This window comes from Oryza glaberrima, chromosome 7 (genome assembly GCF_000147395.1).
Source record: "Oryza glaberrima chromosome 7, OglaRS2, whole genome shotgun sequence".
In the NCBI taxonomy this organism is placed as follows: Eukaryota; Viridiplantae; Streptophyta; class Magnoliopsida; order Poales; family Poaceae; genus Oryza; species Oryza glaberrima.
The window spans coordinates 14,016,240-14,087,814 of NC_068332.1; the positions used below are offsets into that span (position 1 = coordinate 14,016,240).

Here is a 71,575-nt window from a genome sequence, read left to right on the forward strand (position 1 = left end):
GAAGAAACATGAAAGGACAAATTAAACTTGAACGATACAAAAGCAAAAATGAAATTACCTAACATATCAGCACGACCCCATGCTTGCACACACATAAGTGCCTCCACAAGATCAAGTTTAAGCTGATTACGATTTGGAGTTATCACCCTCCCACCAATACTAAATGCTGATTCAGATGCTACTATTGTAATAGGGATTGCCAAAATGTCCTGGGCAATCTGTCTCAAAGTTGGGTACCTAATGCCCCCAAACTTCCACCAATTGATAATATCAAAATCTTGTGTCCTAGGCAACGGTTTCTCTTCCAAATATAAATCTAGCTGATCAAATATATCATCCACCAAATCAAATCCCCCTGGAGGGGCAACACTTGAAGAAGCATTAACTCCATCTGAAGTTCCAACACCCTCCTCAACATGATTTTGGTATTGTAGCACTAACTTATACAAGTCTTCTTTCACAGCATTAACTTTTCTTAGTGCCACCTCTTCTCCATAGATTTGTATAAACATAGCATTCAACATATGAAGTTTATATCTAGGATCCAAAACACTAGCAATAGCCAAAATACCATGCACATCCTTCCAATACTTCTCATATTTGGCTGACATCAATTTGGTCATTGTTATAATGTTTGGATCAGCACTAGTTGACCATTTTCTCATAGCCAAATAAATACCACAAGCCTTAGGAAAGAAAAGATTTGCAGTACAATACTTACTACCAGAAAAAACCTCTGTTGCATCATAAAAAATCTTCAATCTATCACAAAGCTCCCTAGCAAACTTCCAATCATCATTTGATGGACAATAAGGAGTATACATTTTTTCACAAGTTCCAAGTTTTGTAAAGACATCTTGATACAAAACTGCAGTGCTAAGCATGAGATAAGTAGAATTCCATCTAGTTTTGCAATCAAGGGCAATTACTTTCTCATACTTAACATTCATTTGTTGGGCCTATTTTTCAAATTTCTCATGTCTCTTTGGTGTTGCTGTCCAAAATGAAACACTCTCACGAACCTTCTCAATGATTTTATCTAGGATAGTCATTCCATCTTTCACAATCAAATTCAAAATATGTGCACAACAACGCATATGCAGCAATGAACCATTTAACATAAGAGTGTCAGCAGGCAACTTATCTAGCATTGTCCCCAATAGGTTCTCCATTAACTTGTCATTGGTGCTGCAGTTGTCAAGTGTGATAGTAGACAGCCTACTCTCCAAGTTCCAATCAGCAAGAACCTCATAAATAATTTCACTTATAAGATCAGCGGTATGAGGTGCTGGTACATAAATAAACCTACAAAACATAAAACACCACAAGAGAACATTAGTATAGAGTTAAACAAATGTAAGAAGCATGATATAGCAACATTAGTATAGAGTTAAACAAATGTAAGAAGCATGATATAGCATAATGTGCAGCACATATTCAATATACCTCAAAAGAAAACTCTTCAATTTCCATTCATCATCGATGAAGTGAGCGGTGATTGCCATGTATCCTTTCTTTTGATGAGTTGCTGTCCATAAATCAGTAGTAATGGCCACACGGCTCTGAAGCTTGTGAAAATAATTACCGATAGAAATCTTGTTAACCCCAAACAAGTCAATAATATCCTTCCTAATTGTGTTTCTGTTCATAACCTTGAACAAAGGTTGCAATGCACCACAAAACCTACGAAAACCAACATGGTCTACAATAGAAAGTGGGTACTCATGGAGGCATATCATCAGTGCAAGTTCTTTGCTAGCAACCTCTTGATCAAAGACATATTTCCCTACGGTAACCCTCTCTTCTGCATCTGTTCCCATCTTCAAATTGGATTGTGTTAGACCTTTTCTAGCCTGCCTAGACTTGCAAGTTTTAATATGGTCTAACAAATGTTTAGTCACATTTCTACTTTCAGCTCCAAGCTTGCTGTGACACCATTTGCATTCAGCTTTCCACGCACCATTTATTTTCTTCTTAACAAAATCTTGCCATGCTGCAGATTTCAGTCTCTTATTATCATGTTCTACTTCTGTACCTTGTGAATCATTTATTTCGACGCTTGGAGCATTGGTTGGAGTGGGAGTGGAAGATGGTGTCAATGCAACTTCTGACTCAACGGTGGCAGCAGGGTTCGACATTCTGTCCACAAATAACATAATTCAATAATAGATTACATTCTGCTGCTATGTGCTATGTACTACCAAATCTACCAAATATACACTGAAATATCACGGGCGTAGTTTCATAATTTCATTCACAAATCACAAGGCACATTTGGAGTATTGGAGATGGAGCAATACCTCTCACTCTTTGTGATGCGCTACAACCTCGCCGCCGGCCGCGCCCTGTGTGCCGCCGCCGCCGCCCTAGCCCTGTGTGCCGCCGGCCGCGCCCTTGCTGCCGGTGTCGCCTCCCCGCCGCGCCTGTGCGCCGCCGCCGGCCCGCCGCGGCGCCGCCCTGTGTGCCGCCGCCGCTGACTCTGGAGGGAGAGGACGAGCTGGAGCCACCGGACGCCGGAGGGGAGACTGGAGAGGAGGGGAGAGGAGATGGTGGCCTGGCGGCTGGCAGGCGCCGGTGACGCCGAGAGGGCGAGATCCAGAGGCGAGCCGCCCACGAGCGCGCGCCGCCGCCTAGGTCACGCCGCAGCCGCACGGGATGACAGGAGGGGAGGGGAATGGATGTGGGGAGGAGAGAGACTGAGGGATGTGCTGCTAGGGTTAAGGATTTTTTTAGTGGGCTGGGCTTTTTGGGCTTTCTTTGATCTATATTTTGAGGTCTATATGTACCCCCCGGGGCCCCGCGGGTCACCCGCGGGTGAAATCAGTCCCCCGTCCCCTCCCCGCCCAAATGCGGGGCCCCGTCCCCGACGCACCCGCGGGTCGAAAATCGGCCCCGCCCCCGCCCCCGTAGGGGCGGGTCCCCTGCGGGGACCCGGCCCCACGGGGGAAATTGCCATCCCTACGTTCCACGGCCGAATGATAAGACCGGTGACTGCGCATGCACATGCATATGGCCTGTCATATTGATGCATGCATGTGTATCGATCTACACTTGCAGTACGAAGGCGTGTACGTACTGATCTCCATCTTCCACAAGCACGTCAACCCGCCACGCCGGTATATGCTATGCTATCGCATATGCGAACCGGTTAACTTTACATGGACCAAACGAGATAAGTATCGGTTTCATCTATTCTAATACTTTACAGTAGCGAGAATAATATGCTAGATCACACCTCTAGTCGTTTTATTTTCTCGTATGAATAGATGTATTTGTCTGGCCTTTGCGCCGACTCTTCTCTTGTTATGTCGCCGACCACGAAGTTCGGCACCACATGCCCGAAAGCGCTTACCGTGCACACAAGAAGGTGCACATACATAATCCATTGAATTGAACGACAGAGTGTTGTCCCGAACGACGACACCTAACACTCGGTAACACACGACACCACCTAGAAGTTGCCGTCTTTCTGGCTAACATAGTCGTTATCTATGAATATATTAACACACTTGTCATCGCTGATCTTATGGATCGGCGTGCTTAGGACACTGTTGGTTGTGACTTGTATGTTAATAATCCGTCATATTGCTATCTGTATGAAGTAGATCGTAACAAATCCGAGTCATCGGCACCTGCATGCGCCGCCGCCGCCACCGCCGCATGCACGTAGCGACACCCTGACGCCACCGCATGACGTCTTCCCCTTTGTCAATGGTTGCCGAATCAATCCAGAGACTTTCCCTTGTCGATCCGCCATCTGAAACGCCGACTCGACGGCCTTTCGAGGCCATCCGCAACGCAATTGACGGCCGCCGCCCGTAGCGACGCCGTGGAGCTTACGCTCGCCTCCCCTCGCCCCCGGTACGCACGGCATGCCTCCCGCGCTACCGCACGCGGCCGGGACGAGGGTCGAAGCCACCGTGAGCGCCCGCCGCCGATAGCCGTCCGCCATGCCGGCCTGTATGCCGAGCCGAGTTTCGTCGACACATAACATGGAGCTATGATTGTCGGACGCCGGTCACGGCCTGATGCCAACGAATGCCGGTGTCGGTGCTACTAGATGTTGCACCGCCGCTCCGCCTCTGACCATGGCAACTTGCCATAGTCGTCTATCTCTACCGAGGGCTCGCTAGCACATTTGCCATTGGTTCCATCTGTCGTCTCCATTGAAGGATGGCAATTGGATCATACCTCACCCACTTCTTGTGGGAAAAGGTCGTAATAGCCCATTGGGCAACATATGAGATGGGCTGGCCAGATTTTCAAGCTAGCTAGTATAAGGAGGTGGGCCAAGTAGAAATTGGCCTATTAAAAGGAGTCGGACACGAACCGTGATTTTGGTCCGAAAACGGCATTTTATTTCAACAGTCCTTGGTTTCGAAGGCATTATGCGGAACTCGGAAATTATGCGGAAAAGTCCTATGGGACATTAGAAACTACGGGGAATATACATTCGCCATTTATACTTTGAACCTTCATGAATTGGGTTTACGCCAAATAGAGAAGTATTAAGGATTTATACCTTAGTCCCGTATTTCTAATTAGTTGCTTTAACTATTTAGTTAGTTTCTTGAATAACCATAATCAATCCTAGAAACATTGTTTTTAGGCAAAAGAGCTTCCATGAACTTGTGCAACCTTTGTTTTAGCACTCCTTTTGGAAGCATCATATTTTATGGTTTATTTCCTAGCAATTGTTTGTTTGGGATATTGATCTTTCTGTGGGTTAGTAATTCTGGAAATTACACATAGACCTTTGAATAACAGAAAATCATGCTCATTGCTAGGATTGTAATAAAAGGTGTGTATAGAAAACCATTCTTTACTATTTTGTACTCGTTTTGTGCACTTTATTTACTAGAAGTAAACCGGTAGAAAGTTGCATAAAAGGACATCATATAAGTAGTTGCATGTAGCAAATACATTTATTGGGCAAATGTGTAATAGAATTATTCATATATCTTCTCTTTGTCTAATTGTCGCCACATATGTAGAAGGCACAATTATATATTCTCCGTATAGAATAAATGTATACACTCATCACGAAGAGAGTATATTATTGACTTAGAGATATATATTTGTGCATGACTATCATAGAAGATAAGCTACAGCTAATTTATATTAATTGTGTCCAAGTAGATACAATGTCATCGAATTTACGAATATATAGACGAGAAGTCTATATGCCAATATGCCCTACACCAAAATTATCTATCAAAAAGACTATGTACCTATGCAGTGTCTATAGTTCATTTGATTGATAATGTTATGTCCATCTTCCACGTATAAATAACTTTACAAATGAAGTATTGTTTTTATGGATGTATGTAAATTATTTTGAGTAAATTGGTCATTTGCATTTGAAGCAATTTCGGCCTAGATGAAACATGTTTAGTTGTTAGAATTGATACACAAGAAGTTGTATTACTATCAACATGTGCATTTGCACGCACATATATGACTTATACTATTCATATGTTCATGAAGAACATGCATACTCAAAATTTGTGGAAGGAAAGGAATTTGGTGTATTTGAATTTGATGTTCAACTCAGGGGGAGACGAATAGTAATGACAGTAATCTTGCATTCGTTCTTTTGAGATAGTATTTTTCAATACACAAGTTACATTATAGTTTAGATTAAGTTCAATATGAAGAACATGGTTAAGCTCATGTAGATCATCTTTATCTTTTGCTTTAGGCATAGAAACTTATGCATTAGATTACTGAATATTTTTTTATATAGGTCATCTCATCTTACCTATATTTACCTATATTGCCTTTCTTTTACCTGTAGTAATTCTTTAACCTTTTGTGGAATAAAATTATGAATTTTATGTCTAACATTGAATGTAAATATTTGTCTTGCATGTTATTTGAAGTATTTTTGGTGAATGTATTCTTATTGTCCATTAAGCCTCAATCAACCATGTAGGTTGATAGTTCTAAGTGCATTGACGTCATATTGGCATACATGTAAAGTTGTTTACTTATGCACATGAACAATTAGAATATTTATGTTTAAGCATTGAAGCTTAAATATATCCACCTACAACCACATTATTTCTTTTAGAAAAGTTGTACCATGAAGTTACAACAAATATGTGGGTTTCACGACAACTGTTTTGTAAGTTTTATTATGATTGGCGTGAAAAGGGGGAGGAATATGTGTATTTTGCAAATTAATTTCAGAATATTTGCAATAAAGAAGCATAAAAAATTGTGGATATGTGGCAGGCAAATTGGTGTGTTATAGGTCAAATGCTAGAAGCAAAAATAGCTCAAACTATTAGCGAATCTTATTTGGGATAATTATGAATTATTGTCACACAACGAAGTGTGTTATTTATTGGCCATTGAAAATTGCATATTCATCAAGGAAGTATGAAATTGCATATAGCTATTTGAAAGCTATTGGTTTACTTGTAGTAAACAATATCCTAAATAATTAATGACCTTTTGGATTCGAATGATTCTGAATGATCAAATGACACCACATTTACTTTTGTGTAATAAATAAAAGTTAGACATGTCACCCAATTAATTTATTGGCATATTCAAGAAGAATAAATATTCTCGTAGAATAATGTTTGGGTGATTTGAAAAGTTCCATGATGGTTAAACTATGTTCATAGATTAATGTTTTAATGTTATAGTTATGTTCTTGAAGACATCATGAAGTTATATAATACTAACACATCCATCTTATGATCATATCTATGTTGCATAAATATAAACATGAAGTTTATTGATCCAACTTAATTCAATAATTGAATATAGTATGAGTAATTGGATCAAGTCTTGGGCAAATAAAAAAAGCTAGAAAATAGAGTAATTTTGTCGACTAGTGGATATTTGTTTGGGCGTCATTGTCGAGAATAATAACCCTCTACGAATTGGGATAACCTACAGTATTAGGGATGTGCAATTTTTCATGTCATTGCATTAATTTTTATGTTAGCTCACTGCATATAATATCTTACCCCCTTTATTTTGTATAAGTGCGTGTTCAATGAACGAACATTTCCCTCATATATCACCACCATAGCATACATATATGGTCCTCCGCATGAAGTTGGGGATACAAATGGACCGAATTCCATTAATCCAGTGCCTATGATAGGGGATATTTGTGATATGCTATTAGATAAAGATCGAATATCGGCATCAGGGGGAGAAAAGCCCATGTGTTAAAGATGCCTTATATTTTCAAGAAGAAAAAGATCTTTATAAGTAAGAATAATGCACAAACCAAACTAAACTAGAAGGTTTAGTTTATTCTCCTGTAAGCCAGAAGCGGGAGCTTGCCTGATAATTATGAATTAAAGGAGTAATAATCAGAAGTTATGTTTACTTGTAGTAAACTTTCTGCTAACAGTGGTATACCCCAGGTTTTGAATAGTATATCCACAAATGTAGAGTGACATGTTAGTCAATGTTCTAAAATCTACGGGGACGCCTGCGAATTCTAAGATCTAATGACTATTGTCAATGTACCATTAATAACTCCTTACAACTCTTGTAGAGTAATCACCATGAAGGTGAATTGCCTCATGAAGAGGTTCATCATGAAGATGAAAACCCAGAATTAAAGTGCGCACATCTATCTAATTCTGGGATGCGGAACAACCATACATCTTATATTTGGGAAATGACTAAGATATGGTTTATAATGAATTAACCTCACGGAATGAGTATGTGGAGAAAAGAATAGTTGTCGACAACATCGCCTCTATGATTGCTAATATTTCTCTAATGAGAATCCGGATCTGGAACCAAAGTCCATGGCAGAGTTGCATAGTAGCACTCATATCGGGTCTATTGAAGAAAGCAATAAGGTTGAACCATAGTCGCTAAATAAGTCTGTGAACATGGAAGTTCAGACTTAATAGGAAATGAAGTGGTGAAAAGCGACGGTTCATTTGGTCATGGAAAAGACTGATATTCTCCTACTATGAATGTATTAAATTCCGCTATATATATATATCGCTGGCAAAAGACATGAATGAATAAATGATATGCAGTTTATGGGTTATGAAAATCCATATGAAGTTTTCACTAGAAAGAAAACAATTTCGCAACATATATGTAAATCTCATACTAATTAGTGTCATGAAGCACACTATATTCTCATGAAGAGAATTGCAAGACTCGTAGAAGAGTTTATGATGACTCACAAAGAGTTTTTCTCCTAGAAGTGAGAATATTTCTCATAGCAGAGAAAATGACTTCCGGAAGAATAAGTTAATCCTGGTAGCATTATGCTAATGTATGAATTACCGGCTAATCTCCATATAACACTGATAACTCGTACTCCCATGAAGTGGACAGACCCATTCAAACGAATGAATTGGAAAATTACATCCACTAGCATGCAAGTGGATTGGTAGTTTTCTACATACTATGAAGGTGTAAGAATTTATATATCATGAAGATATACTTATTGATGGTATTTGTCAATCTTATTAATTCCCCTAATGCCAAAATATAGACCGGTTTATGTCACTCTAAGTGGTTTAAGCTAATTTTTGAAGATTAGTGAAACAATCAAATTGGTAATGATTGATAAATCCACTAAGAGAAAGTTGCATAATATTTAACCTCTAGTATTGAGCTAATTATTTTATACATACCGCATATGTGTATCGTTGCAACTTATTTCCCCATAATCCTCCGTAAGGATTAAACTTTGTCTGTATTGCACATTTGAATAAGTGGTTATACATATTATTCCTATACATTGATTTATTTCTCATGTTCATAGTAGAACTTATGAAATAAGTAAACGAAAGATTAAACATTGTGGCAATTTTATTATCAAAACATTGTGGTAATTTTATTATCATTGTTTTACACATTAATAAAAATGTGGTTATGACATTGGAACATGGAAGTTTCAACGGATGTCTTATTGAGGGGGAGCATATATGCTAAACATTGATTATCATACTTAAGACTTGGAAGTCTTATATTTGATTTACCAAGAATTAATCAAATTAATCATTGTTTTGATAATTTACCTTGAAGGTTACTACCGCTATATTTTTGTGTTAATCCAAGTTAATTAATATAATAAAGCATATAGATCATTAGCTATTTATGAAGAATAGTCGATCTTAAAGATTATGCGATCAAGAAGATCGTGTGTTGTACTCTTTTTCCCTTAGTGAGTTTTTACCTGAATATTTCTCACGCAAGGTTTTTAACGAGGCAACAAGTGCAATATAACTAGCGTGTACGATGTACTCTTTTCTCCTATCCTTTTCTCCCACTGGGTTTTTGGATGGAGTTTTTAATGAGACATGTGTATAGCGCGGTATTCGCACAAGGGGGAGTGTTATAAAACTATTATCTCCTGCCAGAGATAAATATGGGCTCATACCAAATATATGGAAACGTATCATGATAGGACTCTTCCTATTATGGGTATATATACTGAGAGATGGCTTGAGAGGTTGGTGGAGGTATCCACATATGAGAAAGCAATAAAGCTGTGATGTCTCTCTCTATATCCGTGTTCATCTGCTATATGATTGTGTGCATGAGATCGTCGTCTTCTACTCCGGATCAGCGAATAGGCCACTAGTTATTTAACACAATTCAACCTGTCTGCTGCAATTCAAATTTATTTGTTTATTTTGGAACCTTACTGTGAAGTTCGCAGAAAAAAAAATCGCAGATTTATTTATCAATTGATACCTTACTGTGATTTTCCAAATAAAAAAAACTTACTATATTGAAGAGTTTTTGGATATGCAATGAAGTTCATAGAGAACTCACAGTAAGAGTTTTTGTCCGCTGCAATGAAGAGTTTTTGGACTCTTCAGATTTATTGCATATCTGCATTTTTTTTCTTTATCTAGCCCTGCTACTCTCCTGATCAATGAAGTTCGCTACCTATTCATATTAACTGCGTAGATCTATGCAGGCTTTTCCAAATGCAGATAATTGGTTGTGTTTGGTGCTGAAGAGCAATTAAGTTGGTATACATTTGCGAGAAAAGACAATTAAGTTGGTATACATTTGCGAGAAAAGACTGATAGATATTGGTACCGGAGCGACAAAAGACAATAAGTTGATCTTGTCGTCCGAGATAATCTCGCACCAGACAAGATTAAAAAAAGGTATTCTTGGGTTGGTTTATGCTTGGATTATTCTTTGTTCCTAGCAACGGTTGAACGAATTTAATAGTTGATAGTTCCCTTAAACAAAATCAGTTGATGCTCGGCTGGAAAATTTGTCTCAAGCAGAATGCCAGAGTTTTCAATCTGGTTTTCAAACCAATCGAGTTGATCATAAACAACATCAAGAGAGTTTTTATGTAATCTGAGTGTAGAGCTTGTAGCCCTGTCTATCAGTTGTTTCTGTTACGCAGGTCCTTCGACAGCACATTGTCCAGTTTATTTGTAAAACTTTCCCCCAAATCTTAATCAAATAGGTTGGCCAATCTTTCGGCCATCCCGGCCAATAAATAAATAAAATTAGTTGATGCTTCAGGCAACAGCAAGGGACATCACTTCATGTAAACAAAGTATGTGATACAATCATCTCTATGATTGCCTCTAGGGCATATCACTAACAAGTTTCCCAACTTTTATTGCACTCGCTAGATTAGTATATTCACATATATATATATATATATATATGTATATATATATATATATATGTATATGTATATGTCATAGATACTAGAATATCGATGTTGCATAATTTGTAGTCTAAAAAAATGGGATCAACCTGGGGAATTTATATTGACTTTGCATTAACAAGAAAACCGGCACCCAAATTCGCCTTAACGAGGATTAGAATATGGGTGGTTTAGGTGTAATCCCACACCATTGACCAACTGTGCCCACTACAACGGAACCTCATTTAACAACACATCTATGTATTGCTAGAAATCCAAATAAGTGTTGCAAGGGTCTACACCAACGCTTTTAGTATGCGTTCTATGCTGGTGTTGCAAGGGTAGCAATACATGATCATGTGTTGGTGACACTAAAAATAAGCACTGCAAGGTTGCAACAGATAGCAGGATTCAATTCTGGTTGCATAGTTCTATTATGTATTGCTACTATCAATAAATCATAATATTATTTTTATATGCACAATTGGAATCAACCAGAGATATATACTTCTCTTGAAATCACATCGAAATGATTATCAACAATTGATTTCATTCATAAATAGGAATGGCAGCTTTGTTGCATATACAATACAATCTTACAAAATTGTTTTTTTTTTTTTGCATTGTCAAACTAACATATCATTTGGGAAACTATATTGAATCATACAAAAGAAGAATCAGATGGATCAGCCCAACTTCTCTCCTAGAGAGCAAATATTGACATCAGCACTAATTTCTTGTAGCCTGTCATCTTGAGATCAGCTTGAAGCTTGTCAACTGGGTCATGACTCAATGTACTTTCTCCTTAACAAAAGGTAGGCATATTTTAGTAAATTTATTTTGTTTGAACCAATATAAATTGCATCGAGTAGAAGCATGACATTTCAGTATGAAGTAAATACTCAGGGTCCTTTAGAGTAGGGGGCGGCTACTCTACCTATCATACTGCAGAAAACGCCCGCGTCGCCTCCCCCAAGGGCGACTCGGGCGGCGACGCACCTCTGTCGCCTCACTCTCCTCTCTCCTCCCCTTCCTCGCCGCCGCCCGAGCAGCTGCTGGCAAAGCCGGCCGGCCGCAACGACGGCGGTGGCGGGACTCTCTCTTTTCTCGCTCCCCACATCCCGCCGACGATCTGGGGCTGCCGGGGCTTGGCGGAGGTGCCTCCGGCCAGATCTGCGCCGTCCTCGCCTGGATCTGGCGGGGAGAGGTCGGCCCCGGCCAGATCCGCGCCTCCCTCCGGCAGATCTGGCAGCGGTGGGCCGGGGCGACGATGGGGTGGTGGCCTGCACGCGTAGGAGCTGGCCGGCCGCCGTCGGCGGTGCCGACGGCTTGTGGTTCGCTTTCCCTCAAGTGGGTGGCGAGGGCGGCCTGGGGGCACGCACGCGGAGTCGGCCGACGTCCTCAGGGGCACCGGTGGCTGGTGGCGCGTGGGGGACGGCCCAAAAGGAGTGCTCGCGGAGTCGGTTGGCCGTCCTTGCTGGCGCCGGTGGCTGGTGGTGCGTGTGCTGCTCTCTCCGAACGGCTGGGCTATCCCTTGTTCATCAAGCGAGCTCCCGTCGCCGCCGCCGGCGTTGGCGGCACCTTGCCCCTAGCAAACCCCCCTCCTCCTCTTCCCCCTTCTTTTTCTTCCCCTTCCTTTTTCCTCCCCAGATTCACCCCTAGGTGCTTTTCCCGGCATCTCTGACGGCAACGGCAGTGACGGGCGGCTGGGACCTAGGAGCTGGCGATGGTGGTGGCGACGCAGGTGCGTCCTATGGAGCCGCCGTCAAATTTGGGGCCCAGCGCCTAAATCCTGCTGCTCGGCATCGCGGACGGCGGTGATGGGTCAATTTCTTCACCGGCTGTACCTCCCTCCTCTCCGTTGTGCTCCTTCCCTTCTGGCCATCTTAGTCGTGGGGAGCCCATGTGAGCTAGTGGGGCGACAGTTGGGGAAGAAAGCTGCTGGGTTCTGGCGTGTGTCGATGTGGGATGTGGCGGGAGGTCGTGGCCGTGATTGGGGCGATGTGCAACATTGGATGGTCCTTCTACCCATGTGTCGCAGTCGAGGGTTGTGGTCTTGGTCGCGCCAGCGACCAGACATCTTGTAGTGGTCGGCCGATGGAGGGGCATCGGTTCTCTGGTTGTCTTGTGCTTGTAACACTACAAAAATCCTTGTAATCTATGACGGACAAATTCTATCATAGATCACTAAAAGAACATCATAAACCAATGTTTATGACATTTTTAGATTCCGTCATGTATTGAGCGTCACATATTAACTTGCGTGACGGATTAACAAAATTGTCATAGATTGACGGATTTACAAAATTGTCATAGATTGAACATGATCTGTGCCGTTTCTTAACCGTCATAGAAGAGTCCTAGGCCCGTGTAGCCCAACCCAAACCTAGAGAGGATATCCCAACCCAAACCCAGTGTTTATTAATGGGCCAATATATTAGTGGGCCAGTATAAAAAACAGCCCACTTAGTGTCAGGACTCGACCCCCCAGGCCAGGCCCGCTAACACATGGTAGCTCTCTAGGATATCCCAACCCAAACCCAGTGTTTATTAATGGGCCAATATATTAGTGGGCCAGTATAAAAAACAGCCCACTTAGTGTCACGACCCGACCTCCCAGGCCGGGCCCGCTAACACATGGTAGCTCTCTAGGATATCAAGACTTCCCAGTTGGTCACCCATCCCAAAATTACTCCAGGTCAAGCAGCACGCTTAACCTTAGAGTTTTTTTCAAATGAGCTCATAGAAAAGAAGTTGTAATTTGTTGGTCTTGGTATTCTATAATTGTTATTAATGGGTAAAACGGGTATTATCGAACGGGTAAGGGTAAAAATGTGTAATGTATATGTGGGTCCCACATTCAAAATTTGCTCAAAAAATGTATAAATTTGCTTTTCTATAAGATAAATCAACCGTATAAAATTTAATTGAATTTGACAAAATTTTATAGTGTGAACACGAGTTTAAAAATTTTAGGGTCTGAGTTTAACACTATACAAAGTATAAAATGAGTATATGAGCAAAGCAGTGGGTCCCACATTTAAAATTTGCCCAAAAACTGTACAAAGTTGCTTCTCTACAAGATAAATCAACCCTATAAATTTTAATTGATTTTGACAAAATTTTAAAGTGTAAACGCGAGTTTAAAAATTTAGGGTCCGAGTTAATGCTATACAAAAATAAAATAAAATGAGTATGGGTAAAACGGTACCCTCTTATACCCAAAACTGAAATGGATAATTTTTTTCCTACTCATACCCCCCCCCCCCCCCAATAACATGGGTATGGGTACGGATTACCCATATCGAGTGGTAGGTCTAGATGGTTCCATGCTAACCGGATATGAAAAGATTAGTCCATGTTGATCGTGACGAATTTTATAGAACGTCACTAGTTAGTGGGCTAGATTGTGAGGAATTTAGTGAAACGTCACCATATTATGGGCCTGATATCCATACTCTAGATCCATGACGAAAAATAGATAACTGTCATAGATTGTGCATAGTTTATGACGTTTTCTGAATATGTCACGGGAAATCCGTCATAGGTTAACATATTTTTTTGTAGTGTAAGGTTGGTGGTCATTAAGAGGTTGCGGCAGTTGGGATGCAGGCAGGTCTAGGCAAAAGCTCAGTCAGTTCTTTTGGCCGGCAGCGGCGACATCTTTGGACGCCGCAAACCTCTTGAGGGCGCTATCGAGGTACCTCCCTCCCCCCTCAATCCTCTGGGTGAAAACCTTGTCCAGTCCTTGGACGGGCGACGACGGCGTTTTTAGCGTCGCTTCCTTCTTGAAGGCGTCGCTTTAGAGGTGTTCTTGGTCTGTTCTAGTCCCAGCGAAGATCGGTTTGCTTTAGGCGGCCGTTTTGGTACTAGGTCACTTCCTTAGGGTGTGTTGATGGAGCTAGCACGTGGCGTGATGTGTTTTTTCTCTTTTCCTGATTATAATCCTTTTTGTTGGATTATAGTCTTGTAATTCTTTGTTACTCTCAATCTTAATACAATGATACGCATACCAAGCGTATTCTCGAAAAAAAGTAAATACTCAATATAAAGTAAATGAGTGATGTTTCTTCCTTACCTCTAAAAATCATCCCTCATTAGCAAGTAATGCTTGCATTTAATCGAGACAGAACATTAGTTCAATATTGCCACCATCAAAACTGACATAGCCACTGCACCAGGAAAATAAAGAAGTATATGTTCAGAAAGCCTTTATATTGTTGGCGGTAAATCTTGTATTCTGTTAGTTAGTTAAATTTCCTGTTTTTGTGCATGGTCAGTGCATGAGCTCCAACGTGTGGAAGCCGTGCATGTAGTGGCATCCAAGAGCGAGATTAGCTCCTGATGGATCCGAGCTTTGGGGCATTAGCGCACGTCGTTCGGTCGTGGGGATGGACGCAGCAAACTCGCGCGGCGTGTGCAGTGATCTGAAAGTTTTGCATGTTTGCATGTTTACAATTCGCATAATAAAAGGAGAAGAAGAAAACAGAAAACGCTGCAGCTTCATCGCAGCACAAAAACACTTGTGTCCACTCGTTCTTCCACCTCTCGCGTGTGTTTGAGTTTTGCTCGAGTTCTTGTTTCGATTGTCCAGGGAAACCTGACATATATGTGCCTAAACAGGATGGACGACTGATCAATATATTCCACTGGTAAACAAGCATGCCAAATCAGAATCCACTAGTTTATGGATGAACGATAGCACCACTGTTAAATCTATGTTAAGAAAACTGAAGGAAATCAAGTCTAGAATATAGATGAACCAATCAAAGTAGATATAGAGAAAAATATACATGTGTTCTGTATTGCACTGCTGCCATCACCCACAAATTTCCATGAGCCACCCCTGCTACACTACTTTAACTGCCTACCTTGATCCAGTTGATCTAAAGAGTGAAATTGTAGGTGCGGAGACATGTTAGAGGTTGAAAGGTGAGGTTCTAAAGTCCTCAATGAATTTCAGGTTGTATTGAGTCTATTAGTTGTTCAGAAAGAAAAATATAATTACAGAGTGAACAGATATAGAAGGTCTGACCTGTATACTGATTATTGAACAGTAAAGCAGATTAATGAAAAAAAGACATGCGACCTCTTATTGGGAATTAGCATTCATGACTAGTCAAATATTTTAGTTCACTTCAGATATTGACCTAAAAGCATAGATCATTATTTGGTCAATATTTGGTCACTGACTTGATGACAAAGATCATGAACTAGGGTTATAATTTACAAGCACATGTTAGATAGAGAGTCAACACAGAGCAGGAGGTCATTAAAAAAATCACAATATGTTAGCTTACCATTAATCTAAACTCTGCAATGGCAAAATATATAAGGAACGGTTCAGGTCAATACCATCAAACAGAAAAGAAAATTGCTACAACTTTCACTAGTCACTACAGTAAGTTGTTATTGCATTGTTTACCATATTTTTTATAGGCAGAGGTACTGGTTCTGTTTCTGATTTCTTAACTGCTTTGTGGCTCTCTGAAAACATGTTGCTGAGACCAGAAAGTACTTGAATGTAACAGTAAGCTACGGTGAGCCTTCAGACAACCCATATTTGTGTTCCTCCCAATGTTCCGCTGTCATACATCATCGAGAATCATGGTTTTTAAGACAATATGATGAGACTGAGCCAATATAATCGATCCAGTCATTTCTTATTAAATTACTCGGTTTCTGCTTGCTAATCCAGTTTACAGCTAAATGCAGGAAGTGTGCAGTCACTGATCAGACTACCATATGCTTCATGTCGATCGCATGCGAGCATCCCTTCTGCAGTTCGGAGGAGCGTCGTCAGGATATTAGTTCGGATCAAGGACGCCGACCAACTCATAGCACATCTTGATGTAGCAGTAGAGGAGAGCCTGTGAATCATTTGCTCTTCCTATTCGTTAAAGATGTAGATGTGGATGCTATCTGTATTGATAATTCATTGGTTAACTCAATAAGGTGCTGTGTCAGTGAGGGATCAAAGACTATTAGTCACAGAATTTTGATTACCATATACGGTGACCATATTATGGTTTTGATCAATTGATTTCCATTTCTTCTAGGTAGTTCATTTCATACTCTAAACCACATAAATCTAAAGCATTTAGACGAGGGGGTGTTCCCTGAAGTTTACCAAGGCAGTGATGGAAAATACTGAAATGTGTCAATGGGAAGCGTGTAGAGATGGCTGTAACTGGTTGCTCTTGTATTGTTCTTATAGTAGCAGTGCACCAATTTGAGTATTGCTTGAACCGAGAGAGCTGCCTGTATGGCTCTGATAGGCAAAACAAGCAAACGCACTAAGCCGAATAAGTATCCTGAACGAATAATGGTATTGCTCTTGTAGCAGTAGAGCCAGTAGTGAATTTATTTCAGTATTACTACCTGTATGGCTCTGATAGGCAAAACAAGCAAACGAGCTAAGCCGAATAAGTATCTTGAACGGATAATGATGTTGCTCTTGTAGCAGTAGAGCCAGTAGTGAATTAATTTCAGTATTGTTGCCCGTATGGCTCTGATAGGCAAAACAAGCAAACACGGTAAGCCGAATAAGTACCATGAACTAGTAGTGGTGTTGCTGTTGTAGCAGTAAAGCCAGTAGTGAATCAATTTGAGTATTGCTTCAACCGAGAAAGCTGCCTGTATGGCTCTGATAGGCAAAACAAGCAAACGCGCTAAGCCGAATAAGTATCCTGAACGAATAATGGTATTGCTCTTGTAGCAGTAGAGCCAGTAGTGAATTTATTTCAGTATTACTGCCTGTATGGCTCTGAGAGACAAAACAAGCAAACGCGGTAAGCCGAATAAGTACCATGAACTAGTAGTGGTGTTGCTGTTGTAGCAGTAAAGCCAGTAGTGAATCAATTTTAGTATTGCTTCAACCGAGAGAGCTGCCTGTATGGCTCTGATAGGCAAAACAAGCAAACGCGCTAAGACGAATAAGTATCCTGAACGAATAATGGTATTGCTCTTGTAGCAGTAGAGCCAGTAGTGAATTTATTTCAGTATTACTGCCTGTATGGCTCTGAGAGACAAAACAAACAAACGCGGTAAGCCGAATAAGTACCATGAACTAGTAGTGGTGTTGCTGTTGTAGCAGTAAAGCCAGTAGTGAATCAATTTTAGTATTGCTTCAACCGAGAGAGCTGCCTGTATGGCTCTGATAGGCAAAACAAGCAAACGCGCTAAGCCGAATAAGTATCCTGAACGAATAATGGTATTGCTTTTGTAGCAGTAGAGCCAGTAGTGAATTTATTTCAGTATTACTGCCTGTATGGCTCTGATAGGCAAAACAAGCAAACGCGCTAAGACGAATAAGTATCCTGAACGAATAATGGTATTGCTCTTGTAGCAGTAGAGCCAGTAGTGAATTTATTTCAGTATTACTGCCTGTATGGCTCTGAGAGACAAAACAAGCAAACGCGGTAAGCCGAATAAGTACCATGAACTAGTAGTGGTGTTGCTGTTGTAGCAGTAAAGCCAGTAGTGAATCAATTTTAGTATTGCTTCAACCGAGAGAGCTGCCTGTATGGCTCTGATAGGCAAAACAAGCAAACGCGCTAAGCCGAATAAGTATCCTGAACGAATAATGGTATTGCTTTTGTAGCAGTAGAGCCAGTAGTGAATTTATTTCAGTATTACTGCCTGTATGGCTCTGAGAGACAAAACAAGCAAACGCGGTAAGCCGAATAAGTACCATGAACTAGTAGTGGTGTTGCTGTTGTAGCAGTAAAGCCAGTAGTGAATCAATTTTAGTATTGCTTCAACCGAGAGAGCTGCCTGTATGGCTCTGATAGGCAAAACAAGCAAACGCGCTAAGCCGAATAAGTATCCTGAACGAATAATGGTATTGCTCTTGTAGCAGTAGAGCCAGTAGTGAATTTATTTCAGTATTACTGCCTGTATGGCTCTGAGAGACAAAACAAGCAAACGCGGTAAGCCGAATAAGTACCATGAACTAGTAGTGGTATTGCTATTGTAGCAGTAAAGCCAGTAGTGAATCAATTTTAGTATTGCTTCAACCGAGAGAGCTGCCGTAAACGTACTAGCTAGCAGCTTGGTGCTGGGGATATAGAGTGGCTAATTTGTAACAGAGAGTGACTAGTGCAGAGTAAACTATTATATTGGAGTACAACAGAGAGAGATTGCTCAGGCGGGCGCTATATAAACAGGGCCATCCCCGGCCGTCTTCTTCAAGCTACCAGCTGAGTGAGATCGTTCAACCATGAAGTCCCGCGTGGCGAGTGTTCTGGTGGCCTGCATACTGATGATTGCCGCCATGGATCAGTGTGTGGCGTACGACACTGATCCTCTCAATCCAGCACAGTAAGTCATGTTGCAACAATCAATGTACTAGCTAGTTATTAGTAGTGTAATTTTGAACTAATAAGGAGTACGTGCTGTGTATCTGCAGGACCTGGCACCTTCCACATGACGTGATTTCGTTCGATGTCGCGCACGGCGACTTCGGCGACCTGATGTCGAGGATGCGCGCGAAGATCATTCCGTACTGCAGTAACAGGGTTGACGGCACGTGGGTTCTTCCTCAGCAGACGTACAACCGTAAGCCGGCAGGGTGGCTGATGCTCGAGCTGACAGGCATCAACAAGGAAGCTGACAAGATCATGATTGCGATCCGCGTCGACAACCTCTACATCGCAGGATTCACGGACAGGACGGGGCGCTGGTACGTTTTCTCCAACAGGGCGCGCTTCGGCATCATACCTGGAGCAACGGTGCTGAGGCTGGACGACGACTACTTCAGCTTGGTCGGCGGGTACAAGGCGCTGGGGAACTTGCTAGTCAGCAGGGACTCCACGCTTCGTGCGCTGGAGGAGATGGCCGGATTCGTCCCGTCGCCATCCGAGGACGCCGGCTGCCTCGCCCGCGCCGTTGCGGTCATGGCGGTAACCTTCTGTGAGACCTCACGTTTCATGCCAATCATGCTCATCACCCGCGACAACTGGGTGAACGGCATCGGCCTAGGTGGCGCGGCCCCTCTGGTGGTTCAGTGGAAGACTATGTCATGCGCCGTCCTCCTCAGCGTTCAGTACAACGGCCGCTGGGACAGCCAGGAAGCAGACTTTCTGCGGCGTGCTGACTTCGGGTACAGCCGGGCGGGCATCCTGCAGGACATCCAGCTGCTGCTGTTGCCAGCATGGTGCAGCAAGCAGATAACCTGGCTCAAGCCCCGCAATTGAAAGATGGCTGGGCCTGGGCTAATCAGTAGTACTAATTAAGCAGCTATTACTAGTCCTTCTGCTTAATCTACAGTCCTTGCCTCCTATGTGTGTAGTAAGTAGTCTTTGAACGATCGATGTGTGTGGGATGTTTTAGTTCACAAAACATATGCATTTACCATTTTACCCCCACCACTCGACAGATAATAATAAAATAATGATGCTTGATTGATTGATGTTCTGTTGTGGAAAACTTGTATTTTCCAGATTTTATTTTGGAATTTGTAATTGGGCTGTTAGTGGGCTGGCTTATAGAGGCCCATTAGGGCTGATTAGAAGAGAGTATTCTAGAAAAAAGATAGAGAGGGGATAGGAAGGATCGTTCCTCTCCTATGGCTAGCGGAGGCGGCGGCGGCGGCGGCGGCGGCGCAACCAACTGCCCTGGCCGATAGTTGCTGCATCATGCGCGGATTCCCCGGCGAGGCTGAGCTCTCTCTCCCTATTTCTTCTTCTTCAGTTGAGCCACCTCTCGATCAGCACGAAAACCCGAATCAACCACTTGTCCTCTTTCTCCGCTAGTCCTTGGTTCTGCAGATCGCCGGCGACTTGTTTGCCGGAGTCGTCGGTGGAATCACCTTTTATGGTGCTGGTGCATCTTGGTGTCTGTGTCCATCCCACGGGTGCAAGCACTACAACCTGCTCTCTCTTAAAGAAGGTGTTGGTCTCTCTCTGGGAGGAAGGAGGAGACGGCGTGAGCAGCTAGCTACATTCAGGCTCGATTCTGCATCGCGGTGTGTGTGTCACGAGGTGCACAAGGGCGTTGTATCTCCGTCTTCCTTCCTTGCCGGTGAGACTGCGGCACAAGCGGCGGCAATTGGATTTCTGGGACAGCGGCAACACTAAACGGCTTTGAGTGCCTGTTCATCAGTGAGTATTCTATTGGAAATCTTACTTTCTTGTGTGCTCAATGACGATATGGGTCTATAGAGATTAAAGGACAATTCTAGTTGCATATGTGGCCTTAATCCTGTGCCAAGCGACAAATTTGCTCTTCTTGTGATACCAGTTAATTATCTGATCTGGTAACAGCTATAAATTGCTTTAGTTTTGTGGTTCAGATTTGCTTTTGATACTGTATGTAATGTAGAGTATTACTAGTATTTACACATAGTATTATTATCCTGTATCATTGATTCTTAGTCTGTTTATTCAAGTAGCTGAATACATTCTGCTCAACCGTACTGCTTGATTAAATAGACCTTTATGCACTTCGGACACCCTACAGTAGGCAATTTACGTGTGTACTGTTACCTCTGTTTTCTGTTTACTGTATCACACATTGAGGAATATAGTTAATCAGTGATAATTGACCCTGGTGTTGTGGAGGTAGGAGACCAGTTCTCTGGCAGTCCAACGCCTGAGTTGAGGAGGCTGAAAATCTGTTTTTTCAGCAGCCCAACATCTGAGAGCCAATAATGATTAGAATTAATTTGAGCAACATGTTGGTTGTCTTATATCTGTTCTTTATCAATTTTAGCACAATTCTATACAAGTTTGGCATAGAAGTTTTATTTTTCAATATGCTTATGAACATGTCATCTTTCTGTACTTTGAATTGTGTTGTCATCTTTGTAATATTAAATGGAATGCCGCACAGGCATTACAATAGTATCAACTGCTGTACCTAGGATTGTAATGCTGCAGTGCTGCGCTATGAATATCTCTACTCCTTGTTATACGAGGTGTGTTTGTGTGTATCTGAATATTTGCCTATTAATTAATTGCCACCTTCACTCATTTCGTTTGATAGTCCATACAAAGGGATTAACAATTACTCCCTCTGTCCTAAAATACAAGGCATATTATAATTGTACACGATCTTCAATAATACCATTAATTTCTTCCATAAGATACTATTAAAAACTATAACATTTACACCATTTGAACACATTCAAATATGAATCTAATGATGTCGCATGCATAACACTAAACATTCATATTGTTAGTTTAACTATTAGTCAAAACTTTTAAATATTGACTTTGTGGAAAACAAGGACGCCTTGTTTTTTTAGACGGAGGGAGTACTACTGATTAATCAGCACATGTCAATTAATTTCATTTGCGGATTTTGAAACTGGACTTATACGTAGGCTGCAAAATTCAGAGTAGCTCGACATATATTTGGGTTACTTGTATACAAAACTTATTTGATGCATATGCATCGATTTTGTTGTAAGTCAACTGTGCCATTCATTATGCCTATTATGCATGTTAGCCTCTTTGATTCTGTCAACTAATAGCCAATAGAGTTCAAGTGTACAGTACTGTAAATTAATCATCAAGCTGCATTAATCAAGCTGAAAACTTGAAACTGAAAGTTTTAACCCTTTTACATACCCCATTTTCCATTCACTTCATTTTTGTTTCTCTACACATTATAGTGCAGATCTTTTACTGTTGACTCGAGGTAAAATCCTGAAACTGAAAATCTCAACCCCTTTTCAAATTTTCCTAATCAATAAAACAATTTCTTACTTTTCTTTGGCACAACATATGCATCTACGCTGCAATATTTGCGTTGTAGTGTGCTTAACATCAAATCCTTTGCTTGTTCTTGTGTATTATCTAACTAAATTGTAATAACTACAATCGTAGCCATATTCTAGAATTGCTTAGACAACTCCCTGGGTTGAGCTCTGAAGTTGGTGGTTATTTGTGGCAAAGTACAAATGGTACATTCTTAATGTGCATAAATCACAGGCATTGATATTTTACTTCTTTTTATCTGTTTAGCAGATATAACTGACGACTCAAGGGCAGTCAGCTCCTGACCACTTAGATTATTGAGTTATGTGGCTCACTGTTGAGTGTTGATGACCGTAAGATCATTTTCCGATGTAAGTTGGTATGCTTCCATAGGTTGTGAAATAAACCGCAGTGCCATTATTATCGTAATATCACGTGACTCCCTACAGCCTTATGTGAATCAGAGTATCATATGCCAAAAAAGCATTCTCTTTGTTCGTAGGATTCTTATCTTGATCCTGTTCATAATACTAATATATTCCCCTCTGTTGTGGCTAGTCACTACTATGCATGACCTGCTGCTAGAAGAATAGACAAATTTCTTTGGTCCTTTATATAATAGGGGAATCACTAGTTATCATGCCACCTCAAAACTTGAAAATTTTCTGTCACCTTTATGGCTGCCTGTCCTTTGTTGATATTCGTGAGGGATTTGGGCTTCTTTTTCTGGTTTGCTAAGCATTTTTGTCAGCTCGTTCTGTTCATAACTTTATCCTTCCCTCGATCTGCACGTTTCACACCCACATATAGATTGTTTGTTAGATAATGAAAGCTTTTTACCCCGACATATAGATAGATAGAGATATAGAGAGATCAAGGACTGTATCGGCCACTCGATTTTGAAAAGGAGCCCGCTATGTGTGAGGGTTGAAGTGCCCATCGGCGCCTTCCCTACGGAGTGCCTGCGGCGTCGAGCCCTCCAGCCACCAGGTTAGCACATCACCGTCTGTCACCAGCTGTCCTCAAGCCATCTGTTTCCCTCGTGACATTGGCTGTTTTGCCAAGTACTGCTAGCTGCTCACCTCATGGTATGAATTCTTGATGATCTGATCTACTCCTGATGGGGATCCAATTACTCAATTTTGTATGGCAGAACATTTTAGCTGTTGCAAAATTACTTCCAATTTTTGCTTATTTATGGGCTTTATTCTTGCTAACTGAAGATATAAAGATGATGGAATGTATTTGGGAATTTTGGTAGTACTCGTCCTGCTTTACTAATAATACTGTTAACAGTCTTGCAAGAAGCTTTACAAACTCAGAGATGTCACTGACCCAATCAGACATGGCTATGTAGACGTTTTGGATGAATGGTTCAATGAAGAGCCTAGCCTTTTTGCAAAGATGGCCTGAACTGGGAGAGCATAGACGCACCATTTTCTGAACCAGCTTCTCATGATGAACGACCTGTCGCTATTGACGAGGATGAAGCTCCATCAACATTGTTGTCCCGGCCGGCAGCATCAGCAGTAGATTTATATTGCCCAACACCTGATGAAGATCCCTATATGTCATCCAAGAGAATGAAATTGCATTCCTACCTTTTTGAAACAGGAACTTCTTTTCCATATTGAACTATATTGTCATTAGGAGTAGGACACATACTAATGGTTTTGAAACTTTCCCTATGCATGATTTGTGGTGGTTTGCTAAATCTGGCCATTTAGGAATTGTAATCTACTTTCTTCCTGTTACAGTCTGTGGCATGTGCAGAGTTTCTTTTTCCTTCTTTCTCTGCTCTGTTAGTTTTGGTTGCCAGTGCTTCAGGCATATGATGTGATGCCAAAAAACCAAATATATGCGAGTTCTAAAATGAAGTTGAATGTAAAGGTTCTGAAATTTTGATTTCCATACTCCCAAACTGTACTTGGATTTAATGTGATTCACAATTAGTTTCTGTACATGTTCATACTCACTTGTGATTCACATTGAGCACACTTGTCATACTCAAAAAATGATTTGATCAGCCAATTCAAACTCTTGTACTGGTGCCTATAAAAACAGATGTCGAAATGTTGATGGGTGCCAATTCACACTACATAGTCCTTGGTTACAATCATTACAACCAATCATTACAGACGCAAATCAGTAAAACAAGCCATCCAAGCTGACTGCACATCCCCAAATGAGGGAACATGTCGATTGCTGTTGCCTCTGGACGACGTCGACGCAATGCCCTGAAACGGGAACATCAAATGAAAACTTGTCCCAACTATAGATTAAAATTAAGGAAAAATTGGTTTGAAATTTCCCGGGTTTAGTTTTATACCATCAAAATACACGTGCGATTGAGCGGCCAAGCTCCGCCGTCATCGACGACATGCTCGCCGCCGTAGCTCGACAATTCAGCCGCCGACCCCGTCGACGTGAACTACCTGACCCCGCCCCAAAAGTGCATCTTTTGGTTCCTCTGCAAGGCGCTCTTCGGTGACCGGTTGGGGTTCTTCATCTGCGAAGCATTGCATTGCATAGGCTTCAATCTATATTATGGTGTGAGGTGTTCAGTGTTCTGATGGGCATTCTGCAGAGCATTATTGTCGCTGGTAGATGTTCCAATTGAGTTCAGTTCCAGTGTTCAATTTCAGTGAAATGTGATGTCACTTTTCCCTTTTCAATGTTGAAACTGAAAACTTTCTAGTTTTCTTGACGATGGTTTCAGCAAGGAGTGGTCAGTGATAGATGTTCTCTGCTGTAATTTCAGTTGAGTTCACTTTGAGTGTTTAATTACAGTGAAATGTAATGGCAGTACTGATGCAAGTGAAGAGCAAGGCAACATAAACTCAGACCATCATATAATATCACAATATCAGAGCATCACAAGAATTTCAGACTATTTCAAAAATTTCAGATTGTCACAAATATTCAGACCATCATAAAATTTCAGACTATCACAAATATTCAGACCATCGTGAAAAAAATTCAGACAATCATAAAATTTAAGGGCATCACCAATGTATATTGCCTAAGTTGGTAATAAGGTGGGTCCCTTTAACAGTAGGTTATAGTTGTTTCAATTGTCACAATGCAGGGCCTGTTCACTTTGATGCCATTTTCAACCTTACCAAATTTTGGTAAGTTGTCAAAAAAGTGGCTATATTTTGGTAACTATATGAGAAATCCTGCCAAAATTTTGGCATAGTTACCAAAATTATTGCCAAAATTTGGTAAGGTTTTTTTAGTATCAAAGTGAACAGGCCCGTATACTAGTAGGAGGTGGTAGCAAGGTGGGCCACATTGCAACAAAAAAAATATTGTGAGACTGGGAGAGATGGCTGGTGGAATGAAGAGAAGAGAGATTGTAATATTTGTTTAATCATACAACCGGTTAGTAGTGCTACTACCGAATATTACTACCCACCTTGATACCTATCTCCACAATGTTGAACCAGGTAATAGGGTCTCCTACTACCCACTTTTTACCACGTTGTGGATGCCCAACACAAGCTTTCTTCTATTTCATATCTAAGTGCCTAGCAATGCCACCAGGTAATCTAACTTGTTCATGTCTCAAAGTTGGACTTGCAATTGCCCTACTCCTTGTCATTGGTCCAGAACTACTAGGTGATCCAACTTGCTCATGTCCCAAAACTGGACTTGCAAGTGCCCTACTCCTTGTCATTGGTCCAGAACTAGGTGGTGAACTAGTTGGTGAAGAACTTTCTTGAGTGACAGTTTTAGCGGTCTTCTTCCTGATGCAACCAAAGATCCAAAAAATTCAGTTATTGTCTACAACTGAATTGGTGCAGTTAAGAAGATAAGATTACAACTTTAGTTATTATGTACAACTAAATCACCGACGTGGTCAAGACAAGAGATTGGCGGTCCGGCAAAGAGACGGAGGCAGATGCAGAGGCGCGTCAATCGAGGGTGGGGACAGGTCACGTGGGAGGGGAGCGAAGGTGCCGTGAGAGGAGGGGAGGCCTGAGGGCTGAGGTGCGTGGGGAAGCGGAGGCATGCTGGGAAGAGGTGGACTCGCCCAGCGGCGGCGACGAGGACAGAGTGGCGGCGTGACGGGAAGGGCTAAGGAGGCCAGACTAAAAAAAATGTTGGGGGTGTTTGTGTTTGGATTTTCACATGAGGTAACGGAAGTTCTTAAAAAATATAACGGAGGAGAATTTTGGGTGGTATTAATGTGTACCAAAACACAATGGCGGGCCCAGGATTTTGAACTTGTGTATTCGAAATGGGGAGAGAAAAAAAATTTGTTCATACACCAAAAAACCTAATAATTGGCTTGTATAGTATCACACACTAATAATTATATAATATATAGCGTATATAACATAAAATTGAGCATAAGTACACACATTGATAGAATTGATCATCACGTGAAATTGTTTAACATATAGAAATACTAATTGATAAACATATCAAAGTGCCAACATATGGAATACAAAAATGATAGAAAATGATAAATTGGGAAGAAATCTTACAATTTAGAGATTAACTTTTCGACGCTTGATATTTTGAAAATAATCGATGATGTCCTTGTCCTTAGCTTGCAAAAAGAATTCCCTTTCAATGAATGTAACCAAACAATCATTCAAATATTTCTGTCCTATCTTGGTTCTCAACTTGTTTTTTATGTAGTTCATTGAAGAAAAGACCCTCTCAACACCAGCAGTTGCAACAGGGAGAACTAGAACCAATTTGAGAAGTCTATAAACAAGTTCATACCGACGAACCCTCTCTGTTTTGACAAGCATCATGGATAGTTCTGCTAGACCTTTCAAGTTAGTGAATTTCTCATCTGTGCTCACATCACTAATATAGCGGTTGAGTTGAAAAGGAAGCTGGTTCATTTCTTCGAAATCAAAATCATGAGGATAAAACTCAGCAAGCTTAACTAAGCTCTCAACATTAAAAGCTGAAAATCCTTTGGATGGATTGAATGATGCCATACATCTAAGGAGTTCTGTGTTTACCTCATCAAACCTGTTATTCAGCTCTTGAAGTTGTCTATCAATGACACCCAAAAACATATCAGCATGAAACCGATAATAATTAATGGCATCTTTAAAGAACTTCCTTGATCTATGTATAGGCTCATACTTCCCATCCATGTCAACAACTTTAACTTTGTGCTTCACACAAAAAGAAGTGACCTTCCCAAGGAATTCTCGCCATCCATCATCTTCTCTCAAAACATCTAGTTCTACCTTTGTGAACGCAAGAAGATCCATCGCATTCACAACATCTTGTTCCCTCTTTTGCAAAGCTTGGCAAAAGTCAGTGGTGTATCCAAATATGTCATTCATCAAGTGGAGCAAGAAAACAAACTCGAAAGATTAAAATACTTCTAGCATAGTTTGAGCTCCTATAGCCTCAACCCCTGTACACTCTTTGCCAATTCTGAAGAGAACTTTCTTGATCGATGGATATAGAGACATCACATGCATTACAGTTCTGTAGTGAGACCCCCAACGTGTATCACCTGCCACCATATTTTAAAGTAGTAGTGAGTACAAAATATAACATGATTGAGTACCAAATATAACATGTTAAATGAAACATGATCCTCACCTGGCCTTGCTAAGCCCATCTCTTGATTCAAACCCTGGCCAGTTTCAATTTAACCCAATTTCAATGCCTCAATCATATACTCAGCTTGAGCTATGCGAAGCATGCGAATCTTTTTACATGACATCCCAAGGACATTCAACAAATATGCAAGTTGCCCAAAAAACCATGCACAATCAGTGTTCTCCTTAGCAACCGCTACAAGGGTTAGTTGAAGCTGATGGGCAAAGCAGTGAACATAATAAGCAGAAGGAGAATCTTCCATAATTAGTTTCTTCAACCCATTAACATGACCCTTCATGTTACTAGCACCATCATATCCTTGTCCACGTACCTTGGACAATGGCAATTGGTACTGCATAAGCAAGGACTTGATTGCCTCTTTAAGAGTCAAGGAAGTGGCATCTTCAACATGGACAAGGCCAATAAACCGCTCAACCGGTTGTCTTGCTTTATTAACAAACTGCAAGCAAAGAGCCAATTGCTCTTGTTGGTAGGCATCACTAGATTCATCAGCAAGAATTGCAAAACATTCATCACCAAGTTCCTCTATGATAAATTTAGTTGTTTCATGAGCACATGAGCAAATGAGTTGTTTCTAAATCTTGTGATCTATCATCTGACAATTGATAGGAGCATTTCCTAGAACCACCTTATTAACCTCTTCAAAGTTCTCTACCAACCATTGCAAAAGTTCCCTAAAGTTCCCTTTATTCTCTGAATTCCTTGACTCATCATGACCACGAAAAGCCAACCCCTGCCGCAATAGATATCTTATGCACTTAAGCGACCATAACAAGCGAACTTCATACTCGTCCTTAACTTGTGCACTATTTGATGCAAAGGACTCACGAATTGATGATTTAGGTTTCATGAACAAAATGTATTTCTCTTCAGCTTCACAATGAGCACTATTAACGGCGCCACAATGCTTATGGAATCTACCTTTCATGTTCCAAATTCTAAACCCTCCATTGACAAAAGCATCTCCACCATGATTGCTTTCTTTGAACAAATAGCAAACAAAGCAATATGTGGCATCTCGATCCACACTATACTCAAGCCACTTGAACTCATCAAACCATTTTGGTAAGAAGCGGCTCATACCTCCACAACTATGTTGCGGGAAATCATTTTTCTTCATCTTTGGTCGGCATGGCCCCAATGCAATGTAAGCCCTTCTAACTGAATCTTGGTCATTCACATCATACCTTGAGATAGGAGTCCTCAGTCCAGGATCGTGCTCTATGTCATACAAGCCACCATCGTTGTCTTCATCACTAGATTGAGATTCATCATTTGATCCTGGCATATCACTAATCTCTGGATCAATTGGTATTGTGCTACTACTTGCTGGACTACCACTCTCATTCTCATGATGATGACCTTGATAAATGACTAATTGCATCTGACTCTCATTGCAAGAAGGATTTAAATTACTATCAATCGGATTCAAATTGCCCTCACCCGGAGTTTGGCTTCGATTTGCCTTCTTTGCAGCAGATTTCTCCAAAAAAGACTTCAAATCAACAGCATGACCCTTCATCTTCTTCATGTTTAAATTTTGAAATTGAGCAATGAATTGCAACTAAGCACCCAAGCAAGTATACTAAATCAATCAATTGCAGTACCCAATCCTAAAATCTTCATTGCAATTATTCAAAATTTGTGCTTCATACTCACTGACTCACTACGCAGACTGGCAATGTGGTGGCAGCGTGGGCGTCGCCCGTTGGCATCTTCGCAGCCTCGGTCGTCGGCGGGGGAAGGCGGGAAGGGGAACTAGCGAACAGGGGAAGGCGGCTCGGCGGTCCGCACCCAGCCACGGACTAGCCACCCACGCCGGCACGCCACGCCACACATGCCACAGCCCATAGCACGCGGTGCTGGACTCTGGAGCCGGCAACGCCTCACGCCGACACGCCGCTCAGCCGCTGCCAGCACTGTGCCGCCGCGCGGCCGCGGCTGTGCGCCTCCGTCCTCCGCCGGTGCGCCAAGCCGGCGGCCGCCCGCCGCCCCTGCCCCTCTGGCTGCCTGGCTTGCTTCCTTGTTGCTGGCGTGCTGCCCGCCTGCCCCGCACGCCGCGCTCGCCGCCCGCACCGGAACACACGCCGCCACCCGCGCCACAAGCACTCCAGGCGCAACCGGCTGTCTCAAAATTAGGGTTAGGGTGGAATTGGGGATTTTGGGAATTGGGAGGAGGGGAATTTTGTTTGGAAATGGGCTGGGCCGAGTGAAAAGGGGGAGGGGAGTGGAGAATTTAGGCCCAATACAGCAGAAATGGTAAAACAAGGCCCAAATGAGTAGTTTAACTCTTTTTCTTTATCTTTTTGCATACATATATGAACTATAGAGTATATATACCTATTTTTTGTCCAAAAATCTTGGGTATACATGTGAATACCCTTAAAATATAGCTGGGCCCGCCCCTACTCCATATGACGGTTACAGGTATGGGAAATGTCCTAAATGCCCTCCAACCGTCATTGAGGCCTTATTAGGAACGTACACGTGGAAGGCCAGGATGAGGGGCGCCTGTGGTGGTTCGGCCGAACCCCTGGCCCCACCTCCTGGCTTCTCCTTTGGCAGGGTCACTGACTGGTGGGCCCTGATGGCGGTTATGGCAGTTATGACTCGTTCCATGGCGGTTTCACCTGTCTTGTGGGCCCTCCAATCCGTGTGCTCGCGTCTGATTGGCCGGAGGTGTGTTTCTTTGCATGCCGAGTGTGTTTTCTCCTTAAAATACCTGCATACACATATTTTACCAACACTAGTGGAATTGATCAGTAATAATCCCTACCACTAAGTTGGATACCATGTTTTATTTCATTATATGCAGGTATTGACGGTCAAATATTATGATTTAAGGACCGTCAACAAACTTCCACGTGCAACATTTGCCAATAATGCTGAAAAACAAAGACATTCAAAACCTGAAGATAATTACTGTCATAAGCAAGGGAAAGACGGTTGGTTTACAGACAAAACCTCCAAAAAAAAAAGAGAGAAGCTCAGGTGATGCATTAGTAATAAAAGTATTTACTGTTTACCAATGTACTACCTCTGTTTCATAATGTAACGCGTTTTGTCTTTTTATTACAAATATTATGGAATTATCATTTACTTTGTTTGTGACTTACTTTATTATAAAAAAAACTTTAAGCATGACTTATCATTTTTTATATTTGCACTAAATTTTTGCCCGCCGTCGCTCCGCCCGCCACCGCCTCTCCGCGCCGGCGCCTGCCTGAAGAGAGAAGAGAGAAAAGAGAAGAAAAAAAGAGAGGAAAAATGTGCAGCTGACATGTGGGCCCCACGTATTTTTAAATTTTTTTTTGCTGACTAGGATGCCACGTCAGCGAAACCATCCATGTATACTGCCGAGAGACCTCCGGTGAACGATTTGCGTAAGTTTAAGGGTACACATTTATGGTTTTTCGGTTAAAGGACCTAAAAAAATCTCGCTGTTAAGTTAAGGGACCTCTGGTGAACTTATTCCTTTAAATAAAGCCCCCATAGCCAGGCCTAGCCCAGCGCGTGCGCACGCCGAGCAGAAGCAGAGACGGTCTCACATCTCTCCCTGATTTCCTTTCCTCTCCTCATCGAATGGAGGTCTGTTTGGTTGGAGGGAGTTGGTGATGGGAAATAGGAGTTTATGATATATGGAAGTTTAAGTCTGTAGTTTTGTTGGAAGATTTGGGAATTTGAGGGGGTTTGGGATGAGGAATTAAGAGGTCCAACTCCCACCAATCTCTTATCTGGGGAAGACCTGTTAATTGAAGGGAATTCAATGTGAAACGAAACAAAGGATAGAGATTAAAAATATAACTCTCATGATTAATCCCACCATCAACTTCCTCCTTCGAACAGAATTCGATGTGAAACCAAATAAGAGACGGGGACTTAAAAATGTAACTCGACCACTCCCTCCGAACTTTCATTCCTCTCCCTTCTCCTGCGAAACAGGCTAGGGTTTGGGGCTGTCGCCGTGCCCTCCTCCACCACCACCGGTAGTGAGTGCCGGCCGGGTCCTCTGCCGGTCGCCCTCCGTCTCCTCCGTCGGCCACCTCTCTACTACGCCGGTTGTCCCATTCCCCTTCTTCCTCTCTTCCGGTAAGTGCAAACCTCTCTTCCCCTTCCCCTTTCCTCCTCAATTTTTCTCCTCCTCCTCTTGATTTACTGTCATGTGAGCATCTTCCAGATCTACTAAAAGCTTATGCATTTCGTGGGTTGATTTGTGTGGATTGAAATGCACTGTTGATCTCCTAAATTTCTAGTTGTTTATTTGGTATGATTAGTTATTGTTCCCCCCAGATCTAGTAACTTTTAAGTTTGCTACACATGGATATTTGTTGTCTCATGGATTGTTTTCAGTGTCAGAGAAAAATTTTGGTGCCTATTTATTTTCTCCATGGTCGATGATGATATGCTACTGGAGGTAGCATCACTTGGATGTGGCAACTGTGGCATAGACTTAAGATAAATTTCAATATACTAGTTTTTGGGGTACGGGCAACCAAACAGGCCCATTGTCTTGTTTGTTTGACAGGCCTGCTTGTGGTTCTAAGAAAGAAGGCTAGTACTGGAGTAGTAGAAAAGAGAGCAGATCGATTGATGAGAGGAGTTTTTGCACGATTAGGTCAGAAAGAGGAGATCGATGAAGTGATGAAACAAACGCCCAGCTCCAGCGTCGGCTTCTTTCTTCCCCACAGCCCCGCCGCCTCCAATCCTTGTTTAGAAACCCCACTAATAGAAAGAAGGCGCCACTGCCTAGGAAGAAGGTGTGTGCTGGCTGGTATACCTAGCCCACCCACCCGCCGGAGATCGGTGAGTTTCACCGCCTCCTTCCTCCTATCTATCCCCTCCTCACCTACTCCTCAGTTCTAGTAGAGGTTGAAGACGATCTCTTCATTGATTGGATCTAATGGGCAGGTGCGAGGTGACTGAGATTTCGCTAGATTTCTGTTGCAAAACGCAACCCCTTTTCTAATTAACTATACTTAGTCTTTCAGGAGGCAAAGGTGAAATTTCGCTAGATTTCATTGGTTTTCCTGCGTGTGTGGCTTTCTTGTATACAAATAAAAATTCAAGATGCCGAATGTGCTCTTCAACATCTTTTCTATTTTCATGGTAGGAAAACACAGCTAGTTGGTCACTTGGTCTCTCTCTGACACCAACATCTTTGTGCACTCCGAATCTGCAGTATGTGATGGAGAGAATTTTATTTTTTTTTAAAAAACTTTTCCTAAGACCCATGATCATCTAGGTTGAATACTGGTAGTTGCAAGCGAGGATGGACATTCAAGATTATTATCAGTTAACACCAGTACATGGTTAGTCACAAGTCTAAAAAATTATGTGCAAGCAATTCATGTATCCACCAAGCAGACCACACTTAACCACTCAATCAACACCCCAGCTAACTAGGTGCCATGTTCTTTTTTACACCATAGATGATACATTATCCACAGATTATTCATTCCATGCTTCCAAAAGTATGATTTCTCCAAAAACATTCTACAATGGCTACATGACTTTTTCTAAGTGATTTATAGTATTTATTTAATCCATACAAGTTCTCATCCGTCAATGATCCATCCATTAAGAACATGGATCACCCGCTGAATCCCTATTAAAGGTGAGGCTACAATTTGTAGAAAGTGTGAAAGTGATGGAGTTCTGTTTGATTGTTCCTCCATCTTATGTCGCAGTTCTATCTGATATTGTATTTCTGTTGCTGAGCGGAAGCCTACTATTTAATTGGCCTTATATACTCTTGATAAATCAGTTCCTTGCAGACTAGGTTTGAAAAAAGCACCTAATGTTTTCTTAAAAACACTGGAGGTAAAGGTAAATAGAAACTGCTATCATGTTGAGTTGGTAACTATGATCGTTGGGCTCATGGTCTATATGGGATCATTCAGTGTGGACATGATCAGTTGTTAGCATCACAATTGCACAAGATCTCTACATATAATATAATTTGACCAATTCCATGCATACAGTCATACAAGAAGTTGTTTGTATGGATAATTTATTAGAAAACATTAGGAAAATATGGTGCTATTCTTGCTGAGAAACATACCTGGGTTAAAATCTCGTGTCCTAGCTCGGACCAGTAGCTGCAACTGCATGAATAGCTTCCTATCAGTATTGCTTGGATGTTGGAAAACATCAGAACAATGAATGCAAACAAACTCTTAACAAAATCTGAATTCTCCCTGAAAATTATTAGCCAGTCCCAGATTATTGCTTATTTCTTTCTTTCGTTCTATTTAATGAAACTTATTCTTTCTTTCATTATGCATATATAGATTATATTAGAGATGCTGGAATAATAGGTGGGCATGGAAAACCTGCTACCTGAAGATGTCCTTGTAAACATCCTCCATCGTCTTGCACCACGCTGCCTTGCAATTTCTCGATGTGTCTGCAAGCCTTGGCGCACCATCATCGATGCTCGTTGCCTGCTGCGTGTGGACCTCCTTCCACACTTGGTGGGTGGCATATTCATCAACTTCCATGACCTAATCTTGTCTGAGTTCATCTCCCGCCCCTCGATAGGCCCCACAATATCCGGCAACTTTAACTATTTGCCTCACAACTCCATAGTTAGGGACCACTGCAATGGGCTTCTCTTGCTTGATGGCTATGTGGATTACCCGGCTACACAACAGTATTATGTGGTTAACCCGGCCACACGACAGTGGGTACAATTGCCCCCATGCCCAAGTTCGCATCCAGGGATGTACAGTGAGAGTATGGAGTACCTTGTCTTTGACCCCAGATTGTCATCACAGTTTGAGGTATTTGTAATCCCCTATGCTTGTGTCATGCCCTATGCTTCTGTACTTCATCGCAATATTCAATTAGACCCCATGATAGAGAAAATAGAATGGCCACCATCGCCATGCATCCTGCATGTTTTCTCATCAAGGACAAAGCAATGGGAGGAGAGGTCGTTTGTTCGAGAAGGGGAGGCTGCAGGAACTTTGGCCAAGATACGACCAAATTTTCCACATTTTCTGCAGAACGCAGTCTACTGGCGAGGAGTACTTTATGTACGTTGCCAAACCAATGCTGTTATGAGGTATACACAGTAATGAGTGATATCATTAATTTCTTATGCTATTCAAATTTCTGTGTATTAACATATCTTAGTTTACCATTATTTGCAGAATATCACTGTCTGGTAAGTACCAAATAATTAAACCACCTCAGTCACCTTTGGATATTGGAGATATGGATTATTCAAATATATATCTGGGACGATCACAGAAGGGGATTTACTGTACATTTGTTGATAATCCATGCGGGGTATATATTCTTGATGAATCATATGGCAAAATGGAGTGGGTGCTGAAGCATAGAATTTGCTATGTGCCTAGACAGGAATTTCGTCAAATTGGACCCTGGACCTTACAAGATATCAACTTTTATGAACATATTGGTCATTCTGAATATGATAACAGTGAAGCAATAGAGGAGCAAAAATTTGAGTGGGACTCTGACAGTGATAATGTCATCGATATTAACAATAGGAGTAATTTGACTGGTTATGTAACATTCCTTGGATTCCATCCATACAAGGAGGTTGTGTTCTTGAGCCACACATTGACCCGTGGACTGGCATGCCACTTAAACACCAGAAAGGTCCAAGACATGGGCAACATTCGCCCAAAATATTATGGAACTGATATGGGTATCCAGCCATTTATAGAAGGGTCTTTTCCATACACACCGTGGTTGGGAGAATTTCCAGAGGACAATTAATTTTGAATCTCATCTTGCCTTACAATGTGATGCAAGGCATATTGGTATTCACTAGTCAACAATATATCGCAAGCCATAAAATTCCTTTTTGGGGCCCGTATCAGTTAGCTTCTCAGATTAATTTATCCGCCAGCCGAATACTCCATGTGTGTAAAGTAAGAGACCAGTTATTGTTGCCACACAAACAGCAACGCCGCCCGTTACAAAAATCAGTGTATGCTTGCTTACCTGAGCCATTGGATACCTTAGCTAAAACAGAACGTACTGTTTGTGATTGTATGCATTATACGAGCAATATGTGTTGCAAAACTAATGACATGGCTCGCATTGTCTGTTTTGATTGTTTTTTTTTTTCACAAAAGCCATGGGTGCTCAGCTCGTGTGACAAACCCCAGTTTCCATCACCGTCTCTGATTCAGATATTATTATTCATCCGTCTAAAATACAGGGCAAAGCTATTTTTTTTTTTTTGGAGAAACAATACAGAGCAAAGCTAGATCTAGCAACACAGTCACAGAGATAAGTCACAAAAAAAAAACACAGTCCGGTATTTCAATGTATGACTTTACTATATCTATACCATAAAAATAAGGTGTTTTTATAGTCTTGTTGGTACGTCGCGTATAGTCCGTACGTGATAGAAATTGATAGTGTTTCTGGTCAGCCTCCTACGTCCGTCACCGCACCTCACGCTGCCCGTCATCGTGCGCCCGCGACTGGTAGATCGGATTTAGGCCCACGTCGCGTCAAGATCAGTTTCGTAATACGCGTGTATGTATATTCATGGTCATGGAACGCCATCACTGTGAGCACCTGTACATTGTGTCTGCTCAACGTCTCTTTTTTTACATAATGGAATATAATATCCCGGTCTTTACTTAAAAAGAGCTACAACCAATTATTACAAAGTTTCACTCCAAAAAAAAAGTGTAGTTCAGAACAAGTAGAACACACCAAACAGGAAAAGAAAGGACCCAAACTAAGATAAGGAGAACACATTTATTCTAGCCTATTTGTGAATCTGTAACCATAATTGACAAAAAGTTGCATAACTGTGGTCTCCAACTTGCGACATACAACTTTGAGAAACTCTTCATATTCATCACACCTTTGTAGTTGTGCCGAAAGCCGGAGCTAGTGGGTTGCCTTGAAAATTACCTGCATATAGGACATTGAAGGTGATTTATCAAAAAGCATATTGTTTCTACTCAACCATAGAGCCCAACAAATGGCTGAAGCTCCAACAAGTATCAGTTTACTCTTTTTCTTATCAACCCCCAAAAGCCACCTTAAAAAATATGAGATATACTAGTAGGAAGGTTAAAGCCAAAAGAGACTGAACTGCTCTCCATATGAACTTCACATAATGACAATCCATGAAGAGGAATTGATTCATTGTTCATACAAAAACTACACCTCAAACTACCATTCCAATTTCGCCTCGTCAAGTTATCCTTAGTTAACACAACCCCTTTAAGCAAGTACCACATAAAGATCTTAATCTTAAGTGGCATCTTAAGCTTCCAAATACACTTATTCCTCTCAATATAGCCATTATTAATTAAAGCTAGGTACATTGACCTTACTGAGAACCCACCATTCTGATGATAATTCCACCTAAAGCTATCTGAAGAATCATTCAACTGGATATGTACAATAGAAGCACACAACTCATGCCAATGAACAAGATTCTGACCAGTTATATCCATCACGTTGAGCATAGATCTATTGGCTTACCTACACCCATGAAATCAATCAAAGCCTGCCATTTTGCAGCGGGCATGGCTAGCAAAGGCCTGAGGCTAGCAAAAAACAAAATTTATTTTTTTTGTGGGTTATACTCATCCGTGACGGGCTTTAACTTAAAGTCCGTTTGAGTTATAGTCATCCGTGAAGGGCATAAGTTTAGGCCGAGATTAGAGTCATCCGTGACGGGCGATAGTTTAGGCCCGATTGAGATTAGAGTCATCCGCGACAGGCGATAGTCTACGCCCGATTGAGGTTAGAGTCATCCATGACGTGCTTTAGTCTAGGCCCGATTGAAATTAGTAGTCATCAGTGACGGGCGCTAGTTGGGGCCCAATTGAGATAGGTCATCCGTGACGGGCTCTAGTTTGACTAGTCGTCTGGGTCAAAGCTATCGATGACGGGCTTTACTTGGGGCGTGATTAAGATAACTTCATTCGTAACGCTCGTATGCCCGATTGAGATAACTTCTCACATCAGTGACTTCTATGCTGTGACGGACGCCATACCTGACACAGATGGGGTTGCTGCCTGATTGAGATGTGGGTGACCGTTGTAGTGTATCTAAGTGCCAAAATCTATATCTGATATATAGCCGAATTTTCAAAACCTATTGACATCGGCTAGCATCGCTACATCAGCTTATTGGCCGATTAGCTTTTTGATCATTAGTTTATCTATCTTGTTTCATTTGCAGGATCAAACTGACTGTCACGTCGTCTGAACCTGATAATTTAGGACCTACATTGGACCTGCACTCGTCGTAACTGGCAGAGAGGAGGCCCAACAACGAGTTTTTGACAGGGATGCAGAGGCGGAGATAGGGGCAATTGTGGCTGACGATGCCGGCGAAAATGTGGGCAATGGTGTTGGCGGACGATGGTGGTGTGGAGGCCTGAAGCCGGTGTCGTGTGCGGCCAACCTCCGCGATCTCCCGCCACATTTCATTGTTCCTCATCGTATGCTTAGTAAGGTCCTGATATCACTGGGTCCTGATATCACTGGTGGAGAAAGCCTTTTTACTCCCGGTTGGTAACCCCCCTATAGTCCCGGTTTTTCAACCGGGAGTACGAATCCGGGACTAAAGATCGCTATCTTTAGTCCCGGTTTAAATACCCGGGATTAAAGATTGATCTTTAGTCCCAGTTGGTGTTACCAACCGGGGAAAAAGAGAGGAATCTTTAGTCCCGGTTGATAACACCAACCGGAACTAAAGAGAGAGTAGCGTTTTTTTTCTTTTGCCAGATTTAGTCTCTATATTTTCTCCCGAATCTAGTGCTATGTATATCCCTAAATCAATCCCCAAATCCCCAATTCAAAGTAACATCCCAAATCTTAAGTTACTTATAAACATAAATCAAATACATCACAAATCTTAAAAAAAACACACTCAAATCAAATACATCACAAATCCTAAAAAATACACACAAATCAAATACATCACAGATTATACATCTCATATCCATGCAATGAATCACAAAATTACACATCTCAATCAATCACAAATTATAAAAAAAAAGAAAAAAAAAGGAAAAGAGACCGGCCGGCAGTCGAGAGGGCACGGCCGCCACCGGGCGTGCCCCCGCCGGCCGCCGCCCCGCGCGGCACCGCCGCCGCCCGCCACAGCCGCCGCCGCCGCCGCCGCCGCGGCCCCGCCGGCCGCCGGGCCGCAGTCGTCGGCCACCGGATTGGATGGGAAGTGAGGAGAGGAGGAGGAAGGGGAGAAGGGGCGGATGGGAAGTGAGGAGGAGAGGAGGAAGGGGAGAAGGGGAGGAGTTAGATCTGTGAAGAGGAAGGGGAACGGATCTGTGAAGTGTAGGAGAGGATAAGGGAAAGGGATTATATACTACGTATTAAATTTTAGTCTCGGTTGGTAATACTAATCGGGACTAAAGATCAATATAATTTTTAGTCCCGGTTAGTATTATCAACCGGGACTATAAAGATGATCTTTAGTCCCGGTTGGTGTCATCAACCGGAACTAAAGATCCTCGGCCGGGATGAACCAGGAGTAAAGATGATTTTTAGTCCCAGTTGGTGTTACCAACCGGGACTAAAGATCATAAACTAGCTGTGGTGTTTTTAATCGGGACTAAAGATCATTTTTAATCCCGGTTTTTATTGCAACCGAGACTATTGTGGATTTTGGCCGACCGACCAAAGATGGTTTCTCCACCAGTGTATGGAGCTCCTGAAATTTTAAGGGTAAAGGTTAGGGTTGAGGGTTCACACTATTTCCTTCAGTGAATAAAATCAACACTATACCATTGTTAGAATCTTAATGGCTGGCTCCCTTCTGTGTGCATTGTATGCCTTTCCACAAGAAAAGTTAGACGAGAACATGAAAGACTGAGCTACTGCTACCGCCGTCGCTATATCTTGCCACCATCGTTGCTGTCAAGCAATCACTCTTCCCCCTAGTCCTACACCCTCCTCTTAACAAATCCGACGGCCCCTGAGCCGGATCCGGTATCGAGGTGGAGAGGGAGAGGAAAAGAGCGGAGAATGAGAGAGGGCCGCTGGTGGGGTGGAGAGGGAGAGGACGATAATGGCGGAGATACCCGTGCGCCGCCCTCTAGGGACCGGATCCACCAACGAGGACACCCATGGTCGAAGTTGGTTCCGGGTGACCGGATCCACCGGTGAGGAGACCGACTCTGACCGCCCCCGATCTGGATCTAGCATAATGGAGTGGAGATGGTGAGAAGGGAGAAGGGGGCAACGGCTTGCAACCGTCCCATTTCCCTAGGTGGCCGGATTTGTTGGCAAGGAGGGCGACACATGGTGGTGTGACGAAACAGGGAGGCGGCGGCGGCGAGGGGGGGGGGGGAGCAGTCAACGATGGCGGTGGTTGGGGGAGGACGGTCGATGATGGCAATGGGGGAGGGCAGATGGCGGTGGCAGCAGCCTTAGGGCAGCGGCGGCGCGGGGCAGTCAGGTGGGGTAGATGTGGTTTTGTTTTGGAAAAGCCCCTTTGTTTTTTTATATTTACAATGCTACCCCTAGAATTCTTCATGTTGTATTTCTCTGAAATACGAGGTGTTTTCTGGATAAAACACAATGGGTCGTCAGCTGGCTCAATGAAATTGTGATATTCAGGATATTGTGATATTCCGTGTAATCACGATAGGTTTTTTGCAAAACAGCCAACCACGTGTAATCTCTCGGAGGAAAAAAAAAGGGAAAACAGAGAATCGGTATGGGTGGGACTATTATGAACGAAGTATGCCTTCCTATTCCAGTACTCCTTGGGTAGCAGTCCAGCAAAGGCTTAAGTGCAAAGTGAGTAATGAAAGCGGGAATGTTGTTTCGCATATAGGACAAACCAGATTTCGAGTTACTTGTCCACACCAACTGATCAGGCATTGGAAAATTGTCCAATATTTGTTTGAGCGAATCATCAAGATTGACGGTTCCCTCTGCACCAGCCACAACACCTATTCCTCGTCTTGAAGATACTCTTAAGGCCCAGTCTGAAAAAGATTGATCCAAGAAAATGCCATACAAGTTTTTTTTTTCAGGAAACATATTTTTTAAAGTTTGTAGCAAATAATTTGTGACAATAATAATCCGATGAAGTAGCTAAAAAGAAAATAAAAAGAGCCAAAATTCTGGTTTCTATGCTACGTGCCCTCGGTTATCTTCCTCAAACTCAAAGTAGGCAGACCAGGTCTCTGGCCTCAACAAACCAAGGTGACAGAAAAACAAGACAGGGCTTGGGTATCAGAGTATGCCACAGTGGGCACCATAAGGCATGCTGCAAGGGAGACACCAGGTTGAGTCATCAGATGGCCATAGGTTGTTTGAATTTGATGTCGCTTAGCTCGACTTCGAAACCAGGGTAGTAAAATAAATGTTCCCAACATATCAGATGGCTGATGCAAAAGAAATAGGGTGTTCAGACTTCAGAGTGCAACTATTCAGATAACAAGTACTGGCAGTTAAAACATAGCTATAACAAAATTGCGCAGACCTTCCTCATATGACCACATATGCTGCTAAAATTACATATTAAGATTACAACAGGTACTCTTCCACCATGGTTTCCTGGCACAGGAGTAGAACTTTTAAGTTGCATGTGTTAAGAACCGTCTCCCGTGATGATGCTTGTCGTCATTTCTTCAATGGGAACTCAGGAATATTCTGACAAGGTGATCTTGATTCACGACGAGATCTACAAGAAAACAGGAACTGAATCATGTACTGGGCTAAAGAGCAGATATAATAGAATTATAGAAGGACGTCAGCCCGCGAAAGGAGTGCCATCTCAGTTTTGCTGGTGACCTGGAAAAGAGATTAGAAGAACGAGAGAGCAAGCGAGTGACCTAGCTCCTCGCGCGCTACAAGATGCAACATTAATTTTCACTGGCATGCAGCCAATACAGCAGGAGGATGAGTGAATGGTGCGGTTATGGTCTGATTAAAAAATCGAATTCGTGAATAGTGTATAGACAAGCTAAAGCCCAACTATTGTATAAACCATCTTAAAGCCAAATATTTTCCTGACATGGTCATTTTTGGAGCTAATAGCTTACTACACTATTAGACTTGCTCTAAGCTGAGCATTTTTCCTGGAGAATATTTATATCACACGACAGATATGCAGTGATGGCAAATACTGATGGTAGGCAACACCACCAGACTAAGCGAGTCATAAAATAAGCTCATGGCAGCAATAACTTGACTAGGTAAGCCGGGGACCACCTAATTGTGATTTCTAATGAATACCTTTCCATGTTTCTAACAAAATATGCCAATGGGAAGAAAAGGCATTTACAGTAATTAAACATAATTCTGCTCGCTGGACTGCTACCCAATCTACAGAGAGAAATAATTACTTCCAGAGGTTCACAGAAATTAGACATTCACTGTTGTCTCTAGAGCAGTTACTATCGAATTTCAGTACCACAGTCAAAACTTCATTAAGGAAATGAAAATTAAGATAGCTCAAACCCACCTTAATAACTCTAGGCAGGGCCAATAAGGTTTTTTATTTCTGCAAGGCAGTCATCGAGAGCTTTATACTCAGGGGTATGTAAGAAGTCTGAAGCCTACACAAGAAAAGTTCCAACAATGAGCAATCTGGAGGAATTGAACATTAAAAACAAACAGACTTAAATGGTTTAGAAATGGTATATTTTTTCTTTTTATAATGTTGTTTCCGAGCCATTTGTTGCAGGTAATCTTAGCATCCCACAATCTTCAATTGTTCATTACCCCTTGTTCTAGTCAATGATCCTAAAGTCATGTCCAACCTACTAATTTCATACCAGGCAAGAGGAACAGTGCAAAAAAAAAAGATACCTGTTTTAAGGAGCTTTTAAGGTGCATCTCAGCTGAAAATAACTCTCTTTGGCTTCCAGTCGAAGAAGAAATTTCCATATAGACCTTGCAAAGCTGCAGGGAAGCTTGAGCATACTTAGTGAACTTCGTCTGGTCATGCCATAGTCCAGAACCCTGCGAGTACAATAATAAATTAATAACATGACAGGACAAGGTACCACAAGATTAAATATACATCAAATATAAAACAGCCAGCATTAAATGATTTCCTGAGATGAAAATGAAGGAGAAATCTGCATTCAACATCCGCAGACTTGCTGCTAGGGGTCAACATGGTAAAATTGGATAGTGATCCTCTGCATTAGAGTATAAAATTGTGTGTTACACATTTTTTTTCTACAAGGAATGTTCACCTCTATTCAATTTATATGTGGCCATCCATTTAGATTTGTTTGTTTTTTAATATTAAGAAGTTCAAGGGATAATTTGCAATGGAAGTAGGTGGGGTGGCAGATTCAGGGCCACCACCGCTACCTTATAAAGGAGTATAGAAAATGGAGAAATGCTACAGTAAATTGCATTAAGAGAAATCTGCACCATCCACTCACAATCCTATGCCAATGGTCAACATCCACAGCTCGAATGTGATAGTACTAGCTGACTGATAAATACTGATGCTACAGTACCTAACTGATCTGAGCCGTTTGTTTTTAATGCTCAAGTGCTAATGCAAAAACACTGTAGCACCTTGCATTAGCAGTTCAAAATGCAGAGGATCCAGATCCGGTAAAATTACCATCCCGACTTTTGCAAAAAGAAAGTAGCAAAAGAAAGCCAGTGTCCATTCAAGCATGTCATGCATGAACTCAACAGACCGCAAGATCACTGCGACAATACAACACTAGGATGCTATGCTCAAGCAGATTTTCTAGTAGAGCAACAGTTGAGCCACCTGCCATAACTATCATCCAAGCAAGGTATGTCAGGGACTCGGGGCCATGAGGAGGTGAAACACAGAAATAGGAGAAATCAGTGAAACTTTTAATGGTAGGCAGACAAACAATATGCTATGCTCAAGCAGTAGCATGTGATGGTCGTGGCTGTTGGCTCCTTGCTCAAGTACCTTTTGATAAGCCAGCAAGAGATAGCCAATGCCAAAGTGCATGAAGATTTTAAAAAGATGATAACACGTGGGCATACAATTTTCTTAATTTGTTTGTTCATTCATCATATCTTTTGCTCAATGCTTGCATATAAAAAAATGTACGATAGATAGTGATCCCGGTCAATCAGAAGGAGCATGGTTTGGTCAAGGGGTCCATTAGAGTATTGGGTGTACGATAGATAGTTCCGATCAGACAACTACAAAAATTTAAGGGGTCCAAATGGACCTTTCTTTTTTTCTTTTTCTGGCAAATGGTTTCTACCCAAAACTCCAAGCATCATAAAACTTATGCTCTCTACTAGATACACTGGAATCCAATTTTCCTAGTGGACAGGTCCAAATTCTACTTCCAATCGAGATCTGGAATGTTGTCTCAATAACTCAGGACAGATTTGTGAAAATTTGATACTCACGCGATCTCCATTACACACAAAAAAAACTGTCCAACAAAGAATGCAATCCTAGCATTTGAAGGACAAATTAGTAGGAAAGTGAAATGGCCTAAATGTCCCTAATTAAATAAAGGGTGCTTAGGAGTGGGACTGTGGGAGGGAGGTTAGGGGTAAGATGGGGAGAAATTTGAATGCGAGATGATTGATGGGACATGTAGTACTCTAGAATTGTATTTTTTGTGGGACAAAATTTGAAAGATATGATTGCATTTTTTGTTGGACGGAGGTAGTAGCAGATAGGGCACCCCATCTTACAATGAGCCAACACACTGTTTTGTTGGTACTTGGTACTAGAAGGCTCCCCAATATAGGCAAGAGGAAAAGGCATTATCACTGTCAGCATAAGCATAGCATATGCACCTGGAGAGACCGAACTTGCTTCAACATAGCTTCAGAGCATGCGATAAGGTTACCCTTCGTCTTGTGCCATCTCGCATATAAACCCCATATCTCCGAATTGCTACCCCCACTTCGTACAATCTACAAACAATACCAATCAGACTTATAATATCAAAGAGATGTTGGAATTAAGATGAAATGCAACTCATAGAGCTTACAAACCTGCTGAAGGATATCACCAATTATATCTAACAACTGGTTGTACTTCCTGGTCTCTTGATTTGCATCATCTGAGGTGCTTCTGGAAGATTCAGCTTCTTGAGTATCAGAGAGATGTGTAGGTTGTTCTTCAAGCATGGCCATCACCTTTTCCAACAAGTCAATGTTGAAACGTTTGTTCGAGGATAGGTTTACTACCATTTTGACAGCCTCTAGTGTCTGCACAGGGTACCCCATATTATTTATCCAACAAATCAATGTTGAAACGTTTGTTCGAGGATAGGTTTACTACCATTTTGACAGCCTCTAGTGTCTGCACAGGGTACCCCATATTATCTCAATAATCATGATAAACAAATTAAAAAATCATACTAGCTCCCATATAGGTCTGAGATATTCAAATGAGATAAAAATCCTCATCGAGCTAAATGCTCAGGAAAAACACATGTAATTCAAATGCTCATAGTCATGTGAGGCCACTAAACTTGTTTGAAGGGTTTATAGTACGATCCAAATTACACGTGGCTGCATCTCACAACATCTTAGGCATCATATTACTTGCCAACATGGCATCACAGTGTTTTGGCCTCTTTTCTCTATCCTTATGGCTTTCCCGTGCCTCGGATCTGGACAAGACAAGGCGAGAAAGTGGTGTTCTGCAGTAGAGACCTAAATTAGGTTGGTTGACTGTTGTGGATTCCATGTCCTTTTGGTTTATGATTTATGTTGGCCATTTCGGCATCCAAAGTAAATTGCTCTCCACTGGGTGGTGACCACCTTGGAGGACCGAGGGCAGGTGTCAGATCGCTTGTAGGATAGAACCATATGTAGTTTGGACCTAGAAAGTGCAATTGTAGAGCTTTGGCGCCTACATGATTTCTTGCAACAAATTGAACAACCAATGGGTTTTTTTTCTTCATGGTATGGTAAAGTATGGAAAACTATCTTTAAAAAGATGATTATCAACATTTCATAATGAATGAGACCAAAAAAAAGACAAATGAAGAAATAGACCATTGTTAACAAGGAGATTGCGTGAAAGCAATAAAAGTGAGTATAAAATTAGGAGATGAGCTCTCGAATATATAAGAAGCTTATGCATGTGATGAGTCTCAAATAAACATGATGAATTCTCAAATAAACATCACCTAAAAATTTAAATGCAAGCTTCAAGAAAGAAATATAAACTGAGTCTTTGACATCAATACACAGCTCACCTGTTGAATACTTCCTGTGTCCAAAAGAACCTTACTGTAATTATCCCAAACCTCCCAACTATTCCTCCTAAAAACAATTGACTTATTTTTAATCAGAAACTTTACAGAATTAAAGTAATAAATTTTGTACAATATGATGTTATACGCACTTGAACTTTACAGCTTCTTTGAATGCTTGGACTGCTGCTTGGCTCCTTCCTCTAATCATGTGCCTGGATAGTAAACTACATTAGAGATATATTCCAAGAGTGAACCTATAGCACTAGAAAACCCAAGCTTCGTGATAACATAATGTCCAAATACTTCCTCAGACCAACAAGGCTAGCTTTTCCATCTCCAGAACATGTTAACTCCACCTAACGACTAAAGCTTGCATAGTAGTTACTTATTTGCATACTTACTACACCAATACCATAACTTCTCAACACTTAAGTACACAAGTCTCTCCATGCAGTTGTTTTTAAGGTGATGGTTTCTAATCAAATATATCTATACCCAAGAATTGATGACTAAAGTGAAATAAATAAATAAATAACTCTTAAGTAAATAAAAAAAAACTCTCCAAAGTTAGGTTGATCTGGCGACTTAAAATTTTCCCAAATGAAATAGTATTACCGGTACAGAGGAAAATTTACTGCAACTTTGAGGTGAATAAATGAAATCAGGGCACAATAATGAAGAAAATAAATATGAAAAGTGAGCATACAGGCAGGCTATGTTGTTCCATGCTTCTCCATTTTCAGGATCTATCTGCACAGAACGAGTAAAAGCGTCCACAGCTTTCTCAAGATCTTTATCCTGTACGCACAAAACAAAACAGTAGATTATTTCAGTTCTCCAAGTCCTTAATTATTTGAAAATAACTTTCAATAGTGTCCATCTACCATATATGTTATAAAGGAGCAAATCTGTTAACAGAGCTACAGGCAGAAGAACTACTACAATGCAGTCATGGTTGCAGCTCAGATGGCCATTAATATCATGGTGGAGAACTAAGTTGAATGATAATGGGGAAATAGACATTATACTAGAACAAACATTTAGGCAAGCAAAGCTTCTCTTACACATTAATGCTAGATGATATTTTATCCTGCGTTAGAAGAGAATTACTATGTCACAGTTACAAGTTTATGCATACTTATGCCAAATACATACAATTTTTACAGCATCCAAATATCCAATAACCATCCAAGTGGAAGCAGAGTGGAAGGAAGTGAAAGAGGAAAGGTCTTTAAAAAAATGTTTGCAACTAAAAGTCTGCATGTAGCAAAGTCATCCCACTAAGACAATAAAAAGAAAACTTAATTGTATAAGTTCTTGGTTATTCACAAGTGCATATGAGATCGTGACAGGTATGCAGACAATTTTCATTCTCCTGGTTCCTTTTCATACCCATCTGATATGAGATCGTGAACACTGAACAGGAACATTATACAGGAGGACGATTACTTTGCATTTGTTATACAACTCATCAAATTATCCACGCCTATCATGCCCATGCCCCCAAAAGTTAATACTACTGGTAAAACACACGGAGGTATCATTGAACCAGAGTAAAATACATGTTTATTGAGTATTTAGTACGCATTTACAAAGAAGGGAAGTAAATACAACACAAATTATGGCTCATAGTACCGACAGCCAAATTTCAGTTTCAATATTATCGATTAGTGGGCAATTAACTGTACCTCTCAAAAAAAATTGATGCACAAAATAAATACAAACTTTGAAAAGTTACCTTCCATGCCACTGTACCGTATGCAAACCAGCCATCTGGAAACAAAGAATTCAACGCCAATGCAGATTCCCTACCCAAAATTCAAATATTAGGAAAATTTTTAGTGAAAATGTAAATAATCAATTCTCTCGAAGTTAGTATCATACCAGAGCATTTTGGATGCATGGAAATCATTCCTGTTGTAAGCACTGCGAGCCAGTGAACGCTACACCGATAGATAAACAACTCTTGAGACAAATACTCAATATATGAAAACATGCACTAGTAACAGGTTTATGAGAAATGCGCCTGAGGAAGGAAAATACCAGAGCTCGAGCAGATTTGTTATTTGAGACTTCCAATGCTTTTTTGTAATGATCATCATTGTTAGTAACATCGCCAAGTGAACACCTAGATGAAAATAATTTCCATCAGGCAACGAGGCATTCCATAATATGTATAGTTTATGGCTACAGCAACATGTCAGACGAAAATCAAATGGAATGCCTTCAAGAAAGTTGTGAGGGTGGTCAGTTACCTAGTGTCATAGTTAGACGTTGCAATTATTTTGAAGTGTAAATATGTAATTTAGGATATTCTGATCAAAGTATGTGTATAATTTTTTTGACATTTATTTAAAAATAAATGCTCCATACTGGCTCCAAATAAAAATGATACAGAATTGTGGATGGAACTGTAGAAGATATGCTACAGAGTTTATTAAGTAGTAGACAATTGCTAAAATAACATGAAAAATGGATCTGCAAGCTCTAACCTAGAACATCTCAAGTAAATCCAACAAAATCTTCAAAACCTACTTACCATAATCTCGGGTCATTGGGTGTAACAGAGATTCGAGCATTTATTAGACTAGTGGCATCAGCAACTTTACCTAATAATCTGCCAAAGAACAACTGTTAACTTTTTTTACAGCAACACCTGTTAACTTATACAGGTACACTACTAACTGAATGTATGCCAGGTCTATTTCAAATGGGATGCATACCGATAGCAGTAGATTAAATTATCCCACAATTCAAGGTCTTTAAAAATATCCAGTGCTTCTCCAACTATACCACAGCTTATCAAAAGCTCACCATATTCTCTGAGTTCATATGTAGCAAAACAAGTCACATTAGTTTTCCAGAAATAAATAGAAAAAAAAAAAGAGCAAGGAGTAGGATTATCAGCACATACTTTCTTAATGCAGGGATAGTTGGCATCTGAACTCCAAAAACCAGTTTGGCTCTCTGTGCAGCCACAGGGAAATCATTGCCAACATCTTCAACCTAAGGAAATGGATCAAATTTAAGTACCAGTCCTGCCCCAACCTTCTTGAGGGCCTGTTTTGGGAGCGGGGAGCCCAGAAACCCCAGCCGAAACACTGGGATGGGCTGAGGACTGTTGGCTTCCAAATCAGGTCAAAATAAGATTTAATTAATTATCATGATTAATGGGTAAATCAATTTGACCTAACACAAAGTGTTCAACATACAAACATGCGGATAAATCAATTAGATATCTCTACTACTTAAAAAACGAAAACTGCTTCCAACTGGCCTTTGGATCGTTTGTACGTCGTCTGCACGTAGTCGTGTCGTCTGTGCTGCAATGCATCCACATAGGCTGTCGATTAGTTTCTTCCACTACGCATCCGCGTTGGAAAAATTCACATCGTGACTTTCTCTTTCCGATTCTGTTTCTGATTATACACCGCGCTTATTTTGCTTTGTTTCTTTTTTGGGATTCTTCCACGCATCACCAGAACGTGTCTTCTTTTCCAATCCGATTCTGTTGCATCGTGGCTCATCTTCATGTCCATATGATAGTCTTGCTTTTGCTTTCCCAATCGACGGCAAATTATATGACCACATCTACCTGAATACCTAATGCTATATATAGTTACATATTGGATAGTGAGATCGTGTCAGGGTATATAGAGATAGTTAGACCCTTCTCTACTTTTTAACTCTAGATTATGCAATTCTCAATGTGAACTGCCTCTGGCCACAAGCTGTGGCAGCCTGATGACGACAGACACTTCGCCGTGTATGCGCTTGGAGCTGTGATCGTTGTGCTTCAATGGCCGCTTCATCATACCTTGTCGATTTCTGTCTCCGGCGCACCCTGCTCTTTCCATTTCTTCATGCGTGTGTAGATGGTTTGAAGAGAGAGAGAGAGACAGAGAGAGACAGAGCAGAGCAGAGAATGACCTATGCAAGCTGCATCACAAGGCCTATGCAAGCCTGTGACCTGGATGTCGAAAAGGTTTCCAGGGAAATCTTGAGCAGCAGGTTTCTGTACGTTCATTGGAATTTTATTCAACTTCTTTCGGCTGATTGTTTGTCGGAATTTAGATGATTGGTGCTCACGATATACTGTTCTTGCTACAATGTTAATTGTATCTTTGTTTCAGTTCTTACGACGGGACATTCTACAAGGTACAGAGATGATTGCTACATGTGGTAGAGTGCAAAATAGTTAATTGCAAATTAATCTACATGGCACAAAATGCTCCATGAACTAATTAAATCACAAATAATTGAAGTAAACTGAATGTCTTCTTAAAGGGCTCAAATCACAAAAATTAAACATTCATAATAGTATTTTAGTTTTTCCCGTTGCAACGAACGGGCATCTTACTAGTAGAAGAAAATATTCAACAATCAACATACAAAGTTAATAAACTGATTAAAGATAATCATGCAAAAAAATTGATTCTCCTCCATGAAACAAATTTGTAGATCCATACAGCAACCACCATGCACAACCAGAACTAGCGACATGGATTTGGTTGTTTGTCCTGTCTGATTTAAACACTATGTTCTGATTAATATTTGCAACATCTACCCATTGCCAGCACAATAATTTGATCTAACAAAGAACTGGCCTAGCAATCAAGTAAATGAAGAAACTAATGTTTCAACAACGCTTTTTTTAGGTAAATTGTTTCAAGAGTGTTTCCTTGAAGGAATTCTGCTAATGTTGGGATGAAAACTATAGCAGAGAAAGAACTGGACCAGATCACCGTACTGTACAGAAGATTAAAGAACTCTGCAAGTTCGAGGTTCTAACAGGTGGACTCCTATTAGTGCTTCCTTATGACCCAACAAAAAAGGGTTAAGGCTCCTAACTACATGAGGGTGAACAGTTTGCAAGCTAGAAGGCTCAGGGTGTAATTGGGAGTGTAGGGTTGTGGAGAATAGCAAGAACTGTGCTTTGCCTCCAGCCAAATAAGAAACATATCCTGGAAGTTTTTGCAATACCCTATCAAACTATAATCAATTATCCAAGTATGTCATTATTCCCTATAATGACCATTAAATCCTGGAAGCTGCCACAAGACAAACACATCATGTTGAGTGCCATGTGGACTAGACGAATAAGCGTACGACATGTTGGTCGATTTTCTACAGTGGAGTTGTAGAAGCAAGGCACTACTTAGACCACACGACCACAAAGTAGCTCTATCTTAGTCATCTTAATTGGCAGAAGACCATGTGACGCTTATATCTAGCATCCAGTTGACCAGTGCTGGAGCCAGTGAAAATCTCGAGTCCAGGCAACAAGAGGCCCGTAGTAGCTAGTGATAGTCCACAGAAATTTCCAGCGGTTGAGGCCAACCACAGCGGTGCCTGCCAGGGAGGTAGCTCCGCTGCTGCAGCTGGTTGAAGCCCATTAACTAGAGCTCATTATAAGTATATCTTGGCAATGGGTATGAAAATTGACAAAGAACACGTAATTCTGTTAAAAAAAAGTATCTTAAAAGTGTAGTATTCTGGTGATGATTTGGTTAAAGCATGAGCAGACATGTGGATTTTAATCAGTTTGTAAGACTAAAAGCAAAATGCATGTCTAACACACAAACATGATTGAAACCTAATAGGAAAATTGTGTAAATGTAGTAATTAATAATGCATTTACCATATTTTCCATCATCAATAGCGCCCTCTGCTTAGTCCGATTGCGGGTGGACTCCCATCTAATACGCAGAATATCACACAAGCTCCTGACCTGAAATAATAAATGCACAACAGAACTTCATTTGACAAAAGCTGAGCGGTAATGGTACAACTATAAACATAATTGGACAATACACAGCAAAATATCCAGCAATGTAGCCTTTTTCATGTTTATGTACACATGTAAGATTAGAGTTAAAAGGTTCAGTGAACAATGGTATAAACATGGTTAGAGAGCAACCTTTGCCAGTTCTATTTTTTATAATGCATCTGTGTTTTAAGGATGCAAAAGCTTTGAGCAAAGACATTTGATGCAATTAAAGCATACCACAAAGTAGGAATCCTCCTGAGAATCAATTGACTCTATGAACGGTGCCATCTCCCACCCTGTGTAAATAAAAATGCCAAATAACTTACATGTGCATAGCAAAACACATGAAAAACACCATGCATATCATTTGAGTGATATATATAATGAATAAAAGAGCATCAAAGAAATTTACATTGTAAAAAGGATAAGGAAAATATGGATTTGGAGCAAAAAGTGGGTTTGAGTGTGTTTGCTCCTCAGCTAGACACTACCTGTTTTTCTAGCTGGTGTGTGGTGCTGCCAAGCAAGTCCCAAAGGAGCTCAGGAAAGGATTCACTCCCTTGTTACTCTCGTTGCATGGGAGCTTTGGAAGCACAGATGTGATTTTGTGTTTAACAGGACTACTAGTGTTGATCTTGTTGAGAGGTCTGTAGCCCATGAGGGCTCTCTTTGGTGAAATGGCTGGTGCTAAAGACCTTGCAATTCTCCAGCATTGGTTGCTCGTTCAGGGTCTTTAGTCCTTAGGCGGCTCAGTTGTTTCCCTTTTTTGGGTGTATGTGCGCTTGTGCAGTGTTTTATTTATGCTGTTTGAGGGGTGCGCGTGCATGTGTTTGGGTCAGGGCTTACATCCTGTTTTTGTACTTCTTTTCCCCCTCTTCAATAAATGACAAGCAGATCTCCAACGTTGTTCAGGCAAAAAAGGGATAAGAAAGCCAAAAGGATTCCTAGCTAATCTATTAGGATTAGGGTTCCTACTTTCTTTTGGAGGACTATCATGGGGTATAAATACCCAAGGAGAAGGCCCTAAGAAGCCAAGCCAAAATCAAGCGAGAGGTTGGTTATAAAAAAAAAGAAGAAATAAGGGCATATAAGAGGATTAGAGCTTAGAAATCCATTAGCATTAGATTCTTGTATAGGGCAAGAATCTGAGGGTCCAAAGGGGACAAGAGGGCCATGTGATCAAGACGATTTCCTTGTATTCTTTGGAGGTCAAAATCTTCTCTTTTATTGTGGATTATTTCTTTGCTATTGTGATTTCTATAGAATTCATTAACTTCAGTGCTGACCATGCACATTCGTGTCATATCTCACGATGTCCATCTGATCAGGGGGCTGCTATGCTACACATAATGCAGGGGTATCAGGGTATAACATTCTTACTAGTTGCAGAATGCTTAGAACATTCTTATGCCTGCTAATGTGTTTGATGTTATTAGTTCACATATGTTTTAGATCTTCATACTTTTCTTTTCGGTAGACCTTTTTTTCCTTTCAGATAGTCTGGGCCTTATACATTTTACTCTATATAGGGCTATTAGGCTATATAGTGCCCAGGCACCATCATTTAAGTTAAATTTATAACCTATACAACTCATATGGAAGTTTGAATTTATTTGGTTATCAAATTTATCTTATTCACTAACTAGTTCAAACAAGTTTGGATAGAGGTTAAAACTTAAAGGCATTTTTAGTTGAAACTTCATATCTCACTAGGGATTTTCACTGAATAAATTCATTTGAGTGACACTGTACAAAATACCATCCACATCAATTGAGAACAATATGAATATTGGCAAATTACATAAAAAAAATAATGATTCAGAAATGAATTAAGTGAGTGCCAGAAGATGGAATTGTTGATGCAACACAGCTCCGAGTTTTAAACTTTCATAGAAGAGCAAATTAATGCTATACCAAGATATTGTACATTGTTTTGGCCACAACAGGCAGTTTCTGTAAATTGAGACTTACCAATGCCTTCCAAGCTAAAATGTGCAGGTCAAACAAAACATTCGTACTTACTTACAACATGTATGATGTATCGTGAAAACAAAGATATCAGATATGAACATGAACTTTACATGATGCTTTAAAACTTGTGTATTTTGCAATCATGGAGAAAATGACCCTTCTTTGTAGCCTTGTGCATTTGAAAACTAGAAGGTTACCAAGAGTTTTGTAATACAAAAATTAATGCCTTTCTAACGTTCAGAACAGGACAAAAGTTCATCAATACTAGTCCAAAATGAATGAAAATATGGCATACCAGACATTTCATCATGCCGACTCCTTCGGCTCACATGCAAACATTCTGCTAGGACAGCAGCTTGTTGCATAGCCGTCAGTACTGCCTTTTTGCTTGGATCTTTCTTCTCGTCATTACCCGAATCATTATCATTTTCAACCAGCCTTGGCATTCTTAGTATATCACAAAATTCATCACTTTCACCAGGAACGGAACTCCTTGCATTTTTTAAAGCAGCAGCATCATCCTGAGCTCCTGTGAGTTCTGTTACTTGTCCCTCACCAGATGCTGGTCCACTTGTGTTTGCAACAAGTACCATTTGGGACTTCGCATCCACCTACACCAAGGGACAGTATGGCCATCAGGAGGCACACATATGCAGGAAGAAGCACCCACAGCAGCCAGCAAGTTCTAGTCCATAAGTATTTGGATAGAGTTCAAGACATTAAGTATTGAGTCTAGGTAAGGGCAATGTTAGGATACATATTCTTAATAGAGTTGGGTACTTTTATATTCATGTTAGGGATGGACTCTTCAGCATATAAGGAGAACAGATCAATATTGAGTAACGCAAACCATTAACCTAATCTCCCCTAGCAGTCCTATACTGCCCTACCGCACCTAGTGTTTTCTGATTTTTCAATGACATGTAGGCATCTCATCATTCCGCCAAGAACAAACCTCGTCCGGCTGTCTTCCATAGTTAAGTGCTCCCATCTCTAGCCCATGCATGTGACACACGATTAAAATCATGTAGCTGAAGTACCACAAAGATACAATATAATTTTCTCATTTTTCATAAACGACGCATTGAAGAAGCATACAGAAGAAGGGTTATATGTTACTCCCTCCGTTTCATATTATAAGTCGTTTGACTTTTTTCTTAGTGAACCTTCTTTAAATTTGATCAATTTATAGAAAAATATAATAGTATTTTCAACCCAAAACAAATATATTATCAAAATGTATTCAATGTTAGATTTAATGAAACTAAATTGATATTTTAGGTGTTACTAATTTTTTTTATGAACTTGATCAAAATTAACAATGTTTGACTAAGGAAAAAAGTCAAACGACTTATAGTATGAAACAGAGGGAGTATGTGATACAAACAAAATAGATGTCAAGACTCAAAAAATACATCTAAGTAGCATTCTTTGCTAAATGAAAATAATTCATCTATCAATCTATCTATGAAAAGTTTCATATGCATAGCAGAAGCTAAGGGACAAATAGTGAAGTAAAATCCCACCTGATGTATTGTTCGAAAACCAAGCATCCCTGTGAGAGAGAGATGCAGCCCACATGCTTCTTGAGCACTATCCAGATGCAGCCTAATCAAATACAGAATCAAAATAATTTAAAGATGATATTATGCTCAGCTTGGCTCTAGGGTCTCCAGGTTGCTGAAATTACAATAGATAATAGGGGTTTGCGTGGGTCGACCAGAAAGGTACTCCTTGGACCTTATCCCGTCCTAGTTCAACTAAATGAACTCAATTTTACTTTTGGTGCGGATTATGGAGTACCCGTGAGTCACCCACACCCATCCCTAGTAGATAATGATTGTAAATAAGCATCCACATTTTTTATTGAAGTGTATGCGCAGCATCGTAACTAGATTTTCCTGACAACCTTAATTTCATTAAGTGAAACAAACTTATGTAGAAGGCATAACATTTTTATCAATATTTGCATTACAAATATCTAACTGCTGCAACTACTGAATTTAGTTATGCTCAACACAATCTGTAGTTACTTAAGAGCACCATGTATGGCCATGCAGCACATATCGAATGAAGAGAAATTAACTTGAGGCCAATTAGAAAATGATAATTGGAAATCATGTATTTGTAATCTGCAAATGCAAATGTCCATACAGATTCTCTATTATTTACTAACTGTGAGTTTAATCCTATTGATCTTAAATAACAGCCTCAATCAAGGTTTAGTATCAGTTGTTTAGGCTGTAATGAAAACAAACAAATGATGAATACCTTCTAACAAACTTTTAAAAGCCCTAACATAAAGAATTGTAAAAGGGAGACCAACCTTGATTGATCAATTCTGCCATATTTATATTCCGCAATTCCAGCTTCTAAGAAAGCAGCTGAGACAAAATATGAGCCTTCTCCATCACACAACAAAGGACCCCAGTAGCTAAAAACATTTTCAAGTTCACCAAAGTGGGCCAATGTCTTATTCTTGTACTCTTGTACTTGATCAAACAAAGTGGATGATAACTCGTCTACAATGTTCTGTCGGACCATAGAAAATCTACACAACCACCATGACACACTACAACAATCTGTGGGGTCCAGACTCTTTATAGAAGTTAACATAAGTTCTGCAAAGACAATGAACTGCAAAACAGTAAGATAGAATCTAACTCATTACAACATTTAGAAAAATGAAAATACAAAAAGAAAGGCAAATTCATCTGCCTTCTTGAAGTCAGAAGTAACACATGGAGACCTGAGCAAATGTGCCAGACTAAAATCTGAAACCAGCATAGCCTTGTGCACAGTGCTGATTACGAAACAAAGCAATTGATACAGCATTATTTGATGTGCACATTGGCAGAAAATTTTTTGAAGGGGGGTATCGATACAATGTCAGTTGTTTTGTTACCATAATGATTCTCAATATGCAGAAAACCATGAAACCACTATGTTTAACTCGATTGAACCTACAGTTGACATAAGTAAACACACAAGCACAAGTTACAAATTTCGATCTTTTAAACTTTCGTGCATTCAATGAATAGCTGAGATCAGCCCACCATTTACTATAAATTTATAACCTTAAGAAACAGAAACAAACGTTATTAGTATTATTGAACTTTGTATCATTTATTTATTGTGATAAAATTATACCAATACAGTAGACTAAGGTATATTGTCCCTTTAAAAGTACAGTGTTCTGTTTTTTTAAAATGTCCACAATCCAATTACTGTACATTGTTTAATGTCCTAAGGTAACATAATGTCTCAATGTTAAACATGCATTTCAATTGTGCACTATGTACTTGTATGATCAAAATTAACAAATTTGGCCAGGTCAAGGTATCCTGGATTGGTAGTCCATTAAGTGGAGCAAAAAAGTACATATATCATAAACTATAAGTGGCACCTACCATCCATTACACTACAAGTCATTTCAACATAGATCAACTGAGTGAAGAAAGACCATAAGGTGCAAGTAGTTCAAAAGAAGAAAAGTTGTAAGTCACCTTAAATACTTTGCAAACCACTATAGTAAATTGCATGACAAAAAAATAATCGAAGGCTCAAAGGCATACCTGCATAAGTGAGAATTTCCCATGAACATGGGAACCAATAGAAGCTAACTGAGCAGAAGCCCATGCATCCCATTCATCTTCAAGATTACTATAACATCCTTCATCCAATGATGAAGTCCAGAAAGGGAAAGGGGAATACTTCCCTGGAGGCCTACAAATAGTTCATATAAAGCAAATACAAAATTACACATAAATATTAGCTGCATCAAAATCTTTGAAGAAATTTCATTCATTCCAAAATATCGAAAAGAAAATAAACTAATTCTATTTTTGAGGAAAGAATGAACCAAATTGGATGTTAATTTTCTGCTTTACAACACAACCATCATGTGTTTCTTAATTAACAGAAACATGTACTAGTAGGTGTTAACGGTATCACAAAGAGGATGTAATATGTCAGGAAAGATAAGAGGTTCTATCCAGACATCAAACGTGCCAGTGTTTAACAGGAGGAACCATAGGGTTAGTGGCTTAATGCCCCACCACATGTGAGCACTCTGCTGTCTATACCACTGTCCACTCCCAAAGCCCCACCTACTGAGGCCTGGACAGCCCTCACTCCACGTGCATCCCTGAGCTTATGGCCAACTCGCCCCACCATGCCATGGTAATTGCAGCAAAATGGATTGCCGGTGTCATCAAGGAAGAATGTGGTGGCTCAATAGGCCATGACAGACCAGGGCATGCTCAATGAGGAACATCACCTATGTGTTGGTGAAGCCATAGGCGTTGAATAAGATGAAGGCCAGACCTATGGAAGAAGCTGCAGTGTGTCATCAATTTGCACACTGGCAGTGGAAGCTCTACAGGAGCCGAAGCTCAAGGGAGATCACCATTGAAAGGGTCATCGTTCTCATCGACCAGGACAGGAGGGGTAAAGAGGCAGCAAAAGACGGCATCCTCAGGTGAGAACAGACAGTATGTGTGTGACACAGATAGTTGGGTAGAGGCACAACAGAGGAGGGGAGAGGGACAAGAGGAGAGGAGAGGAGGGGAAAAGCAGCCTGAGAAGTTAGCGAGGCTGCTTCATCATGGATAAACATATCTTCCTTCCAAAGCTGCTTCATCATGGATTAAGAAGACCAAAGAGGGGAAGGGTATTGGGAAGACAGAGGCGCTGCTGCTCTAGCCATGCTTGCTTTGTTAAGAGCACCACTCCCTTGATCCACGTTATTGTATACCGGTGACCTTCAAGTCAAGACACTGCTCCTTGACCAGGTGGACACAAGGTTCTGCTGAAGAAGCTCAGTTCGATCCAGTAGAAGCAAGTTTTCTTTTTCTTTTCTTTTTTTGCCAATTGAGGATTAGCATGTTACTCCCTCCATGCCAATATATAGGGTGTAACCACATTTTTTTCATATCCCATAATATAATGTGTGCATGCATGCATGCAATTAACTAGTAGCTCCTCCTCCTTTAAATTCTTTTTTTTTTTAAATCCTCATCCTCAAGATTGGTGCTTGCATTGTATTTATTGGGGTGATCCAAACGAAGAAGTGGTAATAATTTTTTTCTTTGTCTTTGGTTTAGGGGTAGTTGTGCCTTATAATTTAAGATGAAGGGAGTATGAACGATTCTTCCCCTGTTTGACTTTTCTATTTGGGCCATCAGAATTTCCGTATTAGACCATGGAAACTTCATATTGAGTGCACACTGGTACTGTGTGTATCAATTGAGCGGATTCAACCAATCAACTATTTGAAGATTATTTGCCTAATAACCTGTCTTTTTTATCAAAAAGAAAGAAAGAAAAAAGAAGATTTCCAGCATACAGCCATACAGGTGCTTGGCTATTATAGCAAGAATATCTTCTAAGACCTGGCCATTGCGCATCAGCTTATCCTAGGGAACGGGAAGCTCTGAATTTAGCATTTCATATCTCAACATGCACCCAAATTTCCGATAACTTGGTCCCCTAAAGCTCAAGCTCTCATGAATGTGTCAATTTCTATTTTTACGTTTTGAAGAACTTAAACCAATTTTTCCAGCAAGAGAACATATGCTGAAGCTGAATTCAGCTAATCACATACAATGTGAAACAGGGGACAAACAACTCATGACTCAGCAAGAAGAATTCAGAGGGGAACCAGCCAACTCACCCCGTCACGTTCTGCTGCGTGAACGCGAGAATCGCGGCCACCGCCGCCGACAGCACGACGGCGCACCTGCACTCGAGCCCCTCGCCCGCCGCCGCCCCGCCGCCGTCCCCGCGCAGGAACGCCTCGGCGGCGGCGGCGAGGTCGCCGTAGAACCGCGCCGCGGACCCTGGAGCGGCGGCGGTTGGAGGGAGGAGGTGCGGGGCCGCGGAGGCGAGGGCGGCCGCGTACTCACCGGCCTCGACGGCGGCGACGGCGGAGGCGGCGACCGGGGCGAGCGGGTGGCGAGGGGGAGGCGAGGGCGGGGGCGGGGTGGCCGGGGAGGGGAGCGTGCAGCGGAGGAGGCGGAGCTCGACCTCGCGGAGGAAGGTAGGGCCGGGAGGGTCCGGGGACGCCGCCATGGCGGTGGACGGCTGCGACGGCGAGGTTTAGGACTTTAGGGTTTTACACAACGGAGCGTAGGGATGGCAGTATTGCCCGTGGGTTCGGATATCCGCAGATACCTGGCCCGATGGGCACAGGCATGAGCACTTTTTTTTTTTTTTTTGCCCGTGGGCATGTCCGACCTGATACCCGTGAACTTAGTGGACACGTGTGGGTTTTATATTATGTCCGGGGATAATCTATGCCCGACCCAAAAGTCTTTTAGCCTATGTATATCCTTCATGCGGTCATGCCTCGTTGACAAGTTCAGGGATCTCAGATGAACTTATTCCTCAATAGTTTAACCCAAATTTGGTCGTTAACACCTCCTCTCATGGCCCAATAGCCCGTTTGGCCCATTTGTATACAACAATATATACATTCACTCAAAACCCTAGCATTATCCTTCTCCCAAACCCAACCTCTCAATCTTCTATCGGTTCTACGCGGCGGCGGCGGCGCAGGGGAAATAACCAGGAGGCGGCTGGCAGCGCGGCGCGGCGGTGCGGCGGTGGCTGGCGGCGGGGCAGTGGCTAGTGACGTGGTGGTGCACGAGCGCGAGCGGCGGTTGGGGCAAGGCGGGTGGCGGGGCGGTGGCTGGCGATGAGGCGGTGCACGAGAGCGGGAGGCGGCGGGCGCGCGGCTGGCTCCGCAGCGGCCCACGAGTGCGGACGGCGGCGCGCGCGGCGGCCAGCAACGCGGCGGCCCGAGCGGTGACCGGCGACGCGGCGGCGCACGAGCGGCGGCCGGCGACACGGCGGAGCATGGCAGGCAAGCCCAGTGGGTATCCGTCGGGCATGCCCGTGCCCGACAGGCATGGGCATGGGTATGGGATTTTGCCCGATATGCTTTGCGGGCGTGGGTCGGGCACGGGCACGTGGGTCTCGGGCCGGGCATGGTTTCTCTCTGCCCGTGCCCGACCCGACCCGTTGCCATCCCTAAACGGAGGGAATGGCGCTTGGGTCAGTAATGAGAATTTTTAGTAAATGCCATCCAACCCGAGCCCTTACAGGATATGCCACTCTATTCATAGTTGGGGTGGTTGTCATATCGGATATATGGATTTGTCTCGCAATTACACGCAATCTGTGTAATTGATTTTTTTCCTACATTTAATACTCCATGCACATGTCCAAACATTCGATGTGACAGCGTGAAAATTTTTGTTTTGGGAACTAAACAGCGCATAAGAGTGTGATGATTTCCTTCTTTTATTTCCACTCCACTCCTGTGGTCCCGCCTATCCAGCCGCCCTTCAGTAAGCACCGCTCACCCACTGTTCAGCACCGCCATCCCCGTGCCATTCCAACCCGTCGCCACTGCCGAGCCAGACCCACCCTAAGCGTTGCGTCAGTCTGCCGCAACCATCGCATCATCATGGGAGAATAGGGGCCTTCTCCGGTCGCCTGACACAGTGAGCATCACGGAGACATAGAAGAGGGAGGCATCGGTCATGCTGAGGATGGAGAAGGGGAGGAAGGAGAAGGTACGTCATGGGAGGGAGCAGGGCCGGTCCTGGCCTTATGCAGCCGAGGCGACCGCTGGGGGCCCATGATGGTGGGGGGCCAACACCTAATACTAGTAATCTAGTACCTCATACGATACGATGTTGAAATCAATGATTTTTATTCAGAATTAAAGGTGTTGCAAGTGAGTTTGCCAGATTCATCGACGTTCGCGCCTGAGATTCTGAAGTTTGTTATGGATGCAGATTTATATCCAAATGTTTCAGTTGTCTATCGAATTCTCTTAACTGTACTTGTGACGAGCTTCAGCTGAAATAAGTTTCTCAAAATTGAAGTTGTTGAAGAACTATTTGAGATCAACTATGTCGCAAAAAAGGTTAAATGGCTTAGCTATGTGCTCAATCGAGAAGGATATCTTGGACACTATTGATCTTAATACCGTTCTTGATGATTTTGCATCAAGAAATGCCCAAAGAAGTATCTTTTCATAGGAAGCAATGGATATGATGGGGTTCTATTCTTCATTAAGTTTATGAATAATGATATTAGCTCCAAATTACAAATATATTGTTATTTTGGTCGACTTTATTTCTTGATAATTACCAGGCATGTTAAATTTAATATATGGATGTATTTGTTTTCGTTTTGCAAATAAAATTAGCGTCTATATATCAATAAATTTTATATATAGCTTAGAGGGCCCATCGCGATGAGTTCGCCTAGGGCCCTCAAATTCATAGAACCAGCCCTGGGAGGGAGGCGTCTGTCGAGGAGCGATCCTCTCTAGCGGGTGGTCGTGAGACCCCCCTTTGTGAGTTCGGCCGGGGAAAATGGCGCGATGATCAAGGGCCTATTTCCGCTTGTGGTCTAATCGCTAGATCGCTCTCGTGGCTGTGTGGGAGATCAAGGATTATACAGGTTCGGGCCGCTATTGAGCGTAATACCCTACTCCTGTATATGAGATTATGGTGAATTTTTACAAGAGGTTTTGAGCTCTAAGGGAAACCTAGCTGTTCTTCCTCTGAACTCCAGTTCTATGAGAGTCGTCCCCTTTCTCAGTGGGCGAGGTCCTCCTTTTATAGTCTAAGGGGATACCACACGCACCGTTTGCACCTACCCCTCCATCGGAGGGGGGCCCACATGGCCCTAATCATACCGCTATCCTTTGCTTCAACCGGAAGCAACATGGTTGCCTGGCTCCAGGGCGCCACCCCCCGCCTAACACGGGGGACATCCCTGTCATCCCCTATTAATTGTATGAAGACTTCGGCGGCTCACCACGCGTGTGGGGCGCCCCTGGCAGTGTGCCGATGGGACAGGGCATACCTGCCCCCACTCCGCCTGACACAGGGCGGAACGTGGGGGCACTGCCCCCGTCCCGTCGCCTGTGACCGGTCACAGGCCGGTCAAGCTCGATTGACATGGGTCAATCGAGCGGCGCCGCACGTCCCTCCACGCCGCATTAAATGCGGCGTGGGGCGGTTGGGGCGCCGCGCATTGAAGACGCGGAGCAGTGTCTTTCGCCCCGCCCGCTCTCCCCGCCACGTGGTGGTCGGGCGAAGGCCTCGGGGTAGAACGCCCCGAAAGCCCGAGGGGTGCGACGTGGCACCCCGAGGCCCCCTTGCCACCTCAGCGCTACCCGAGGGGCGGGGGGAGGCGAGGCCGTGTAGCCACGCGACTAGATGGGAAGGATACTTCCCTCTACTATGCGTACCCCTAGGCCCATTTCACCGACAGCGTCGGAGCAGCACAAGGCAGCGGAGGTTGGACCAACCCATGCTTCATGTCTTCGTCGCCGAGGACGTCCTTCTTGACTTATGTCCACCGGCCAATCCCGCGCCGGAGCAGCCCGAGACGTCAAGGAGGGCTGCGTCATCAAGGTTGACCCAGCCCCTGCTTCCTGTTTCCATCTTCGAGAACAGCCTCATTGACTTCTGCTCGCCCATCCCTTGCTAGAGCAACCGTTAAAGAGGTTGACCGGGAAGTGTGGAGGCAATCCTAGCCTCCTCAATGGCTTGGAAGATAGGAAGAGGACCCCCCCTCGCTAGTAGTGTGGAGGACGGATGAACTTCTCGTCGTCGACTGTCCTACCGGCGGCGACATGTGGTGGACAGATGAACTTGCTGGCGAGTCGAGGACGGAGAACTAACATCAAACGACGAAAGTGGCATGGAAAGAAGGAATTCGCACTCTTAGTGGCACAATCCAAAAGTGTTGTGAATTAAGTGGCATATCCTAAAAGTGCTCTCTACATACACTGAAGATTCTCTTTGGGAGTTTGGGGCTGCTTGGGCAAGTACTAATTTTGAGGGGTATCCTACTTACCTATACAAAGTACAAACCATCCCCCTAACTGCAATTAGTGCTATTTATCTAGCACTAGAGAATACATCATCCCAATTAATCGTAGTTGTTGAATTGATTGCAGATGTTTCAAATTGGAGCAATTGCTCATTCGACCTTGTTTTGAAGTTTAACTACCAATATGACACTACTTTTTTAGGTTTGCTCATTTGAGCCTGCGGTTCAAAATCAAAACCGTCATCTGATCCGTCAGGGTTTCAGTTAGGAAAAAGAAAAAAAAATGAATTTGCTGGCTTGAATTGACCCAAATGCCCCTGGTTATACAAACCCTATCCCAACATAAAAATTGATCCAACTTCTCGGTGATACAGTTGGTCGGCGCGTGGCACCGATGCGTGAAGGCAAGGACGACCGTGGTTGTGGCGCACAGAGGAAGGAGAAGCAGCGGCGGTTGCTGCGCTCGAAGGAGCAGCGGCGCTCGGAGGGAGGGGCAGCGCTTGGAGGGAGCGGGGGCACCGGCACATAAATGGAGGGACGACAGTGGCTGCATTACACGAAGGAACGGCGGTGTTGACGCACGGAGTGAGGAGGGAGGAAGGGGTGGTGTTGGCGCTCGGAGGGAGGGACAATGGTGCCAGCGCGCGGATTGAGGACTGAGGAAGGGGCCGCGCCGACACGCAGAGGGTGGAGGGAGCGGCATCAGCGTCGGCACGCAGAGTGAGGAAGGATGGCGGCTACTATGCGTGGATGGAGGGAGGGAGGGACGGTGCCACTGTACGGAGTGGGGAGGGAGTGGTGGATGAATTTGTTGTTGGACAATATGTTATCAAAGTTTTGCAAAAAAAAAATCTATCAAATTGAAACAAACTTGTTAAACTGAAGACAAATTCCTTACAAATATTTCAAAAAGTTCCAAATAATAAAGAGCTGTGATATAACATGATCAAATGAACAAGGGTAAAACAGACAATTTGCCCCTTAGTGAACACTGTTATTTGGTCTTCACGGAATAGGAACAACTTTGATCTTCAGTTTTGAAAAAGGGTTCAAATGAACAAACTAAAAAAATATGGTCAAATTAGTAGTCAGGCTTCAAAATAGTATCAAATGAGCAATAGTTACTTTCATATTAGACTCCTTGGAGGCACCTGCTATGGACTTAGTTTTTTATTTGAATAAACTGCCTGCCCCATGGGCCACGATGCAACCCACATACTCCCTCCGTCCTAAAAAGAACTCAATTCTGGGTATCTCCTACAAATTCAAACCCAGAAGTAAGTTTTTTTTAAGGACGGAGGGAGTATCTCCTACAAACATGGAAGTCTGATGGGCATCTACAGTATGTAAAGACAACCGTCACCATTATAAATTCAGGGATAATACTTATATTGTAGTTGTTGCTTAATTATCAACATCCAAATCTGTAAAGGCATCATATGAGGAGGTGGGCATCTGCATTGGATAAAGATTAAAAACTATAACCATTATTCCCTTAAAAAATAAACCATCACCATTATAAAGGGATAATAATCATGTTTTAATTATTTTCTTAACTTATCATCTTCTAGGAGCATTGAGGAGGCGCCATGCCTTTATAAGCTCGATCCACCATTCACCGAACGAACTCGCAAGCCATCGGGTTCAAGGCTCGAAACTGATATAGGGTTTGCTTGGAGAGCTTAAGATTCTGAGAAGTAGCTGATTGGTAGCCAACTTCTGAGAATCTAGAAAAAGCTGGGTTTCCCCGCTTCTGACTTCTAGGACCTATTTGGGGGAGCTTAAGATTGTGAGAAGCAACTGGTGAGAAGCTAGCTGGTGGGAATCTGGAAAAGCTGGGAATCCAACTTCTGACTTCTAGTTTATTTTTTGGAATCTACAACTACAGCTTCTTAGAAGTTGGACCAAAATCTAAAATGTTTGGGGAAGCTTCTAATTCTAGTAGAAGCTGCAACAGTTAGAAACTCTCCAAACAGGTTGAGATTGCAAATGGTTATGGGATTTCTCTCCACACGAATCAAATTTGGGCTAGCTCTGTCTGCAAAAGCATTGCTGCTGAGGGGCTACTAGCCTATTACTATGGACCGTTGTCTTGCGTGCAAGTCTCTGACGACATCAGCAAAGTGAGCATCACTACTACTAGTAGTAGTAGTGGTACTTGAGCTGTTTGACTTGTTGACGTTTATCACATTACGCCACGGGTCACTTCCTTAGGCCTCCCAAATTGCCGGTATGCCTGGTTCCCCAGCAGTTACTGACTTAACCACCATCATAGGGAGGTACGAAAGGAGAAGAAGTTCTCACTCAAATTGCACAAGTGGAGTACAACTCACTTACACATTTAGGCTACTCTCTAGTAGAGTTAGAATATAGACAGAGAGTGAGGGGAAGCTCCAAAAGGAGTGCCCCAAATGTCGGAGTTATCTCCGGGAAGTTTCGGAGGAGTGCTAGAGATGTTGACATTCTTCTAGGGGAGTTTCGGAGGAGTGCCGAAGATGTCGGCACTCTCTCCGATCTTCTACCTCAACAGATGCTTCTTTTATAAGTGAGTATTCGTGATCTCCTTTGGTATTTACTTTTCTTATTTAAGATGTATTCTCATTGTTGCGGTCATCGCACTGCCTAGGTAGAGTACCTTAATCTTCTATAAGCGTGTCACCGAGATTAGGGTAGTAATTAATAGCATAGACGCGGTGTCTAGGCTAGAGGTTATCTTTGTTTGCTGTGTGCTCCACGGATTGTAGAGGTAGGCGGCAGGTGATGACAGTCATGTCCGTTCTTCATGATCCTCCATGTTCGGATACATCATAGAGCTTTAGGCCGAAGTCTCCCGGGTAGATCAGGTGTAAGCTGGTGCCCGAAGCAATTGGAGTTTTATCTTAAACTTAAATTAAGATAATTAACCCATATGAATCGTCTCTATCCCAAGCCTACCATTTAGTTGTTGTCCTTGGAAGAATCATATTATTAGATTATACACACACGTTCCCTGTGGATACGATACCCTGGAACACTTTTCGGTGAAAGTTACAACAATATATGTACGCTTGCGGATTTTTCTGTGATTGTAATAAATACCAACACCATCAACCTCCTCTCATCTCCACACCCATGTCCAACTTCCGCTAAGTACAAGGCTGCATCCGTGATCCATCTGCCTGTTGTGAAATGAAGGGCAGGGGCCCTAAGCCCCTAACCACCACAGTTGCCTTGTTGGGCTCGAGCTCCATTGTTGCGCCACCACCCAGTTCTTGCACAAAGAAAGGAGAGATAGAGAAGAAAGGGAGAGGAGGGGAAACATGGACATTTAATAGAGCTCTAGTGGGAATGAAATAGGAACAACGGTAATAGTGGATACATAGTTAAATATCCCCTTCTCTTATATTCGAGGGTAACATACAAATTGCTTTAATCTCCTTTTAGGTGATTATATTGTCATATAGACTTTTAGGTGATGTGCCATTATATTGGTTGAGAGAGAAGGAAAAGAGGAAGAAATTTCAATGCAAAAACTAATGCACTAGACACTATCGAATTTTGCATTGATGGAGGTAGTGTCTGCTATACAACCCTAGGATATACTAGGTACTCCAAAGGATCGTATACTAAAAATTAAAGAGAGACACATTTATATGAAAGGGGATAATATTCTGATTTATTGTTTCCATATTTAGGAATGCTCTATTCATATGGGTATCTGGGTTGGGCCTTCGGGGCCGCTAGGTTTATGAATGTCTTCTTGATAGGCAGAAGATGGGTGGAGATGAAAGAGATTTGAGTGATTAATTAATGTTTTACTTATGGATTGACAATATGCATAGGGGATAATAGTGATCTAAGTAGTTTTCATATGACATGGCATGGCGCTGCTTGGTAGTGTTTATACCATGGTAAAGGTAGAAAAGAACATCAAACCGAGTTTCTTGCCTAGTTTCCATGTGCCAGTGTATCGGTGACTCTAGGTCTAGAATGCTCCCTACTATGGTTGGATAACGAGCTAGCTCAGCTCAGCTCAGTCTAGCTCATTAAGATAACAAGATGGGTCAGCTCAACTCGTTATCATAATGAGCTAGAAACCTAGCTTGGCTCAACTCGTTTGAAAGCTTGAGATGGCACGTTTGGCTCATGAGCCACACCATGCATCAAAACCACTGAACCCAACAAGTTTACAATGGAAACACATACACATGTAGTTTAACTATGCAAATCAAATGCAATTGTACCTAAACATGAAGCCAACAAATCACATATTCAAAGGCTAAACCAACAATGTTCCTTACTTCCATCATGTACATAACCACATAGACACACTCACACTCAGGTTCCAACTTTCATGTTCCAACTTACAATTGATCAACTGGTCAAGTCAAAAACTTACTAGATGTACATTGTTAATCTATGTTGCTAGTGCCTAAGTTAAATATAAACGGTACTTACTAGCTAGTTGCTTGCCACTACATAATTAGGGAACTCCATTGTTTCAATGTCAACATCACTCCTATAGTCATAAAAAATTCTTCCTCTAGTGCTAACAGTGGATTCTGATGACACACTACTATTGGAACAAACCAAGAACATTTTTCTCATGTTGGACACAACAGGAAACTTATGAGCATTTACCTTCCAGTAATTGAGTTAGTTGAATGTGTTATCATCCTTGGAACATTTGGTTCATCTAGATAGATGAATAACTCAGAATTTGAGGATTATGTAGCATTTGATTCAAAAAGGACTAGAATCCACTTGGAACAATTGAAGCCAATGAGCTGCTTGTATCCCTTTACGATGAGGCCAAGTGAACATTATGTCGGTTGTTCTCACCTTGCTTGTGGCGACATATTATCTCATACTTGTTGTAGAGCTTATCCAACTCATAGTCATAGTAGCAACCTTTGTTTCACACCTTCTCTTGTGAAAAAATTGACCAAAGCACCATTTAATATACCTCATTTTGAACCTAGGGTAAAGGATTGTAGCAATAAGAATGATATTGTTTGTGTTCTCCCAATATTTATTGAATTTCTCCAACGTACGGGCTTGAGACCTCTTAAAGTACTCTCTCCATCCAAAAGTGTTAAGACTTAATTCATATTTTGTTTTTTTTTTCAATTAAGTTGGTCATATTTGTAGTCTCCATGTATGCAAGACTTAAATTAACAGATAAATTAAATGTTTGATCGGAACCCGAGGAGTCATCTTAATACTCATTGGTTGCATGCATGCATACACTCTTGATCTTTGTTACATGCAAGATGAGTTAATTTCTTCTCGGTCTTGGTGACAAAAGTAATATGTCTAACTTTTTGAGATGGAGGCATATTTCACAGTGTTTCTAAGATTGCTTATTGAAGGTTGAGTTGGTTGCGGGCCATCATTAACAACCAAATTGACTATGTGGGCAGCACAACGAACATGAAAATATTCAGAATCAAAATGTGTATTCTTTCTACCAGCAAGCTTAGACTTCAAATTTGAAACAAAGTGTCATTGTTTGAAGCATTATCAACGGTTATTGTCATGACCTTATCTTCTATTTTCCATTTAATCAAGCAATCAAAAATAGCATGAGCTATCACAATATTGGTGTGAGGAGGATCCACCTCAACAAAGTTTAGGACACGATATTGCAGAACCCAATCAGCATTTATGTAATGAGCCACCAAAAACATATGCTGACGGTTTTGATTGGATGTCCACATATCTATAGTTAACCTTATGGACTCAGCCTCCCTAAGACGTTTTATGAGTTGGTCCTTTTCAGATCCATAAAATTTCATGCTTTCATTATTTATGAACTTTCTACCAATGAATTCATAGTTATTGTTCATCCATTTCATCAAAGCACTAAACCCTTTATGCTCAACCATCCTATAAACAAGTAATCATGTTGAGTTATAATATGAGCAATAAAAAATTTAGTGTGATCATGATCATACTCACTAGGATGGACAATCATAGAACCATCAACTAAAGGAAAGTTAAGTGTACCTTGAGCTTTAGCCCTTGCAAGCTTGTTCAATCAACTAAAGGAAAGTTAAGTGTACCTTGAGCTTTAGCCCTTGCAAGCTTGTTCAGATGTAGTGTGCACTTATCTAGGTGATGGTTCAGTGTTGTAGTGGTTCCCTAGGGCAGTATTGTCACGCCCAGAAATTTAGCCCAAATTTCCAGACTATTTTGCGTATTAAATCCCTGTCCAGGAATCAGCCAGGGTACACAAAACGACAAGTAATATATAGTTCCAAACATAAATAGAGCGTAAAATACTTACAGCAGAGGCACTTAGTCCTCACACCGAAAGAGAACGGCAGCAGCGGAAAAGGCGATCCTAGTGGGGCTTCAGCTCCACTCCACAAGCAAAACTCAACTAGGGTCAGAGCCTTGGTCTTCTAACTTCGTCTTCAGCTCAGAAGCACTACACTTCTGAAAAGGGGGAACAATAGCAAGACTGAGTACAACCACCGTACTCAGCAAGCCACACCAACGATGCATTCGTGCAAGGGGATACAAAGAGGGGTTTGTGGCTATTTGCATAAAGGCAGTTGTAAAACATTTTATTGAGTAAAACAATATATCTCCACTGATCAACGCTACACCATGTTGAACAGGCCCAACCATCCCACCTGAACTACATCTGTTCATTAAGCCAATTTATGGTGAGACTAATCACGTTGATTATGGTTGATCGCCCATAACTGCGGGCACGACTATTCGAATAGTTTTACTCTGGCGAGAGGTGCACAACTGTACCCACAAGACACAATCCACCGGCATGTCACCGCGCCTGGCTGGACACGTCACCATATCAAGTGATTGTGACAAGACCCTTCATATAAACCCCTCCGACCAAGCACACCACATCTCAGGTTTCGCCCCCTCCCCCAGCAGGCAGCGGGCAGCCCCCCTCGTGCCAAGGCGAATCAGTAAGCCGCATAGGCCGTCGCAGGGCCCATCTGAACTCCATCACGCTCACCCTTGCCTGGATGCGTCAGCCCGAGGAAAGCTATACTTAAAGTTAGGCAGTTACCCATTCCCGCTTGTGGCAAGCGCTGTATGTCTTCCAGTGCATCCCGCGAACCGGTCCTTAACTGCCATGGGTGCGTCTAGCAAAACCATGTACCCACAGTCCACCTTTAAGTCGCATTTTAGTTGGATAATTACGACCAATGAAACATGGCCGGGTGTCTCGAGCACGAAGCTCGTTATGATACTAAAAAGGTCTAATACTACAATTATCCCATCAACTGAGCTAGTGGTAATTAAGCATGGCTAAGCATACAGTTCTAGCTAGGTCATCAAAGTAACACAAGCTAGTCGATTTATCACCCAAGGTTGACAAAGGACAGGTATCAAATAATATGGCACAAGCAAGCAGATAGGTAAACCCTGATCCCATGTAATTAGCAAAACATGCATATTTATTTGCAAACGGTAAAACATTTGTAAATTAGGATCAAAATGCTCAAGGGGAATGTGTGACTTACCTTGCTTCTTCAAAATAATCTTTCGAACTCTTTTCCTCATGACCGCGATCTTCCGAAACAACGGAATCTACTCGCCGGCACGCAAAATGAGGAAAAAATCTAATAAACACCAAGTAAACAGTACATAAAAAGTAAACAAACATATAGAGCTCAATTTTAGATGAATTTTGCAAGTTGAATGGCCCAATTTGGAGTTCGTATGAATTAGTTATGAATTTTAGAAGCTTTTGAGCCATTTAAATGATTTTCTAGAATTAAATCCGAATTATTGCGCAATTATTAATTATTTTATCAAAGGAAAAAGGGGGCGCTGACGTCATCAAGGGGAGAGGCACGCCAACAGGTGGGCCACGCACGTCAGCGGCACAAGGGGAGGGCGCACGGTGGAC

General features: G+C 41.9%; 5 protein-coding genes and 2 long non-coding RNA genes across 9 annotated transcripts in view; 3 read left to right on the forward strand and 4 right to left on the reverse strand.

Annotated features, from left to right (window-relative positions):
• The first annotated feature begins 18,848 nt into the window (after positions 1 to 18,848).
• Positions 18,849 to 19,824, forward strand: LOC127780210 (60 kDa jasmonate-induced protein-like). Its single transcript, XM_052307149.1, has 2 exons — positions 18,849 to 18,949; positions 19,038 to 19,824. The coding sequence occupies exons 1-2, from the start codon at positions 18,849 to 18,851 to the stop codon at positions 19,822 to 19,824; spliced, it is 888 nt and encodes a 295-aa protein (XP_052163109.1).
• A 336-nt stretch (positions 19,825 to 20,160) lies between these two features.
• LOC127779062 (uncharacterized) lies at positions 20,161 to 24,043 on the forward strand. 2 transcript variants are annotated; one of them, XR_008018603.1, is made up of 2 exons: positions 20,161 to 20,730; positions 22,597 to 24,043. It is a non-coding gene; the product is annotated as an uncharacterized LOC127779062 (long non-coding RNA). The 2 variants fall into 2 exon arrangements; XR_008018604.1 differs by having other exon boundaries at positions 22,600 to 24,043.
• Positions 24,044 to 24,347: 304 nt separating this feature from the next.
• LOC127779063 (uncharacterized) lies at positions 24,348 to 25,073 on the reverse strand. The gene is made up of 2 exons (XR_008018605.1): positions 24,659 to 25,073; positions 24,348 to 24,566 (listed from the first exon to the last, which is right to left on the reverse strand). It is a non-coding gene; the product is annotated as an uncharacterized LOC127779063 (long non-coding RNA).
• A 2,367-nt stretch (positions 25,074 to 27,440) lies between these two features.
• On the reverse strand, positions 27,441 to 30,066 carry LOC127779061 (uncharacterized). Its single transcript, XM_052305746.1, has 3 exons — positions 29,593 to 30,066; positions 27,913 to 29,497; positions 27,441 to 27,823 (listed from the first exon to the last, which is right to left on the reverse strand). The coding sequence occupies exon 2, from the start codon at positions 29,462 to 29,464 to the stop codon at positions 28,508 to 28,510; it is 957 nt and encodes a 318-aa protein (XP_052161706.1). The 5' UTR covers positions 29,465 to 29,497; positions 29,593 to 30,066; the 3' UTR covers positions 27,441 to 27,823; positions 27,913 to 28,507.
• Positions 30,067 to 31,830: 1,764 nt separating this feature from the next.
• On the forward strand, positions 31,831 to 36,098 carry LOC127779790 (uncharacterized). Of its 2 annotated transcripts, XM_052306691.1 has the most exons (3): positions 31,832 to 32,022; positions 34,224 to 34,999; positions 35,088 to 36,098. In XM_052306691.1, the coding sequence occupies exons 2-3, from the start codon at positions 34,257 to 34,259 to the stop codon at positions 35,680 to 35,682; spliced, it is 1,338 nt and encodes a 445-aa protein (XP_052162651.1). In that variant the 5' UTR covers positions 31,832 to 32,022; positions 34,224 to 34,256; the 3' UTR covers positions 35,683 to 36,098. The 2 variants fall into 2 exon arrangements, with proteins under 2 accessions (XP_052162652.1, XP_052162651.1); XM_052306692.1 differs by having other exon boundaries at positions 31,831 to 34,999.
• Positions 36,099 to 40,589: 4,491 nt separating this feature from the next.
• Positions 40,590 to 60,062, reverse strand: LOC127779433 (uncharacterized). Its single transcript, XM_052306207.1, has 21 exons — positions 59,519 to 60,062; positions 57,420 to 57,570; positions 56,171 to 56,481; positions 55,371 to 55,452; positions 54,140 to 54,455; positions 52,111 to 52,169; positions 51,745 to 51,834; positions 49,018 to 49,109; positions 48,827 to 48,925; positions 48,643 to 48,720; positions 48,147 to 48,231; positions 47,988 to 48,046; positions 47,842 to 47,911; positions 46,810 to 46,901; positions 46,253 to 46,315; positions 46,104 to 46,170; positions 44,890 to 45,105; positions 44,689 to 44,808; positions 42,733 to 42,885; positions 42,386 to 42,479; positions 40,590 to 41,602 (listed from the first exon to the last, which is right to left on the reverse strand). The coding sequence occupies exons 1-20, from the start codon at positions 59,914 to 59,916 to the stop codon at positions 42,396 to 42,398; spliced, it is 2,685 nt and encodes an 894-aa protein (XP_052162167.1). The 5' UTR covers positions 59,917 to 60,062; the 3' UTR covers positions 40,590 to 41,602; positions 42,386 to 42,395.
• Positions 60,063 to 69,564: 9,502 nt separating this feature from the next.
• The window catches only part of LOC127780211 (uncharacterized), a 4,139-nt gene continuing 2,128 nt past the window's right edge, over positions 69,565 to 71,575 (reverse strand). Inside the window, exons 4-5 of the mRNA XM_052307150.1 lie at positions 71,029 to 71,253; positions 69,565 to 69,573 (exon numbers count right to left, since the gene is read on the reverse strand). Coding sequence (XP_052163110.1) covers positions 69,565 to 69,573; positions 71,029 to 71,253 — 234 coding nt within the window. The remainder of the gene's footprint in view (positions 69,574 to 71,028; positions 71,254 to 71,575) is intronic.

Bases quoted from the DNA above. Each gene is read 5' to 3' on its own strand.
- LOC127780210 (XM_052307149.1), top strand. From the start codon at position 18,849: ATGAAGTCCCGCGTGGCGAGTGTTCTGGTGGCCTGCATACTGATGATT. The intron at 18,950-19,037 runs GTAAGTCATGTT...GTGTATCTGCAG, and splicing joins GATCCTCTCAATCCAGCACA to GACCTGGCACCTTCCACATG.
- LOC127779790 (XM_052306692.1), top strand. From the start codon at position 34,257: ATGGAAAACCTGCTACCTGAAGATGTCCTTGTAAACATCCTCCATCGT. The intron at 35,000-35,087 runs GTATACACAGTA...CATTATTTGCAG, and splicing joins CAAACCAATGCTGTTATGAG to AATATCACTGTCTGGTAAGT.
- LOC127779433 (XM_052306207.1), bottom strand. From the start codon at position 59,916: ATGGCGGCGTCCCCGGACCCTCCCGGCCCTACCTTCCTCCGCGAGGTC. The intron at 55,453-56,170 runs GTTGGTCTCCCT...GTATTTGATTAG, and splicing joins GGCAGAATTGATCAATCAAG to GCTGCATCTGGATAGTGCTC. The intron at 45,106-46,103 runs GTGAGCTGTGTA...TACCCTGTGCAG, and splicing joins ACACAGGAAGTATTCAACAG to ACACTAGAGGCTGTCAAAAT.
- LOC127779061 (XM_052305746.1), bottom strand. From the start codon at position 29,464: ATGAAGAAGATGAAGGGTCATGCTGTTGATTTGAAGTCTTTTTTGGAG.